Below are 72,089 nucleotides of genomic sequence, written 5' to 3' on the forward strand. Positions count from 1 at the left end.
GCTCGAGCCCTACATCGGGCTCCCCACTCAGCAGAAAGCTTGCTTCTCCCTCTCCCACTCCCCTGCTTGTGTTCCCTCTCTCGCTGTCTCTCTCTATCTCTGTCAAATAAATAAAATCTTTTTTTTTAAGATTTTATTTATTTATTTGACAGAGATCACAAGTAGGCAGAGAGGCAGGCAGAGAGAGAGGGAGAAGCAGGCTCCCCGCTGAGCAGAGAGCCCGATGTGGGGCTTGATCCCAGGACTCTGGGATCATGACCTGAGCTGAAGGCAGAGGCTTTAACCCACTGAGCCACCCAGGTGCCCCAAATAAATAAAATCTTAAAAAAAAGAGAGACAGTTTTACATCCTATCTGATTTGGATGCTTTTGATTTCTTTTTCTTGCCTAGTTGTTCTGGCTGGGACTTTCAATACTATGTTGAATAAAAATGGCAAGTATGGGTACCCTTGTCTCGTTCCAGATCCTAGAAGAAAAACTTACAACCTTTCACTGTTAAGTATAACGTTAGCTATGGGGTTGCCAAATATGACCTTTATTATGTTGAAGTAGATTTATTCTATACCCAATTTGTTGAGATTTTTATTATGAAAGAATGTTGAATTTTGTCAATGTTTTTTTTCTGCATTTATTAAGATGATAGCATGATTTTTATCTTTCTACTAATGTGATGTATCACACTGGTTGATTTACATATTTTGAACCACCTTTTCATTTTCGGGCTGAATCCCACCTGATCATGGTGTTTACTCTTATTTTGTTGAAATTTTTTGCATTTATAATCGTCAGAGATATTGGTCTGTAGTTTTCTTATCTGGCTTTGGTGTCAAGGTGAGGCTGGACTCCTAAAATGAATTTCAGATTATTCCCTCCTCTTCACCTTTTTGGGACAGACTGGTGTTGATTCTTTAAATATCTGGTAGGACTTGCTAGTGAAACCATCTGGGCCTGGGCTTTTCTTTGTTGGGAGGATTTTGGTGACCGATGCCATCTTCTTACTTGTTATTGGTCTGTTTAGATTTTCTATTCTTCATGATTCAGTCTTGGTAGCTTGTGTGTTTCTAGGAATTTATCCATTTCTAGGTTCATGATGGTTTCTTATAATCCTTTGTATTTCTATGATATCTCTTGCAATGTCTCCTCTTTCATTAATAATTTTATTTATTTGAGTCCTTTCTCATTTTTTTCTGGCTTAGTCCAGCTTAAGGTTTGCCAGTTTGTTTATTTTTCAAAGAACCAGCTCTTAGTTCTGTTACGTTTCTTATTTTCTTTTTTATTTAATTTCTGCTCTAATGTTCATTATTTATTTCCTTATGCTAACTTTGGGCCTAGTTTGTTCTTCTTTTTCTGGTTCCTTGAGGTTTAATGTTAGGTTGTTTATGTGAGATCTTTCTTTTTTCTTGACCTAAACATTTATAGATATAAACTTTCCTCTTACAACTTCTTTTGCTGCACACCATAAGGTTTGGTATGTATTGCCATTTTCATTTGTCTCATTCAGCTTAGTTTGGGACACTGGTTAGGTCAGTTGATAGCACATGGTGACAGGTGGGCTTATTATTAGGATCCCTGGTTGGGCAAAGCCATTGCATGAGCTCTGAGGTTGGGGGAAGAGGGTGTTGCTGGCTGGGCTCCATGTTGAAGGGTGGGGGAGGCCCTGATTAGGCTTTCCAGTCTGGTGGGTCTGCTAGCTGTCTGTGATCAGGTAGGGTCACTAGCTGGGCTCTGCAATCACAGGCAGGGTTAACCACAGGTTGTGTTCACTGTCAGGGCAGTCCCACGGACTGGACTGCACAGCTGGACAGGACTGTGGGCTAGTGCTCCACAGTTGTTCCTGGTAAGATGGCCTTAGGTTGGGCTTTGTGAACAGGTGGGACCTCAGGTGATACCCTGAAGTTGGGCTGGGCTGCTGGCTGAGCTTTATAGTCCAGTAGGCTGTTGGCTGTGCTCTGCTATTGGGAAGGGTTGCTGGTTGGGCTACTCCAGTTGGGAAGTCCCTCTAGCTTTATCCTGCAGTTGGCTGGGACTGGAGACTGTGCTTCTCAGTCGGGCAGGGGTGCTGTCTAGAGCTCCCACGTTGGGTGAGGCTACAGATTATGCTCCATGATTGGGCACAGTCATCAGCTGGGCTGCCTGTCTATGCAAGGCCACAGGTTGAAGCAATTGGGCAGAGCTATACTGTCAGCTCTGCTGTTGTAGGCCAGCTCTGAGGCTTCTCAGGGTGACTGTTCAGGTTTCTTCCTTATGTAGGGCTGGAGGCTATGCTCCACAGTTTGCAGGTCTTCTGGCTTAGCTCTCTGCTTGAATGGGCTGTAAGTTGTGCTCTGTGGCTTTCAGACATCTGTGGCCATGCTTCCTGGAGGGATGGGGTTGGAAGTTATGCTCAGCAATTGGGCGAAGCAGAGAATTTGTTCCCCTGCTCAGGCAGGGCCTCAGAATTGGGTCCACACTGGAATAGCCTGTTGGCTTGTGATCCAAATCTGGCAGAACTGACAGCCCAGCTCTGTGGCTAGATGGGGCCACTGGCTCAGGTCTGCAGATAGGCAGAACCACTGGCCAGTCTTTGCTTGGGCGCTGCTTCAAGCAAGAACTTGGTCTACCACGATTTGAATGCTGGTTGCTGTAAACCCCACGCCCTGCTCCATCTCTATGTGAGATTTATCTTGTTTAATCCAGAGTTTTAAAGATTTTATTTATTTTTTATTTTTTTAATTAACATGTAATGTATTATTAGCCCCAACGGTACTGGTCTATGAATCATCAGGCTTACACATTTCACAGCACTCACCATAGCACATACCCTCCCCAGTGTCCATAACCCAGTCACCCTATCCCTACCCTCCCCAATCCGCAGTAACCCTCAGTTTGTTCTGTGAGATTAAGGGTCTCATGGTTTGTCTCTCTTCCGATCTCACCTTGTTTCATATTTTTCTTCCCTACCCGCACAACCCCTGCCCTTCCTCTCAAATTCCTCATATCAGGGAGATCATATGATAATTGTCTTTCTCTGATTGACTTATTTCGCTCAGCATAATACTGATAATATGATATTACTGATAATAATAATAATAATACTGATATTACTGATAATAATAGTTCTATCCATGTCATTGCAAATGGCAAGATTTCATTTCTTTTGATGGCTGCATAGTATTCAATTGTGTGTGTGTGTGTGTGTGTGTGTGTGTATATACACACATATATTACATCTTCTTTATCCATTCATCTGTTGATGGACATCTAGGTTCTTTCCATAGTTTGGCTATTGTGGGTATTGCTGCTGTAAACATTAGGGTGCACGTGCCCCTTCGGATCACTACATTTGTATCTTTAGGGTAAATATCTAGTAGTGTGATTGCTGGGTCATAAGGTAGCTCTATTTTCAACTTTTTGAGGAACCTCCATGCTGTTTTCCAGAATGGCTGCACCAGCTTGCATTCCTACCAACAGTGTAGGAGGGTTCCCCTTTCTCCTCATCCTTGCATGTCATTTCCTGACTTGTTAATTTTAGCCATTCTGACTGGTGTGAGGTGGTATAAGATTTTATTTTTAAGATGTAATCACATCTTACCAGGAAACTCTTTTCTCACAGAGGCTTTTTATAACTATGTAATCCACTTTGAGATTATAATCCATGAGACAATCCATGTTGTCTAAAATGATCCCCTAATGTGAAACAGAGCTAGAACCTCATAAAGTCTATTCACTTGTGTTTTCTACAAAAATTTGACAATCATAAATGATTAATATAAAATTTGTATTTAAAGGAATATAGCCTTTATAGAAATACTGTGATATATTTCTCATTACATTTAAACTATTTATTGTCACTACCTTAATTTTGTATTACATATTTTAATAATGTATTTAAAATTGTATTTTGCTTTCAGGAGAAATGTTTAACTGTCACTCATTTGTTCAAGGTATAAAAAGGCCCTAAGCCTCATTCACAGCTCCTGACTTATTCTTGCCACTGTGTTCTGTTGCTTGAGTTAAATCTCTGCTGTGGATTCTAATGGCAATAGCAAAAGATTCTGACCTTATGTTCTGATACTCTTAAGCTGCCAAACTTTCTGAATATATTTTGGGTGTATGGGAACCGATTTTCCATTCAAAGAGCTGCTGTCTATTTCCTTCAATTTGGCATTAATTTAGAAGGTAGAGAGTTCTGAGCACACAGTGTTTCGATTGGCTGTGGGGTGGGTCCCTCATGATGATCTCTTTCAGATAGAAGATTCTTAGTCACCGGAACCCTTGTCATACCTGCAGTGATATTACTCATTAATTTCATTTCATGCTTACATCAAACGCAATGAGATGCTTCTGTTTCAGCTGTTCTCTAGTGCTGATGTCAACTTTAGCGTTTGATTTTTAATCTCACCAGTGCTTTGTGCACAGACTGCCTTTTCATTTTCTTCTCTCAGGTTTTAAAAGGATTATAGACAGATCAGGAAAGACAAGTATATTTGTGTTTTGGTTTAGTTATTTCTTTATATTATTTTTTTAAATTATGATTTGTTAGTCACCATACAGTACATCATTAATTTTTGGTGTAGTGCTTCAGGATTCTTTGTTTACGTATAACACCCCGTGCTCCGTGCAATACGTGCCCTTCTTCATACCCCTCACTGGGCTAACCCATCCTCCTTCCCCCTCTCTCCTGCAAAACCCTTGGTTTAATTTTCAGAATCCATAGTCTCTCATAGTCCCCTGCCCCCCCGTTCCCCCCTTTCATTTTCCCCTTCCTTCTCCTAATGTCCTCCATACTATTCCTTATGTTCCACAAATAAGTAAAGCATATGATAATTGACTTTGATATGATAATTGACTTTCTCTTTCTCTTACTTCACTCAGCCTAATCTCCACCAGTCCCATCCATGTTGATGCAAAAGCTGGGTATTCATCCTTTCTGATGGCTGAGTAATGTTCCATTGTATATATGGACCACATCATTTTTTATCCATTCATCTGTTGAAGGGCATCTCAGTTCTTTCCATAGTTTGGCTATTGTGGGCATTGCTGCTATGGACATTGGGGTGCATATGGCCCTTCTTTTCACTATATCTGTATCTTTGGGGTAAATACCCAGTAGTGCAATTGGAGGATCATGGGGTAGCTCTATTTTTAATTTTTTGAGGAACCTCCACATGTTTCCTAAAGTGGCTGTACCAACTTGAATTCCCACCAACAGTGTAAGAGGGTTCCCCTTTCTCCACATCTTCTCCAACATTTGTTTTTTCTTGCCTTGTCAATTTTTGCCATTCTAACTGGTGGAAGTGGTATCTCAGGGGGTTTTGATTTGAATCTCCCTGATGGCTAATGATGATGAACATTTTTTCATGTGTCTGTTAGCTATTTATGTGTCTTCTTTGGAGAAGTGTTTGTTCATGTCTTCTGCCCATTTTTTGACTTGATTATTTGTTTTTTTGGGTGTTGAGTTTGAGAAGTTCTTTAGAGATCTTAGATATCAGCCCTTTGTTTGTAGTGTCATTTGCAAATATCTTCTCCCATTCCTTGGGTTGCCTCTTTATTTGGTTGACTGTTTTCTTTGCCGTGCAGAACCTTTTTATCTTGATGATATCCCATAAGTTCATTTTTGCTTTTGTTTCCCTTGCCTTTTGAGACATTTCTTGAAAGAAGTTGCTGTGGCTAATGTCAAAGAGATTACTGCCCAGGTTCTCCTCTAGGATTTTGAAGGATTTCTGTCTCACATTGAGGTCTTTCATCATTTGGAGTTTATCTTTGTGTATAGTATAAGCAAATGGTCGAGTTTTATTCTTCTGTATATAGCTGTCCAGTTTTCCCAGCACCATTTATTGAAGAGACTGTCTTTTTTCCATTAGATATATTTTCCTGCTTTATCAAAGATTATTTGACCATAGAGTTGAAGATCCATATCTGGGTTCTCTATTCTGTTCCATTGATCCATGTGTTTGTTTTTGTGCCAGTACCATGCTATCTTGGTGATCACAGCTTTGTAATATAGCTTGAAATCAGTCAATGGAATGCCCTCAGGTTTGTTTTCCTTTTTCAACATTTCCTTGGTGATTTGGGGTCTTTTCTGGTTCCATACAAATTTTAGGATTATTTGTTCCAGCACTTTGAAAATGCTGATGGTATTTTGATCCAGGTGGCGATGAAAGTATAAATTGCTCTGGGCAGCATTGACATTTTAACAATGTTTATTCTTCCAATCCATGAGCATGGAAGGTTTTTCCATCTTTTTGTGTCTGCTTCAATTTCTTTGATGAGTGTTCTGTAGTTCCTAGAGTATAGATCCTTTACCTCTTTGGTTAGGTTTATTCCAAGTTATCTGATGGTTTTTGGAATAGATTCTCTAATTTCTCTTTTTACAGTTACACTGTTAGTGTACAGGAAAGCAACAGATTTCTGTACATTGATTTTGTATTCTGCCACATTACTGAATTGCTGTATGAGTTCTAGTAATTTGGGGGTGGGTTTTCCACATAAAGTATCATGTCATGTGGGAAGAGAGAGAGTTTGACTTCTTTGACAATTTGAATAGATTTTATATCTTTTTGTTGTCTGATTGTTTTTGCTAGGACTTTTAGTACTATGTTGACCAATAGTAGCAAGAGTGGGCATTCCTGATCTTAAGGGAAAGGCTCTCAGCTTTTCCCCATTAAGAATGGTATTTGCTGTGGTCTTTCTTAGATGGATTTTATGAAATTGAGGAATGTTCCCTCTAATACTCTGAGGAGTTTTAATCAGGAAAGGGTGTTGTATTTTATCAAATGTTTTTTCTGCATCAATTGAGAGGACCATGTCATTCTTCTCTCATCTTTTATTAATTTGTTCTATCACATTGATTGATTTGTGAATGTTGATCCACCCTTGCATCCCAGGGATAAATCCCAGCTGGTTGTGGTGGATAATCCTTTTAATGTACTGTTGGATCCTATTAGCTGGTATCTTGTTGAGAATCTTGGCATCCATATTCATCAGGGATATTGGTCTGAAATTCTCCTTTTTGATGGGGTCTTTGCCTGAAGCCAAGAATGCTTTATTTGGCAAGGCTGTCATTTAGGATAGATAGAGAGATAAAGAGCTTCCAAGACTGGCCAAAATTGAAAGAATATGTGCCCACTAAGCCCACCCTGCAAGAAATATTAAGGAGGGTTCTATAAAAGAGGAAAGACCCCAAAAGTGATAAAGAACAGAAATTTACAGAGACAATCTTTAGAAACAAAGACCTCACAGGCAACATGATAACAATAAAATCATATCTTTAAATAATCATTCTCACTGTGAATGGCCTAAATTCTCCCATGAAGTGGCACAGGGTTGCAGATTGGATAAAAAGACAGTACCCACCCATGTGCTGTCTACAAGAGACTCATTTTGAACCTAAAGATACATCCAAACTGAAAGTGAAGGGATGAAGAACCATCTTTCATGCCAACAGACCACAAAAGAAAGCTGGGGTAGCAGTTCTCATATCAGACAAATTAGATTTTAAGCTAAAGACTATAGTTAGAGATATAGAAGGACACTATTCATTCTTAAAGGGTCTATCCAACAAGAAGATCTAACAATTGTAAATATCTGTGCCCCCAACATGGGAGCAGCCAACTACATAAGCCAATTGTTAACCAAAATAAAGAGACATATTGATAATAATATGTTAATTGTAGGGAACTTTAACACTCCATTCTCAGCAATAGACAGATCATCTAAGCAGAAAATCAACAATGAAACAAGAGCTTTGAATTACACACTGGACCAGATGGACCTCATAGATATATACAGAACATTCCACCCTAAAAAAACAGAATACTCATTCTTCTCAACCATACATGGGACTTTCTCTGGAATAGACCACATACAGGGTCACAAATCAGATCTCAACTGATACCAAAAGATTGAGATTATTCCCTGAATATTCTCAGACCACAGTGCTTTGATATTGGAACCCAATCACAAGAAAAAGTTTGGAAGAAATTCAAACACTTGGAAACTAAAGACCATCTTGCTCAAGAATGTTTGGGTCAACGAGGAAATCAAAGAAGAACTTAAACAATTTATGGAAACCGATGAGAATGAAAACACATTGGTCCAAAACTTATGGGATACAGCAAAGGTGGGCCTAAGGAGGAAATACATAGCCATCTAAGCCTCACTCAAAAAAATAGAAAAATTCCAAATACACAAGCTATCTTTACACCTTAAAGAACTGGAGAATCAACAACAAATTAAGCCTAGCCCATGCATGAGAAGGGAAATAAGATTAGAGCAGAGATCAATGAATTAGAAACCAGAAATACAGTAGAACATATCAATGAAACTAGAAGCTTATTCTTTGAAAGAATTTATAAGATCAATAAACCACTGGCCAGACTTATCCAAAAGAAAAGAGAAAGGACCCAAATTAATAAAATTATGAATGAAAGGGGAGAGATCATGACTAATACCAAGGAAATAGAAACAATCATCAGAAATTATTATCAACAACTATATGCCAATAAGTTAAGCAACCTAGAAGAAATGGATGCATTCCTGGGAACCTATAAACTTCCACGACTGAAAAAGGAAGAAACTGACAACCTGAATAGACCAATAACCAGTAATGAGATTGAAGCAGGAATGAAAAACCTCCCAAAAAACAAGAGTCTGGGACCTGATGGATTCCCTGGGGAATTCTACCAAACATTCAAAGAAAAAATAATACCTATTCTCCTGAAGCTGTTTCAAAAAATAGAAGGAACAGAAGGAAAACTTCTAGACTCTTTCTATGAGGCCAACATTACCTTGATCCCCAAACCAGGCAAAGACCCCATCAAAAAGGAGAATTGGTTTATTTTTCATAAGTTTCCAAGAATATGACACTGTGGATAATAATCCGTTCTGCAAGGGATCTGACCTGCTTCCTGCTGATGCCTCTGGTCCATTCTCTAGTGCCCCACCCTGGGGATTCTCTGTGGTGGTGCTGCATGGGTTGCCTTGGAAACCCAGTTGGAAATGTTGGGGCATGAATACTGGTAGGATGAACTTTGATCAATTGACTTTGGGTAGACACACATTTCTTCTCTCTACTGACAGTTCTAAAACATATTTCATATGGTTTGTCAGATGGTCCTTTAGGACCAAGAAGTCGATTGTCAACAGTGGAGGCCAACTTGATGACGGGTATTTGTAATGGCTCTTCCTCCTGGCCTGCGTTGCTGACACTTTCACTCATACCTTTTCCTGGTTTCATATATCTTCCTAAAGGACTGACACACGAGTCTTTGTCTCCAGCTCTACTTTCAGGGGAATCCATGTTAAGATAGTGACCAAGTTAGAGTTTTCGTTACCATATTTCACAAAAAAATTTGGGTCAATAAAAGCAGTGGTCATTTTATGATTCTGAGTTTATTTCTAAATTAAGTTTAGAGAGCTATATACATTGAATTAAATTAATATTTACATTTAACAAATTTCCTTTCAAAGAAGTAGGACTGCTTCAAAGCTATATCCATTAGCTCTTTCTTCCATGCCTAGTCTTTAAGACCATTCTAAGGATATACCTTTAAGACATTTGATAAAACTCAGCTTCATGGGTGCCTGGGTGGCTCAGTTGGTTGGGTGACTGCCTTCGGCTCGGGTCATGATCCTGGAGGTCTGGGATCAGGTCTCACATTGGGCTCCCTGCTTGGCGGGGAGTCTGATTCTCCCTCTGACCCTCCCCATTCTCGTGTTCTATCTCTCAAATGAATAAATAAGATCTTTAAAAACAAAAAACAAAAAACAAAAGCCCTCAGATTTGGTGAGTGACCCCAGCATGTGGATCCTGGTACTAGACTCACTGGGTGCTGTCATAGAATTTCTTTCTCAGGTCACTTGTTTTCCAGTTTATGGTGATGCCATCTACTGACTTGAGATATATCTGTCTAAATTATAGACAGATATATCTCAACATTCATTCTCTTTGGCTGGGTTTTTGTTTTTTATATCTTATGGAAATAGAAAAAGAGGCTAAGGAATAGATGAGCAATGAAATAAGGGTGAAGAAAAAAAATAATGGTAAAAAAATAACACCGAATACATGCCATAGGTCCTGGGCAATGACTACAAGGACATTTCAAATATATGTGTGCTTCCTGGTAGCCAAAGCAAAAGTATGAACAGGAGAAGTCATGATAGTCACAGTGTCCATAAAATTTTTTTTACATTCTTTCCAGGAGATTCATCTGTCTTCTATCAAGATCTAAGAAAAATTTCTCTGGATGTTCCATGGAAAAGGTGAGTATTGTATGATCAGTCAATTAACACTGTCCGTGATATACGTCTCTTAATGTGATAAGGGCTTAACCTCTCTCTGCTGTTTCAGGTTTTGGGGTGAAAAAGAAGTGATTTGTTCAACGACGAAACAGGACCATATTGTCTGAACAACAGAGAGTCCTCCATCCATTTGAGTATCTCTCATGTTCAGACAGACTGCCCCTCTGTGACAGTGTTGATGAACTTGCTCTTGCATTTGGTTGAATATTATATGTTCTCTGTCTTTGGGACATATCTGTGGGGATCTGGCTGTCAAACAGGCTCTCTACTTAAAATATTTCCTCACCACTTTTAGGGGCTCAGGTAGTGTGGTCAGTGGATCCTCCCTGATGACAGGGCAGTCATCAGAGGAGGGCTGGTTGTCTGGTAGAAATCTGTGTTCTGACGCTCTGCTGCCAAGTGCAGCTTGTGGGAGTGGGTGGGAGGCAGGCAGCGTGGAGACATATGTTGCACTCCTGGGTCGGTAATGATTTCCATTTAATCAGGAATGTCACAATCACTTCTCACAATATCTATGTGAGGGGAGGTGATGTCAGGCCTGTTTTACAGATAAGTCGCTGACGTATTTATATTGAAGGAGACTTCTGAAATCAAACTTCTCACTGAAGAAAAATTTTTTTTATTTAACATTTTCCAAGATAGCCCTTTTCTTCACTTCTATCCATGGTTTTAGAACTTTCAAAACTAACTCAAATCTCAAATTTTCTGCAAAGTTTTTCCTGACCTCTTCTGATTGACCATAATTTTCTTTCTTCAGGGGAAGGAAGCTTCATGCAGACCTTTATTTTAGAATGCATTATGGTTATTTGCTATTGTGAGATCCTTAAGGTCAGGGGCCAATCCTTTTTCATCTCTGTAAGCCTGTTGCCTTGCATGGTGTTTGGACATAGAGTTCCTTAATGTGACCTTCCCCTAGTGATTAATTTATTCTGAAACTTTCTTTTTTGTATAAGGGATTACTATATATATGAGGTCCCACTTTAACAGTTACTTTTCCATAGACAATAAAAACCAGATTTGACCTTCTTTAACCTTTTAGAAAACAAAGAATTTATTTCACTGCTTGTATGAGAACCCTAGAGGAATACTAATGAAATCATGTGTTTGCAATGGGAAAGATAGGCAGTTGCATAGAGCTCTTCCCTGTCGTGACTGATACTTAAAAGCAGATATTACTAAGATGCAAATATTGTGTTTCTAAAGAGTGGTTCTTTGTTGTGCTGGATCGCTGCACATGGTTAAATGTTGGAGGTCATGAAGAGTCACAGTAACTGCAGAGCAGTCCCTGCACAGACATGAAATGGACCTTAGTATAAGTGGTATTCCAGTTATCAGTTGGCCTGCACCAACCAGTAAGGATTACTTTTATTGGGGATTGAAGCTATTCATCCCAAGTTTTGGGTTTGGAATAGCTGTGTCCATCTCCTCTTTCCTCTACCAACTGACTAGAGTGATAAAGCATTACTATGACCTGAGAATTGATGGTAGGATTAGTAGGGGAGAATGGTTAGGATCTTTCAGATTGAGAAATTTGGGTGGATTAATGGCTAGTCATTGTTACAAAATAAAAAACTGAGGTGAGAGAAGCAATTTCGATAAAGGAAGATGGATAAAGGCATTATAGCTCAACTTGGTTGTACCTATTCTTAGCTTGTTACCTTGAGTTCTGAGACCGCTGGAAATAATCCAAGAGATTCTCAAAATCACAGCCATGTTTTGCTCACCTTTGTATCCCTGAGATTAAGCAGAGATTATTAAGCAGATAGTAGACATTGTGAAAGATGGATGCAGTGGTACAGTAGAAAGTCTTGGGCTTTGGATCAAATAGATCCATGCTGGGGCATGTGGGTGGCTCAGTCAGTTAAGTGGCTGCCTTTGGCTCAGATCATGATCCCAGGGTCCTGGGATCCAGCACTACGTCCGGCTCCCTGCTCAGCGGAGAGCCTGTTTCTCCCTTTTCCTCTGCCTGCCTCTCTGCCTACTTGTGTTCTATCTGTCTGTCAGATAAATAAATAAAATCTTAAAAAAAATAGATCCATGTTTAAATCTTGGTTCTACCACTTATCATCTGTGTGTTCTTGGGAAAATTACTCAATTTACCTGATCTTCAGTTACCTTGTATATGGAAATGAGGATAGTATGTATTGCATGGGTTTATATGAAAATTGAATGAAATCTTGTCTGTAATGTGCCAACATAGAAAAAATGGTCAATAAATGATAATTTATTTGATGGGTAAATTTTTTTTTTTTTTTTTTTTTAAAGATTTTATTTATTTATTTGACAGGCAGAGATCACAAGTAGGCAGAGAGGCAGAGAGAGAGAGAGAGGAGGAAGCAGGCTCCCTGCTGAGCAGAGAGCCCCATGCGGGGCTCGATCCCAGGACCCTGGGATCATGACCTGAGCCGAAGGCAGAGGCTTAACCCACTGAGCCACCCAGGCGCCCCGATGGGTAAATTTTTGGTGAGTAAAAATAGAGGTCAATGCATCAGTTTTTCCATACATGAAATGTTCTTTTGTATTTCTTTTTTTGTGAAAGATGAGTAAAAATCACAAATGTCTGTATAGAACCTAGAATAGCTGAAACAAATTCAGAAAAGAAGAATAAGGTGAGAGAATTCACTATACCTATTTTTAACACATACGGAGTATCTATTATAATCAAGGCATGTAATATTGGTAAAAAAATAAACATATGGATCAATGAAATAGAGAATCCAGAGTTAGACCCATACAGATATGCCCAACTAATTAAAAAATTTTTAAAAAGTATTTCTTAATTGTGTAAAAAACACGTAAGATTTACCACATTAACTGTTCTGAAGTGTACAGTTCAGTAGTGTTAAGTAGATTCATATTGTACAACAGATCTCCAGAACTTTCTGCCCAGCTAATTTTTGACAAAGATGCAAAAACAGTTCATTGGAGGAAGGTTAACCTTTTCAACCAATGGTACTAGAGCAATTGGACATTTCATAGGCAAAAAAATGAATTCAACCTAAACCTCACATCTTATAATTAGTTCAAAATGGATCATGGACTTAAATGCAATATTAAAGTATTAAATTTTCAGTTAGAAAAAATAGGAGAAACTCTTTAGGATGTAAAGATTAGGTGAGGATTTCATATATTTAGCACCCAAAATCATGATCTATAAAAGGAAAAATTGATAAATTGACCTCATAAGAATTAAGAACTATGAAAGAGACTCTGAAGAGAATTAAAAGCTACAGCCTGGCAACTTCTTACTAGACATGTCTCCAGAAGAGAGGGAAACAAAAGCAAAATTGGGACTCCATCAAGACATAAAGCTTCTGCATGGCAAAGGAAACAATCAATAAAACTAAAGGCAACCTACATAATGGGAGAAGATATTTGCATATGACATCAAATAAAGAGTTACTCAAAATCTATAAAGAACTTACCAAGCTCATCACCCAAAAAACCAAATAATCCAGGTAAGAAATGGGCAGAAGACATGAATTGACTTTTTTCCAAAGAAGACATCCAGATGACTCAGAGACACATGAAAAGATGCTCAACATCACTCATCATCAGGGAAGTACCGATCAAAACCACAATGAGGTATCATCTCATACCTGTCAGAATGGGTAAAATTAACAACACAGCAAAGAACAGGTATTGGCAAGGGCAGAGATAGGGGAAACCTCTTACATTGTTGGTGGGAATGCAGATGGGTGCAGCCACTCTGGAAGACAATATGGAGATTCCTCAAAAGGTTAAACATAGAACTACCCTACAACCCAGCAATTGCCGTACTAAGTATTTACCCAAAGGATGCAAAATACTGATTTGAAGGGGGGGACATGAACCCTGATGTTTATATCAGCATTATCAACAATAACCAAACTATGGAGAGAGCCCAAACATCCATCAACTGATAAATGGATAAAGAAGTGGTATACACATACAATGGGATATTACTCAGCCTTAAGAAGGAAGGAAATCTTGCCATTTGCAATGACATGGATAGAGCTAGAGTGTATTATGCTAAGTGAAATAAGTTAATCAGAGAAAGAAAATATCAGATGATTTTACTCATATGTGGAATTTAAGAAACAAAACAGATGAAATAGGGGAAGGGGGGAAAAAAGAGAGGGAGGCAAACCATTAGAGACTCTTAAGGATAGAGAACAAACTGAGGGTTGGTGGAGAATGAGGTGTGTGTGGGGGATGGGCTAAAAGGGTGATGAGTATTAAGGAGGGCACTTGTGATGAACATTAGGTGTTGTATGTAAGTGATGAACCACTAACTTCTACTCCTAGAACCAATATTATATTGTATGTTAACTAACTAGAATTAAAAAAAAAATAAAAGCCTCGGGTTGGGGAAATACATGCTAATAGCATATCTCACAAAAATTACTATGTAGCATATACATAAAGACCCTCAAATGTCAACTGTAAAAAAAACAATCCAATAGAAAATGGGCAAAAGACATAGACACACATTTCACTGAAGAGCACCTAGCAAACATGCACATGAAAAATGTGATGAACACCATTAGCCATTAGGAAATGCAAATTGAAACCACAGGGAGATACTAGCACACACCTGTGAGAATGGCAAAATAAAGAGGAGTGCCAAAGGTGGATGAGGCTGCAGAGAAACTGCCTTACTCATACATTGCAGATAAGGATGTAAAATGGACCGCCACTCTCGAAAAGCATATGGCAGTTTCACACAAGACTATACATGCATTTACCATATGGCCCAGCAATTGCACTCTTGGGTATTTATCCCAGAGAAAGGAAAACTTATGTTCACACGCAAACAAGTGTTTATAGCAGCTTTATTTGTAATAGCCCCAAACTGGAACCAACTCTTGTATCCTTAAATGGGTGAATGGTTAGGCAAACTGGTACATCCATACCATGGGTTGGTACTCAGCACTAAAAAGGAACTAACCACTGATACAGTCGACAACTTGGACAAATCTTAAGGGAATTATACTGAGTAAAAAGAAGCCAATCTCAAAATGTTACATACTGTATGATTCCATTTAGATGATATTCCTTAAAATGAGACAGTTGTAGAGATGGAAAACAGAGTACATGTTGCCAGGAGTTAGGGAGAGGGGAGGAGGTATGGTGGTTGTAACTGTAAGATGGTAGCATAAGAAATGCTTGTGATGGAACTTTTCTGAATCTTGACCATGATGGTTGTCCACCAGTCCACACGTGTGGTAAAATTGCACATGTGCAGACATAAACACGAATGGGTGCATGCAAAACCATGAGATCTGAATAAAGTCAGTGGATTATAGCAATAGCAATTTCCTGACTTCACAGGAAGTACTAAAGCTATTTAAGATGCAACCTTTGGGGAATCTAGGTAGAGGGGATGTGGGATCTCTCTGTATCATTTCTTAGACTTGCACTGGCATCTACAATGATCTCAAAACAAAGAGTAAAAAAACAAAAAAAAACAAAAAAAGATCTGAGTTAGGTTGTCAACTCCACTACAAATGAAATGCAAATGGCGTCCCGTTTTGGCTGAGCTTAATGATAATAAGCAGTTGGGTTTGGGAGTTGCAGGGTTTGAGATTAAGGAATTCACTGTCTAGTTGGGATGAAAGCTGCATCTCTTAGAGCACTGCTGAGCAATGGAACTTTCTGTGATGCCCAAAATGTTCTATATCTGTACTGTCCACTATTGCAGTCATCATAGACATGTGGCGAACATAACTGAGGAACTGAATTTTCGATTTTATTTAATTTTAAGTAATCAAAATTTACATTTACACAACTCATGTGCCTAGCACTACTATACTGAAGAGTGTTATTTTGGAGAAATGGTAGGTTCCAAAAATAGGAGGAAGTTTTTAGAGCATAGGCAGCTCAAGGGAGTTAATGCAAACCATGATCACTCGTTGCAACATGACAAGTTTTGATCAGAAGAAAAATTTGGGGTTAGATTTTTGAAAGTCATTGAGTCAGATGGCTTTAAAGGAAAACAGACCTGGAGTGGAGAGGTGGACATAAGAGACATTACTTTTCCTGTGATCTAGGGCAGTGGCTGTTCATGGCCTAGGGCATCATGATAAACTCTGGAGGAGCACTGAATGACCATGTGAACATAAATTACATGTAGGGAGTTCTGGACAAAAGTGAATAGCACGTAACTTTGAATTCCCCAATTGGTACATCACATGAATCCTGAGGTTCTTTAGTTCTACAGGGTTAAGGAGTATGGTGCCTAGAAAGGATTCTGGTCTGCTGGTCACTCACATCTGAATTCCAGGTTCTTGGTGGCTCAGGCCCTCACCATGAGATTCTGGGCCAAAATAAGAGGGTTTCACTATTGACTTTTAAGTTGCTTTCCAATTCTCAGGTTTTCTTTTTATTTATTTAGCATGCACACTTTAATCCATCAGATTTGAGAATCATTTATTTGGGGAGCACTTCAATGGGGGAGGTGCTGAACAATGACTATGAATTTTGGATGTTCAGATGCTTCTCCCATCCCACTCCATTTCAAAGTGATGAAAGTCGAATTTATACTACTAATAAAAAATCAGAAGAGAAATCTTCTGTTTAGGGTCTTATCTGGATTGTGATACGATGAATGCAGTATTGGATTGTTTTTTAAAATTTTAAGGTTGGAAAAACTCAATGATCCAGGGATGATTTTATGTAAAAGATGAATTTTTCCTCAAGTACCTTTCAGGGTTTTGGTTTCACAGAGTTAAGCTTAATGGGAAGTTTGCATATGTGGGACATATTTAGGTTTCTTGAGATAAGAAACTCTGTTCCTGTGTCTCTAAAGCCCTCTGGGGTAGCCCTAAACAAGTTCCCTCAGCGTCTCTAAGACTTGACAGCACCAGGAGACATCTTATAATTTTTGCTGGCTTTGAAGATGACATTTCTGGGATTTGGTTTTCAAGGAGAATGTTTTTCAAAAGAGAATGAGTGCATAGGCTTCTTTCCCCAAGGATCCAGAGCACATACATAACTCTCAGTTTCCTGTGAAGGGCACAGTGGGGCTGAGGCTTTTTCCACTCAAGGTGAACTCAAGGCCCCCAGCCTCCAGGCTGACTTGGTCAAGGTCCCGCTGCTCTCTTGACTAATTAGACTTCCTCTCTTGAGTTAGAAGTTTGGGCATTTCACAAATAAGATGGTGAGCAGATGGAGAAGACTGAACTCTTTGATGGAATTAAGTCCCAGAGATCCCCAAGGAAGCGTTTTGGTGAGAGAGCCTTTGGTTGTTACTCAGGAGTTAGGCAGATTTCTGCTGGAAAATTTCAGGGCTAAAAATCCTTACTCAATGGGAGGCTCTAAGCATGCAGTGCTTGATTTGTGTTTTTACCTTTTCCTTGACATGTAGTTTGGTTGCCCGAGGAGCAACAAGGAGGAGCTGGGTGCATGGATAGCTGAGGGTCTTCATGTTAGTGTAGCTTCATGTAGAATTTAGGATTTTATTTTAGGTTTTGGTCAAAGGCAACTTGTAGGTTCAGTATAACTTTACCCCATTCAATGGCTCTACCCAAAAAAATGGATGCCTTTAAGTAAAGAGAATTAACAACTGAGATAAGCAAAGGACACATGGGATTTAGCCTTAGATCTCCTGCTGTGGGTTTTTTGTTTGTTTGTTTGTTTTTATGTTTATTTTTGTTTTTGTTTTCTGTTTTTTTCTTTTTTTTTTTTTTTGTTTTTGAGAGGAGCAAGCAACCTAAACCAAGTTTAGGTGAGACATTGCTGCTTTGTCATTTCCTGTCTTGGACTCTGAAGTTCTTTCTTTTGGCTTGAGTCATGTGTGTGCATGCTGTATGTATGTGTACGTGTGTATGTGTGTGTGTGTGGGTGCATGCATGCGTGCATGTGTGGTATTGGTGGGAGACGGAGACTAAGAAATGGAGACTAAGACCTTTCTGTGTTTTTCTCCTGAGCTTGCTGGCTTCAACCTCCATTTTTTTCTTGGCCATGTATTATTCCTGTTCAGTAATTACTCTTTACATGATGCAGGGAATAAAGCCATGTTAGGAAGGAATCCAGTTATTTTAATGGTGTGGAAGCCTTTTTTAAGACCTGACTTGCTTTCGTTAAGCCATTTTACAGGTTGTGAAGAAAACGTACATTATTTTTTCGGGATACCCTCAAGTTGTGTCCTTTTTTTGTCCTGCTTTTTAAAGATTTTATTTATTTGAGAGAGAGTGAGCAAGAGAGCAGGGGCAGAGGGAGAGGGACAAGCAGAGTCTTCATTGAGCAGGGAGCCCAACATGGGCCTCTAACCCAGGACCCTGGGATCATGACCTGAGCTGAAGGCAGATGCTTAACCGACTCAGCCACCCAGGTACCCCTCAAGTTGTGTCCTAAGAATGAATTTTCGTGCTGAAATCGTCAGTAGTGATGTGCCATTATGAATTGTGGACTTATGCACATTTTCCACTGGTTATTCTTTTATGTCACAGTCACACATTCTTTATCATGTCCTTGGAAGAAAGCTATGTGAATATAGGAACATATCCAGCTCAAGCTATTAATTTCATTGCTATTGACCTTCTTAATTAATTATGATTTTAAGGAGAGAATTCTCTCCTGTCCATTTTTAATCTTCCAGAGAATTGTGGATGGAGTTTTAGGAAAATTTGCTCAGTTCTTTGGGAGATATCCAAATGCAAAAGCAGAAAAAGTGTTTGTCAGCCATTCAAAAAATTATTCAGATCCTCTGTTGTACTCAGAAACCTTGAAAATAGATCAATTTACATATGACATTTATTATAGCTATTTATAGTTTGATTTACAAAATATGCTCAGCGTGCAAACTTGCTGGATGCATACTAAATGAATGAATACTTAAAGGAATTTTTAACTAAAGATAAAGTTTAAGCTGAACTCTTGCTTAGCCAGGCTTGGTGGAAATGTGTGTGTGTTGTGGGATATGTCTTGTCTACAAAAAAGATAAATGAATATGCCTTTGTTAAAATAAAGTATTCTATATTAAAGGATTAAAATATAGGTTTTCTTTTTTTTACCTTTAATTCTGTTACTTCCCTCATTAAATTCTAATTTAGAGTCAGTGATACCAGGCATTGCAGGGAATAGAAGTGAAAGACATGGCCTCTTTGTCTGGAATCCCCCAGTTTAGTTAGGGAGATATGACTAGCATGTGTGAAGCCATTGTCGCTGTCAGCAAGACAGTATGTAATTAGATGGTACATTGTGATGTATGGATTGTAATTACCAAAGAACTTCAGAGAAAAGAGAGAAGAATGTAGATCGGGATAATCAGAGAAGAGTTAGCATACAGTTGCTCCAACTTGAACAATTTAAAATTCAAGCAATTTAAGATTCATTTGGATCTTAAAAAATTAAATTCCATTCCATATTTCCTTTGGTTGAATCCCCCTCTAGAATTCCATTTAGGTCTATGTTCATCCTTCTTATTTTATCCTCTGTCTCTTAACCTCTGCCTGATATTTTCATCTTTTTTTTTTTGTCTCTTTGAGATTCATGTTGAGCAATTTCCTCAGCTCTATCTTTGTGTACATCCATTCTGGCTTTTTCTATGTTGACTCTGCTATTTGATGCATTTGCTGAATTTTATAATTCCAATGGCTATATATATATTTTGTTATTCCTAGAAATTTTACTTATTTGTATTCAATGTGTCTTCTTTCTGAGTTTTCTTCCTGATTTTAATTTTTAAACAGTATACTGCTCTTAAGCTTTTTGCATATCTTTTTTTATGTCTTTAACCGTATAAAAAATTTACTTGTTTTGTCCTTAACCATTTTAAACATACTTGTTTTCTAGTCTTACTCAGATTGTTTAATTATCTGAATTTATTGCAGAGCTAATCCTAGTTTATTATTATTGTTCCCATTGTGGAATGATTTATATTTATAAAATATTGCTTATGTATTTTCCAATTAGTGGGCTCAAGTGTATCTTCATTGGTACTTTATCTGTAGGACTCCTGTGTGGCTGGGATTGGGAACATAGCCTTTCAGAGTTGTCTGACCTTAGTATTCCAGGATATTAATAACCTGGGACATACTTTTATGTTGACTTGTTGAATCAAGGAGTTAGCACATGATGTGGATAGTACAAACTTAAACCAAATATCTGTGTATGGCCTAGACCCAGATATACCCATTTATAGGAGAGGCTTTTTTTTTTCATTCAGGGTTAGGCCTGAAAAAGATAACTTTTTTTGAGGTGTTTTCTGAGGTTGGTTTGTTTTTCCCCTAATCCACCGCTTTTGAGAGTACATCTTTAAAGGGGCCTAGGTTGAAACAGAGGCCTGAATTCTACTTCCAACAGAGACAAAAATATCAAAACCCCTAAGGTACCCCAAACAAAGGTGTCCCCCCTTCCTCTGGCCTTGCAGAGTGATGGCAACTGGGAGGCTTACCTCTCTGGTTTTCAGGAACTTCTTGTTTCTGGAAACAGAGAATTTTATTTTCTTGCAAACTCACCTACACTTTTATTTTTATTTATTTTTTTATATTCTTTTTTTTTCATTTTATTTTATTTCTTTTCAGTGTTCCAGAATTCATTGTTTATGCACCACACCCAGTGCTCCATGCAATATGTGCCCTCCACAATACCCATTACCAGGCTCACCCAACCCCCTGCCACCCTCACCCACACTTTTAAAGAATGCTCGTAATATTTTATGCAGCACTGTAGAAGAAAGATTGTCAGGATTTTTTTTTTCCCCCTCAGAAGCAGAAATCCTTAATTCCTTTCATAAGGGACATTCTGAATCTTGTTAACCTTTTGAGCATCACGACTGCACTTAACCCCTTGTTTTCTAACATTGTCTCTTTTGGGGGCATGCTTCTGTCTCCCTGAGATAAGCATGGATCTCCTCCATTTGGAAAAAGCTTTCGCTTGGCTGCCTTTTCTTTTTCTATTAATTCTTTTCTGCTTCTTACAGTTGAAGCCATTAATAGAGTTCCATGAATATATTGTAATTCGAGGCACCTGGGTGGTGCTGTTGGTTAAGCATCTGACTCTTGGTTTCTGCTCAGGTGATGATCTCAGGGTCATGATAAGATCGTGAGCCCTGTGTTTGGGCTCCATGCTCAGCTGGGTGTCTGCTTAAGACTCTCCCTCCCTCCCTCTGTCCTCACCTTCATCCCTCCCCTTGCCCTGCTCATTCTCTCTCTCTCAAATAATTAAATAAATCTTAAAAAATGTATTGTGATTTGTATTGTCTGATTATCAACTCACTTCTGAAGGTCTTATGATACGGTTTTCATCTCTAGCATGGTCCTGACACTGTTCTGTCTACAGTCACCTGGGACAACATACTTGTTACACCCAGCAGACTTTTCTCCTTTGTCAGATCTCACAACCTTTAGCTTCTCTGAGGTTTTTGTGTTGACCATCTCCTGCTTTAAACTTTACTTCTTTGAGCCTCATGCCATAATATTGTTCTAATTCTCCTTTGTACCCATAAATCATAGGATGGGGTAAATAAATTGGGGCAATTTAAAGGGATAGACTCTATTTTTTTTTTTGAAAGACTTTTTAAAAAATTATTTGACAGAGAAAGTACAAGCAGGGGGAGGGACAGAGGGAGAGAGAGAAGCAGACACCTCCCTCAGTGGGGAGTCTGACGTGGGGCTCAGTCTCAGGACTCTGAGATCATGACCTATGCTGAAAGGCGCTTAACCAGCTGAGCCACCCAGGTGTCCCTGGATAGACTCTGTTTTAAAGGAAAAACCTGGGATGCCTGGGTGGCTCAGTCAGTTAAGCTTCTGCCTTCAGCCTCCGGTTGTGATCCCGGAGTCTTGGGATCGAGTCCCACATCGGGCTCCTTGCTCAGCAGGGAGCCGCTTTTCCCTCTGCAAACTGCTCCTCCTGCTCTCTCTCTCTCTCCCCACTGACAAATAAATAAAATCTAAAAAAACAAAACAAAAAACCAAAAAAACCCCCCAACAACCTAAAAAACCTGATTTCAAAGCATAGTCTTCTGGGAGAAAAAAAGCTTCTGGGGGCAGAAAAAAACCAAAAGTGAAGGAAGAATTATCCTTGGGAAATCAAGTGGTAAAGGGGAAAAGATGAAAAAGGGAGGGGCACTTGGGTGGCTCAGTGGGTTAAGCCTCTGCCTTCGGCTCAGGTCATGATCTCAGCGTCCTGGGATCTGGCCCCTCTGCTCAGCAGGGAGCCTGTTTCTCCCACCCCCCACCCCCCCCCCTGCCTCTCTGCCCACTTGTGATCTCTCTGTCACATAAATAAATGAAATCTTAAAAAAAAAAGAAAAAGGGAGAAATTTCATACCCTATAAAAGAAAAGAGAATAAAGAACCTGGAAGCCTCGCAACCTCCCCCCACCACTAAAAGTCTGACAAAACCCCACTAAAGTATGTGGACATTTTACGTTGAAAGGAATTAAACCAGGAATCTTCTAAAATGCTGCAATATCATAAAAATGAACAAAGGAACGTTTACAGAGAAATATTTCAGAAAATCAGGAAACGAATTTGCATGCAAATCAACAGAGGAAAATTCCCCTCCTGAAAAATAACCATGAAGCAAAAGAAAATTGTAAGTCTACACTCCCATAATGAATGAAATATACTGAAAGAAGCATTGGCAGATATGAAAAACCGTTTAAAATCAGAAATGTAAAAACAAAAGCAGAAAAGGGCCAAAAAAAAAAAAAAAGAATGAGAGAGAGAGAAGGAAAAAAAAAGGGAAGAAAGATAAAAAGAAAAGAGTTAATTAAACTCAGGAAAGAAATGGAAGAAAAAAATTATCTCAGAAACGAAGAATAAATTACAAGATGCACAAGGGAAAATGGACCAAATGAACATTTAATTACAGGCAGGAAAACAACCAAGGGAATAGTAATGAGTAAAGAAAAAAGTAAAAAGACTCAGAAAGTCATAGAAATGGAAGACAGGCAAAGAAAGAATAATATTCATGTTATCTGAGACCCCAAGGAAGAAAAATAAAACAATGGAACAGATCTAATATTTAAAATTGTAATCCAAGAAAGCTTCCAGAAGTAGAAAAAGACCCAAATCAACACATGGAAGGACTCATCTGGCAAAATTAACCCAGAACTATCAATTCTCAGACACAGCCTGGTCCAATAATAGTTCTCAGCGATAAAGATAAAATCCTCAAGGTCTGTCTCTGGACAAAAAGATAAAATTGCTTAAAAAGACAAAAGAATTAGAGTAGCATCAGACTTTGTTTTTTTCTAAAGATTTTATTTATTTACCAGAGAGAGAGAGAGAGAACACAATGGGGGTGTGGGGGGGGGAGCTGATGGAGGGGAGGGAGAGGCAGAGGAAGAGGGAGACAGACTCTCCACTGAGCAGGGAGCTCTGGCATGGGGCTTGAGCTTGATCCCAGGACCCTGGAGATCATGAGCTGGGTAGTAGGCAGACACTCAACCAACTGAGCCACCCCGGCAGGCACCCCAAGACTACCACAGACTTTCAAAACCAACATACAAAGCAAGGGAACAATGGATATTTTTGTATTCCTATATACATCTCTTTCAGCTTTGTGCTGGGAGGCAGTTAAAGTTGCTTAGGAACACTTTGATCCTTTCCAGTCTTGCTTTTATAATTTGGTAGGTGGGTCTGGAGCAGTGTTTAGTGCAGGGCTGGTTAATTTCCCACTACTGAGGCTAGACTTTCCCTAGAGTTTGTCCCTAAAGGAGTTTGTCTGGCTTGGCTGGTGGGAATGGGTTCTCCCCTCTGCTCTGTATGAGTGCTTCCTCTCCTGATCTTTTGGACAATCCTTCATCTTGTCTTGGATGGTTCGTTCTTCATTATGCATGCAGTGATCATTACTCTGCCGAACAGCTTGGGGAGACCCTCTGCAGACTTCTGGGATTCTCTGTCTGTACAACTCTCTCTGCTCTAGCATTCTATCCAATGAACTCCAGCTGCTTTGATCCCCCAAACTCTCAGTCCTGTCTCAACTCAGAGCATCCCCTGGCTCTGCCTCAGTCACCCTTCCTGTGCCATGACCTGGAAATCTTCTCAAGGCAGTAAGCCCAGGCAATTGTAGGGCTCACCTCATTTGTTTCCTGTTTCTTGGAGATCACTGTCATTCATCGTCTGATGTCCAGTGTCTTTTTTTTTTTTTAAGATTTTTATTTATTTATTTATTTGACAGATAGAGATCACAAGTAGGCAGAGAGGCAGGCAGAGAGAGAGAGAGTGGGGGGAAGCAGGCTCTTTGCTGAGCAGAGAGCGGGATGCGGGGCTCGATCCCAGGACCCTGGGATAATGACCTGAGCTGAAGGCATAGGCTTAACCTGCTGAGCCACCCAGGTGCCCCTGATGTCCAGTGTCTTGAAAACCATTGTTTCTTGTATTGTTCTGATGTTAATTTTCTGGTTTGGGGAATTACACTATGGCTATTTAAGATGTTAACATCAGGGGACACTAGGTGAAGGGTACACAGAAATTTTCTGTACCACTTTTGCAACTTTTCTGTAAGTCTGAATTCGAAATAAAAAATTAAAAATGAAGGGTTTCACCCAATACTTTTAGTTATTTAAAGCACTTAGATTCTTTTCATCTTTTTATTTTTAAGTCTATTGCCTACTAGTCTTCCATTAAATCTTGTAATTGAACATTATGTTTTTAAATTTCTTTTTATTTATTATGTTCAGTTAGCTACTGTATAGGATATAATTAATTTTTGATGTAGTATTTAATGATTCATTAGTTAAGTATAACTCCCAGTGCTCATCACAACACGTGCCCTCCTCAATACCCATCATCCTGATATCCCCTCCCCCCCACTCTCCTCCCCTCTGAAACCCCCAGGTTGTTTCTGAGGGTCCATTGTCTCTCATGATTTATCTCCCTCTCTGATTTCTCCCCCTTTTGATTTCCATCCCTTCCCCTATGGTCCTCCGTGCTATTGCTTATGTTCCTCATATAAGTGAAACCATATGATAATTGTCTTTCTCTCCTTGACTTATTTCACTTAACATAATCACCTCCAGTTCCATCCATGTTGATGCGAATGGTGGGTATTCATCCTTTCTGATGGCTGAGTAATATTCCATTGTATACGTGTACCACATCTTCTTTATCCATTCATCTATTGAAGAGCATCTCAGCTCCTTCCACAGTTTGCCTTTTGTGGACATTGCTGCTATGAACATTGGGGTGTACATGCCCCTTCTTTTCACTATGCCTGTATCTTTGGGGTAGATATCTAGTAGTTCAATTGCTGGGTTGTAGGGTAGCTCTATTCTATTTTTTTATTTTATTATTATTATTATTATTTAATTTTATTTTTATAAACATAGATAGATAGATGATAGATTACATTAAGAATAGAGCTACCCTGTACCCCTGGGTAGCTCTATTCTTAATGTAATCTATCTATCTATCTATCTATCTATCAGAGAGAGAGAGTGAGGGCACAAGCAGGAGGAGTGGCAGACAGAGGGAGAAACAGATGCTCCAGTGAGCATGGAGCCTGATGTGGGACTTGATCCCAGGACCCTGTGATCACGACCTGAGCGGAAGGCAGGTGCTTAATAAACTGAGCCACCCAAGTGTCCCTATTCTTAACATCTTGAGGAACCTCTATATTGTTTTCCAGAGTGGCTGTATTCCCACCAGAGCTTGCAATTCCCACCAATAGTGAAAGAGGGTTCCCCTTTCTCCACATCCTTGCCAACAAGTTTTTAAATTTCACCTCTGCTCATGTATTCAGAAGAACACCATTCTTTTTTTTTTTTGAAAAATGCCATTCTTAATATAATTTTCTCTTCTACATATTCTGTATGCATCTTCTCACCTTAGCCCTAACTCAAACATCACCTGAGCTATGGGGTCCTCAACCCCAGCTAGAAGAGATTTAACTTCATATAAATACTAGAAACATTTTGATTATACATTATTATACATAATGTGGAATGTAAGACTGTAATTTTAATCAGTAAAAGGGGTTCATAAATGAACAATCCCTCTAGTCACTCTTCTAAGCATGTTGGGTGTCTAGTTGGGTGACTGAGCCCCAGCTAAGTCTTGAGGATCGATTAGATCTGGAAGGCTAGAGAGGAGGAAAGACGATATCTCATGTAAAGATATTATCATGGGCAAAGGCATGGTATGGAAATAAGCATGGCAGAAGCAGCAATAAGGAATGCTGAGGAGAGGACTCTATTGGTTCTATTCCCATCTCTTGAGAAAGGATGTTAGAAAGGAAATTCTGATTTGGAACAGGAGCAAAAATTTTGGATTCATCAGTTATGTAACCTTGGAAAGCCACTTGGCTATCTCTGGGCCTCCGTGTTCTCTTCTGTAAAACACAATTCATAGAACATACTTCACAGGATATGGGTGGAAAACAATGTTTAAAATATGAGCTAAAGTGCTTTGGCAACTAACTATGCTATAATGCATGATTTATTTTTCTCAACTTCAGGTTTTATATCTAGAGTAAAATGTATGCAAAATGATTTACTTTTTAAAAAATGAGTAAGTTATGGAGTCTTGTTTGAAGACAGGTATTTTCTTGGAGTATCTGATGACAGCTAAGTGCTTGCAAAGATTAAAATTCTCTGTTCTCTGCTCCTTTTCTTCCTTAGTAAATGAAGAGCTAAGAAATCGTCTTACTCTAGAATACTTGATATTAACCCCACCCCTGATTGAGGATAGTGAGTGTAAGCATCTTAAAAATACTTAGTGTTTCTCTTGGGACAGTAATTCAATTTTGGGTCATCAAGTGTAGTCTTTTTTAGAAGGGTGGGTGAGGCCTCCCCCAGAGTTATTAAAGGTAGGGGGATGACAAGTAACCTTCCTATCGAGGGAAATGCAGTGCAATAGAGCTCTTTGCATTTTGCAGATTAAAAAGAAAACCCGCCCAATACTTATGTTAAACCCTTTGGAATCAAGTTGGAAAATGGAGGTTCTGGAATTAGCCGGCACACTAAGATGGCGTGGATGTGGATCCCAAGGGCTGAGCATGTAGAACCACACCTCTGTGGTCCAAAGATGGGGTCTTTGGTCAATCCAGGCCTCAGACTATAGGATTATTTTCTGTTGAAGAGCTGTGCCATGTGCCTTATGCTGGGATTTGGATCAGAGTCAGGAATCATCACCAAGTAGATTAGCATCCCCAGTGACCACAAAGACTCAGTCTTCAACTGTGACTCTGTGACAGCAAGAAGTAATGGCGTCAGTTCATTGGACTGTGCCCGTTCTTTTCTTGCCTGCCTCTGTGGCTAGACCATTTCCTCTGACCCTAAAAGTTTTGGGACAGCATAATTCCAGTGATGTGCTGATAAGTGTTTAACAACTGGGTCTGTGGGAGGAGAAAGCCCTTATTTATAGTATTGCCAGTCTTCATGGTATAAGTACTCCCAGCATGGCAGATTTCAAGGTACCAAGGTGATGTCACAGAACATGCTGTTAGGAAGGGATGTGACACAGCCCACCATTATGTAGTATTTCTGCCATAGACAGAAATGACCTCAAAAGCATTTATGTAACAGTGAAATGCAGTACGATAATTAGGAAGTGACAAGTTTTGAATATTTGTTACCTTTGTTTTTAACATACAGTTGACCCTTGGACAGCACAAGGGTAGGGGGACTATCGCCCTTCACGCACCCCATGCAGTTGAAAATCCACATGTAGGGTGACTCAGTGGGTTAAGCGTCTGCCTTTGGCCCAGGTCATGATTCTGGGGTCCTGGGATTGAGCCCCGTATCAGGCTCCCTGCTCAAGGGAGAGCCTGCTTCTCCCTCTCCCTCTACCTGCTGCTCTGCTTACTTAAGCTCTCTTTCTCTCTGTCAGATAAATAAATAAAATCTTTAAAAAAAAGAAAATCCACATGTAACTTTTGAATCCCCCAAAACTTAATTACCAGTAGCCCACTGTTGACCAGAAGCCTTACTGATAAAATTAACAGCTGATAAACGCACATTTTATATGTTATACATATTATGTGCTGTATTCTTCTAATCAGGTAAGTTAGAGGAAAGAAAATGTTATTAAGAATATCATAAGGAAGGGGCGCCTGGGTGGCTCAGTGGGTTAAAGACTCTGCCTTGGCTCAGGTCATGATCCTGGGGTCCTGGGATCGAGCCCGGAATCGGGCTCTCTGCTCAGCAGGGAGCCTGCTTCCCTTCCTTCTCTCTCTGCCTGCCTCTCTGCCTGCTTGTGATCTCTGTCTGTCAAATAAATAAATTAAAAAATCTTAAAAAAAGAACATCGTAAGGAAGAAAAAATACATTTATAGGACTGTACTGCATTTATTAGAAAAAAATCCACATGGAAGTAGATCTGTGCAGTTCAAACCCATGTTGTTCCAGGCTCAACTGTCATTTACTTCTTAATGTATATAAATTAATTTTGAATAATGGCTATATTTGACAACAGCCTTGAAAAATTCTTGAAAACCTAACAGCCCTTGTGAACTGATGAGAGCTAGCGCCAGCACATCACTGGATAAATCCACGATTTGGGATGGAAGGGACCTCAACATTCAGATAATGGGTTTGAGGTAAAATTGGGAAAATGACAGGTAAAATTGCTTTGTATCCTGGGTTTGTATTCATATAGGTCATACAGTACTGGGTCCCAAAGCCTCCAAACCTGAGACAAAACCATGAAAAAAGGACATGGTTTTGAAGATTTGATGAGCCCAGAAGTCTAGATGTATTTTTTTCTTAAGTTCTGCATGTTCAGAATCCCTGAGCATTTAGACAGAGTTGGATTGTTTCCCTCATTAGAATGAGGTCTCCTCAAACCATAAGTGACTCTTAATCTCACAAAACAAACTGAGGGTTGCTGGGCAGAGGGGGGTTGGGGGGGGTTATGGACATTGGGGAGGGTATGTGCTATGGTGAGTGCTGTGAAGTTTGTAAACGTGGAGATTCACAGACCTGTACCCCTGGGGGAAAAATATATATATATATATATATGTTTATAAAAAATTTAAAAAAAAAAAAAAAGAATGAGGTCTCCTTATTATCGGGAGTTTCTATCCTGTTTATTCAGACTGTTTTTCTATGAAGGAGACATGGCGGTGCATATTTTTGTTATGGCTAATGTCATTGCTTCCTTAGGACAGTGGCCAGAGAGATAAATGAGCTCACTTGACTGAGCGGGGGTCAGTGACGTATCTGCTCAAACCCACATGGTTCTGTTCAGTCCTCCTTTCATTCACTCAACAAAGATCTAGAGCCCCTGCTATGTGCCAGGAATTGTATTAGCATCTGGAACATGAAAATGAGCAAGATGTGACTTGTGCCTTAAAGATGCCGGCAGTGTCTCGTGTGATCTCCATATTCACCTTGCATGGGAATGAGCACCCCAGGGAAGCAGATGTGAAGGGATGGAAATGTTTTCACAGAAAAGGATCTTGGTTTGGGTCACCTTTGTGGTCCTGTTAGAGCGCTGTGTTTTAAACATTGGGACTGAAATGTCTACTGTCTTTGATATCAAACTTCCCTTCATTCTATCACAGTAAAAAAAAAAAAAAAACCTCTTCTTAAAATGTGACCCTTACACCTCTGTTGGAGTATTGAGTTAAGTTTTTAGAGGTTAGCCAACCAGGTCACGGAGAAGTGAGGCAAAGGGGAAGGAGGCCAAGGATAAGGGCTTGGTCCAGAGCAGGGAGCCAAGTCTGGGAAAGGCAGACCCATACCAGGTAGTGTTTGGGGGACTTGGATAGTTATGGACCATAGGAGGGTGCTGGCGGGGTGTGAGGTGGATGGGGAGAAAGAATGGAGACACTAGTAATAAATTTGCCCATTTCTCATTGTTGCCTAACCCGGGTTCTGCATTTGGTCCATCGGGGCATTATGATGCACTGATTAAGATCTGCTTTGAAACTTAGGAGACGTGTTCAAAGCCCTGAGTTTTTATTTAATAGACTTCACGGCCTCTGCCAAATCATGAACCTCTTTGACACTTTATTCCTTCATCCATAAAATGAGAGGAATAACAACAAGGTAAGGATTACTGTAAGAATTAAATGTGAGTGCCTCTATAAGGTGGCTTGTATGGTGCCTAATTCACACTATAAGCTAAATAAATATTTGTTTCATTTCTCTCTAGACATCCTAAAGGGCTGGCATTGAGGCATAGGAAGTAGTTTGAATTCTGCATCCTACATAGATAGTACCGTCTAGCAGCTATCCGTATAAGTAATTATATGGTTGAAATCAACTGTTCACTTGGCGAGGATTGCTGCTCAGTCAAGTGGCTGTTAGCAGAAATGAGTTACCTGCCTTTGCTTCTGCTGAAAAGGACATCTTGACTGTGGTGCCCGTGAGTTTCCTGATGAAATAAACCTATGTGATTATTGTCATTAAACTGCTCCTCTATTTACCGTGGGTGTAAGATGTAGGGAAGCAGATTTGGACTGAGTATAACATAGCAGAGATTTTCTAATTATTACTGTTTTCTGAAAGTACAGTGCACTGAAATAAGTTCAGAGTCCTGGTTGTCTTCAAGAACTCGGGCTTCCTCTTACCCAAAATAGAACAGAAAGTTCATCCAAATTACTTTCCAGCTATGTCGTTTCTTAGGTGGATAATTTGGGATTTATTAAAATCTACAGGCGGAGAGTCTAACTATCTGTTGGAAAGGTCTTCCTGTCAAGTAAAAATTATTATAAATAGCCAATTGCAGCCAGCAAGTAATATTTTTGGAATGCTTACGAAGAATCTGGGTTGTCGTCTTTGAAATGTGTGAACTTGGTAAGAAAAGGCATTTCTTCAAGTGTTAAGAAAAATTTCTGATGTTTCAATAATTTAGCCATGTCTAAACTTTTTTGACTTTGCTTCTGATTTACCTCACTTCTGGGTTCACCCAGAAAGCAGGAATAAGAAGCTTTGGTTCTCTATAAAAGTTCTACAGTGTTTAGTATAAGGAATCAGGAGAAGACAGTGGGAAGACAGTGCACTTGGGATCAAGAGTTTTGAAATTATGTCTTGGCTCAGTCTTTGGCAAGTTAATTTAATGTGGCTCTCTCATTTGTAAATATTACCTACTTGTAAATAATAATGAAGATTTCCCTCAGTCTTGCCCAGTAGGGTCACTATGTGATCAAATATGCAAACCTATATGGAAACCCTCTGTAAATTGGCTTGAGCTGCACAAACGATGGCTCTGCCATGACTTCAGCTTCATACTCAATAAGTTAGCAACTGAACAAATATTATCTTTCAGTTATGCCCCAGGCAGATGGTTTGGTTTTATCTTTTCTATTTTATTGATTTATATTCTTATTTTAATTAAAAAATTTTTAAAAAGATTGTATCTATTTATTTGGGAGAGAGAGAGAGCGCACGAGCGGGGGTGTGTAGGGGAGGAAGAGAGAAGTAGGCTGCCTGCTGAGTGCGGAGCCTGTCTCAACATGGGGCTCAATCCCAGGACCCTGAGATCACAACTTGAGCTGAAGTCAGAGGCTTAATGGACAGAGCCACCCAGGTATTCCTGGATTGAGTACTTTTTAATTTTTTTTTAAATGATTCCACTGTTGAATTGTTAGTTACACCTATTTTTTGTTTTTTAGTGGCTGATGAGGAATTTTGAAAGCACCTATTATGTTATTATGATCTACCTCTAAATAACATTATGCCATTTCTCATTTTAGTATAAGAACCTCACAACAGCATATGTTTGTTTTTTCTCTCCCAACCTTTGTGTTATTTTTGTCATACATTTTACTTCTATATACGCTACGAACTCCACAGTACATTGGCACAGTCAATTTGAATAAGAATAAAAATAAGAAAATAAACCCTTTTACGTACATTTTTGTTTTTCCAGTTTCAGTGCTCTCAATTTCATTTAGTGGATCTACATTTCCACCTTTGCTCAACCTCCATTTTTCTGTAGAAACTCCTTTAACTCTTTTTTTTTTTGAGAGAGAGAGAGAACGCAAGCAGGGAGTGGAGGGAGGTGCAGAGGGAGAGGCAGAATCTTAAGCAGGTTCCATGTCCAGCACAGAGCCTGATGTGGAGCTCAGTCCCATGACCCCGAGATCATGACCTGAGCCAAAATCAAGAGTCCAAGGCTTAACTGAGCCATGTAGGCACACCATTTTAACTCTTCTTTTAATGCAGGTCTTCTAATGGATTCTTCCAGATTTTGGCTTTTCAAAGTGTTTTTATTTTGCCTTTATTTATAAAAAGATATTTTTTGTTGGGTGTTGAATTTAGGTTGACGTTTTTCTTTTGACATTTTAAGAATGTTACTCCATTGTCTTCTGTCTTATTTGATATCTGATCAAAAGACCACTGTTATTTTTATCTTTGTATTTTTGTATGTAACATTTCTTTTCCCTCTAGCTGCCTTCAAGATTTTCTCTTTTTGATTTCAGCAGTTTGAATATGATGGGCCTAAGGATGTGTGTGTGTATGTGTGTGTGTGTGTGTGTGTGTGTGTATTTATCCTGCCTGTGTTTCTCTGAGCTTCTTAGATCTGCTGTTGTCTTTCATTAATTATGAAATATTATCTGCTCATAATCTCTTTAAATAACTCTTATGTAGTGTTCTTTCTCTCTTTTCCTTCTAGAATTTCAAATATATGTATATTAGACTATTTGATATTCTACCACAGTTTTTTTTATTAATTATTTTTATTAACATATAATGTATTATTTGCCCCAGGGGTACAGGTCTGTGAATCATCAGGCTTACACACTTCACAGCACTCACCATATCACATACCCTCCCCAATGTCCATACCCAACCACCCTCTCCATACCCCCCTCCTCCCAGCAACCTTCAGTTTGTTTTATGAGATTAAGAGTCTCTTATGGTTTGTCTCTCTCCCGATCCCATCTTGTTTCATTTTTTTCTTCCCTATCCCCCAAACCCCCCTACTCTGCCTCTCAAATTCCTCATATCAGGGAGGTCATATGATAATTATCTTTCTCTGACTTATTTCGCTCAGCATAATACCCTTTAGTTCCATCCACATTGTTGCAAATGGCATGATTGCATTTCTTTTGATGGCTGCATAGTATTCCATTGTATATATATACCACATCTTCTTTATCCATTCATCTGTTGATAGACATCTAGGTTCTTTCCATAGTTTGGCTATTGTGGACATTGCTTCTATAAACATTCGGGTGCATGTGCCCCTTTGGATCACTACATTTGTATCTTTAGAGTAAATACTCAGTGATCTGATTGCTGGGTCATTCTACCACAGTTTTTTTAATGCTCTGCTCTGTTTTTTCCTTTATTGTGTGTATGTGTGTGTGTGTCTGTGTGTGTTTTGTTTGTAGAGTGGGGGTGGGGAGAGACAGAAGGAGAGCGAGAGGGAAAATTGTAAACAGGCTCTACACTCAGCATGGAGCCCACATGGGGCTTGATCTCATGACCCTGGGATCATGACCTTAACCTAAATCAAGAGTTGATGCTTAACTGACTGAGCCACCCAGGTGCCCCTCCTTTATTGTGTTTTAATTTGGATAATTTCTTTTGACTTATCTTCAAATTTGCTTATTCTTTTCTAAGCTATGTCTAATTTTAAGACTTTTTTATTTTCAAATTTATTTTGAAAATTTTATTTCAGGTATTTCAAATTTCAGATTTATTGAAGGTTACAACAACAAAGTCTAAACTCAACTCAAATCATGCTTTTTATTTCTAGCTTTTCCACTTGACCCTTTTTTATAGTTTTCATTGCTTTGCTGAGATTTTCCATCTTTTCATGCATTTTTCTTATCTTACTAGAGTAACTAACATATTAATCCTTGCTATTTTTAAGACACTAATAGGTCTAGCATCCAGATCACCTACGGGTCTTGTTCTGTTGATTATTTTATCCCTTGTTGGTGGTTTGCTTTGTCTTATTATTTTGTGTGTCTCATATTCAGATTGACTGCCAGACATTATGTGGAGAAGAATAGTGAGTCTGAGATAAATAGTATTTATGTTCTGAAATGAGCCAGGCTTTTCTTATTTCATGGTGCTAGTTTGGAGGCTTGAATTAGTATCGTCAGTAGATAAGCTGAGCTTTGTTGTCACTGTAGTTAACTTCAGTAAACCATAGACTTCAAATTCAGTGATGGATTATTTTTACCTTGTGCTTAATATGGGGCTTGGTGTACTGAGGGTTTTCTTTAGTTTATGGTTCACTTTCAACTTTTAGTAGGCCCTGCACATCTGCATCACCAATAGGGTCTCTTTTCACACTCTGGCCCTTTTCCCCCTCAGATATAGACCGCTGCTACTTGTTATTTGGTGTGAGGCTTGTGGAGGTGGTGGCAGGAAGGGTCTTCATTCTCTTTGTTCAATTTTAGTCTTAGCCCTGTGTCCTTGGGCCCTAGCTGTGGCCCTTTTCCAATATTCCCGTCCCTTTCCCCATAGCAACCAAACTCTGCCTTGTATCTGTGAGAGCTCTTGTGTGAGACATATTCCACTCCCACCCCCCCACTTTCAGTGGTAAGAGAACACTGCTTTGTATCAATGCAGGATCCTGGGCTAGAGAGGGTTTCTTAACCCTCCCACAGTAGCAGAGAGCTTTTAGTTCCTTTTCTCTTGAGAAGCGGGGATCTTTGCCAGGGTTCTGAGAGTGGGAGGGTTTCCTGCCTTTCTCCCAGCAGCTTTAGGGTTTGTTTCTCATGGAATAAGAATCAAGTAAATCGGTGAAGCTTTGTTCATAATAAGAACATGGGTACCAGTGAAGGGCCCTCACTCAAATTTCCTGTTCTGCCCCAAATCTTCCTCAACAGTACCTGGGAAGAGTTTGTGAAAAAGAACTGGTGAGTGGGTACAGATTCTGCATTATAGTATGGAATTCTATTTCATTAACCCACACTTGACCTTTAAGAATTTTTTAAAATTTTAGCCCCCTCTCCAACTTTATAGCAGCTGTCTCTTCCTTTCTTGCTCTGCCAGAAGGGAAATAGTTTGTGACTTCTATCTCTCCTTGGAGGGGTTTGTTACTCATTGGCATTTCATTCTCTTGGTTGCTTTGTATTCTTAGCTCTCTGATAGGCTCAAGGAAAGTCATAATCATATTGATTATTTGGCTTTTCCTCCTTGTTAGGGTGGGATCAATGTTTTCTTGTGGCTTTTTACATTCTAAGTGGAAGTGGAACTCCAAGAGAGTACAGGCAATATTTATAGGAAGGCATGCAGAATATACGAAAGTACAAGAGATAATATAGCACCTTGGGGATAGTAATTTCAGCTCTGTTAACACCCTGTTATAGGTTGAATTGTATCTCTCAAAAAATATGTTGCCATCCTAATCCTTGGTTCTCATGAATGTGATCTTATTTGAAAGGATGATCATGGCAGGTGTAAGTGACAAGATGATGTCACTAAGGTGGGCCTAATCCAATATGACTGGTGTTCTTATTAAAAAAAGAGAAGAGACAGAAAGAGACACAGTAGAACACCATGTGACAACAAAGGGGGAGAATGAAGTGGTAGATGTATATCTATAAGCCAAGGAATGCCAAGGATTGCCAGCCAACACCAGGAGCTAGAAAGAGACAAGGAAATATCCTCATAGACCCATCAGGGAGATCATGATCCAGTTAATCCCTTCATTTCAAACTTCCAGTCTCTAGGACTGTGAGACAAATTTTTATTTTTTTAATCCACTCAATTTATGGTAGTTTGTTATGGCAGCTCTAGGAAACTAATACACACCCTTAGGCCTGAAGGAGCAAGGGAGGGAGATGAAAAGAGCTGTGTAGAGTTGTAAACTCAGTGTTGCACCCACACAGAGTAGACCCCAGAGATAAATACCTTCACCTCTGTCTCTTCTATCCCTTCTTCCTACTGGGGCTCCCTTTGACTACACTCAACTGGAAGCCAGAGGGCAGAAGGAGCTAGTTTAGGTAGTCTATATAAGTCAGGCTTCTGGGGTAGAGAGCAGAGTGGGTAAGTCTGGATGGGAAATATGAGAGGCTAAAAAAGATAGCCAGTCTACTAGGGTTTAGTACAACAAAAAGTGTAACTTTATACATTTATTTTGGGTAGGTGGCATGGGGTCATTGGAAAGATCACAGAGTTATAGCGGGCGTGTGGTTTTATCTCAGCTCTGCTCTGACTCAGTGGCCTTGAATATTTCGCTTAACCTTTCTGATTCTCTATTTTCTCATCTGTAGGAGGGGATTAGAACTGATGACCTTTGTGGTCCCTTTCTGGCCTTGTGTTGTGTGTATGGGAATGAATATTCTTATATCAAACAAAAAGAGGTCTAAAATAAATTTTTGAGATTTTTGAACTTGAGGCTTTCATGATTTTGATCCAGGTTCAGTGACAAAAACTACCAATGCTATTGATGATAATTATACCTTTACCCGACTGGTCTATAAAATAAAGAAAATGCTTCTAGGGTGCCTGGGTGGCTTAGTTGGTTGAGTGTCCAACTCTTGATTTTGGATCAGGTCCTGATCTCAGGGTCATGAGATTGAGCCCTGTGTTGGGCTCTGTGCTTAGTGGGGAGCTTGCTTGAGACTTTCCCTCTTCTCTTCCCCACACTCCACTCATGCACAGGCTCTCTCTCTCTCTCTCAAATAAATAAAATCTTTTAAAAAATGTTTTCATGTTTACATTCTCTTTTTATTTTTATTTTTTTAAAGATTTTATTTATTTATTTGACAGGCAGAGATCACAAGTTGGCAGAGAGGCAGGCAGAGAAGGAGGAGGAAGCAGGCTCCCTGCTGAGTAGAGAGCTCCATCCCAGGACTCTGGGATCAGGACCCGAGCTGAAGGCAGAGGCTTTAACCCACTGAGCCACCCAGGCACCCCTGTATTCTCTTTTTAATGTAGCAAGCAGTTCTGTGAAGATTTTGTTGCCTAGGGGTTAAAATTCTTTGTATCTGTGTGTTTATAGTCTAAGTAGTTGATCTAAGAGAAAAGTTGGACTTCTTTATCAATCCATTTGCTTTTGTCAAGGAACTCACCACTTTATCACTTATTATTATTATTGTTATTTACAGTCTTTTCAGTTATTCTTTCAGCAGAGAGAGAGAGCACTTGACCTTCTGTATTCTCTCATCACTAAGGAGCCAAAGAGTTGCTTATTGATTTTCTTTTGGCTTTTGAAGTCAAAGGTGAGATGTGCTTTACACTTTGTTCTTCCACACGGGCCACAGAATTCTTGGTATGGTGATGTCCCTGGGGTCCCTGATATCATTGATCCAGCTGCTAGACTTGGCTTTGAGCAAGCACAAAGGCTAATGATTTAGTACTATTAGACATCACAGACAAACCAGATGGAATTAGTCTTCGGATTTCCCCGTGTCTGCAAGGTGAGATATTTTTTCCCCTTGTGTGAGGCCTGACTCAATTCACAGCTCATTCACAAAGGCTTCTTATCACACAAATCCACTCTTATCATTTTTCTTCTGCTATCAAAATATTCTTAGTTAATGGTTCATCACAGAAGATCTTCTGATTCAACTTATTGCTCAGGGAAAGAATCAGGAGAACTTCTAATATGCTGACATGGGGGAAGATTCCACTTGTTTAGGGACCAATAAAACAACCAAATTTATGATAGACCCATACTGGGGAGAATATATGACGATGTTCTTTTTTTTTTTGGATAGGTATAACAGGTCTGTAACACATGGATGTAAAGTGGATGACTGAGGAACCAGAAATAACTTTGTAGGAAGCAATAAGGCAGGAGATATTGACACAGAGCAGGGGCAGAGAGTTAGAGTAAGGATAGAAACAAAGAGGAAGAGGGAAGGCGGTATTGTTTTATATAAGTTCACTTTTCTTAACTTAGCCTGCTTCTTGGGAACTTGGTGATGGTCATCTGATGTGGAGTAGTGAATTGTCAACTGTGTGTATGTCAGTGGGAAGGAGGCACGGAGGCAGAGGGAAACACTAGATTCCGAGAAACCATCTTGTGGCAGTAGAGAGAGAGCCTGTCCATTGGGGAAGATTTTGTATTTGCCTCCACAAAGAGTATTTGGAATGTTAGGAGAAAGTCTGTGGCCATACCACCCCGAATGTGCCTGATCTCATCTGGAATATCACAAGAAGGGAGGAAGTCCTAAGTAAACTGGGGTCCATGCACCAACTCTATTTCCATGTATTGGTTTCTTTTGTAATCCTATGTAATTTTAAGAACACTATACTGCCAAAGAGGTAGAAAGAAAGGTTAAGAATCCCGGAATCAGGAAAATAAATTAATAAAGAAGTATGCAGTTGACTGATGTCAGTGCAGTTACTATATCCCACGCCAGCAGATGAACTGAGCCCAGACTCAGCAAACTGCACATAATTCAAGGTCATCATGTGGGCAAAGAGCTGGTAAAGGTAGAAGTGGCCCAGGCACACTCAAATGTAAGATACGCACAATATAAATTTTGTGTTACTTGATCTTGGTGGTAAGGTTTCTTCGTAAGGGTAATTGTTCTACTTAGTAAAGCTTCCATTCTCATACCAAAATAAACTCAAGAAGGATCAAATGTTGAAAAGAAAAAATAGGGATTGACACAAACACTAGAATACAGCTTTTATGAATATCAAGGCGAGTGGGTATGGCTGTTCTAAACATGATACGCAACATAGAAATGCAAGAAAAAGAAAAAGCAGATTTACCTACATAAAAATAGAGAATTCTACTTGAAAAAAAAAATACTGTAAGCAGAGTCAAAGACAGCCTGGAAAAGAAAAAACAGCAACACTTGTAACAAAAGGACTCATTTTCCATAATCCCCAGAGAGCTCCTAAAAACAGAGAAGACAAAGAACAAAAATTCAGAGAAAAATGAGCATCCACCATAAAGACAGAGATCGCATAGAAAGGGTGAAAAGAGACTCATGCTCGCTAGAAATGAACTACGACACAAATTGACAGATGTTCATTTTACCCCTCACTGGATTGGCAAGATTAAAACGTTTGATAATCTCCTCAGCTGGTGAAGATCTCCAGGCAAACAGATATCCTTGTACGCTGTTGTTTGTGGGAGAACATATTGGTACAAGTGTTTGAAGATGAATTTGGCAATATCTATAAAAACCTAGGATGCTCACTTCCTTTGACTCACCATCTCTACTTTTATTAATTTATTTCATAGATAAAGTGACAGAAACATGCAAAGTTACATGTACAGGATGTTCCTTGCTGCTTTCTAATAATCACAGCAACAAACACATAGACAGTAAGAAATAGCCTAATGTCCATCAAAAGGTGGCAGTGTGCATTCATTGTAGTATGTTAATACAATGGTTTGCAGCCATTAAAATGAAGTAGAGCTATGCGTATTAATTAATGTTAATGCAATGGTTTGCAGCTATCAAAATGAAGTAGAGATGAATGTATTAATATGAGAAACTGTCTAACATATATTAAATGAAAAAACAAGTTGCAGAATAGTATGTATAGAATGATCTTATTTGTGTTAAAACAAACAAACAAACAAACAAACAAACATTCAGAATATTCCCAGCACATGAAGCCTTTCGCAGCAGTTACCTTGGCGGTATACGCCAGTGAGCGGAGAGGCCTTGTGGCAGGAGGGTGGGAGTAGATTGGAAAAGTGCAGAATCTTCCCACCTACTCCCACTTTATAGCTCTCTCTGCTGTTTGATTTTTTCAAAATTTAAGTTTATAAAATATTTTGATCAACCCTCGTGTTTCCTAAGAAGGGATTACTTACCAAGAGAAGGACGAATGCTTGTCTCATAGATTAGATATTCCCCTTTGTGTGATGTTGAGAGGCTGGAGAGGGACCTATTAAGGGAAGGTTGGTGGCTTTGGGTAATAGGTCCCCCTCGCCACTTGCATTTTTGGAGAAGGATAGACTGGTGTTTAAGAGGGCAGTCTCGTGACATCACTGTGGCTTTGATAGACTCTCAAGTCTACGTTTATTTGCTTTGCCGCCTGGGAAAAAGTTACTTCGCCTTTCAGGGAGGAAAATAATAAAGCCTGAATGGGGCATGTAAAACACAAAGCAAAGCGAGTTGCACTCAATTGGGTTAACTCAGTGGAAAACTGAAGAATTTTTGTATGTTATAATCTTCAAGGTGTTCTTTACTAGCATTATCTGAGTCCCAGAACAGTCCAGTGAGGTAGGTAGAGAAGGTCTTCCTCCTTCTTGTTTTACAGGCCAGAACAGAATAGGGGAAGGGGACGTGTGTGAGTTACGGAGGTAACAAATGCAGCAAATCACAGAGTCCTGACTCCTATTTTGGACCCTTTCCTGTACATCTCAAGGCCTAGAGAGCATTACTGGGCAACATTAAATAAAGAGAATGAGAAATTTATTGTGGTTAGAAGCCAGCACACAGCCTTCCTCCGGTGTGGGTGGGATGGTCTCCTTGTAGAAGCCATTACCGATTTCCCCTCCGCGTTGTGCACTGTGGAAAGTCAGACCGATGAACGCCTTGAATGGGGAAACAGGTAAGTATCTTGCATCCTGTTTTAGTTTCCCATTCTGTAACTTCCTAAAAAGAAGGGCAATTTGATTCAGCTGTATCTGTGTTGAGTGAAAACTACCATGTCCCCTGCACCGATGTCCACTGGGACTCAGACATATTTCTTGGGCTTAGCGTTATCGACTAGTTTGGATGTAAGGGCAGTGCTCTATGCTGGTGTTTATGTCCCCTCTAAATTTCTCCATGGAAACCTAACCCCTAGTTTGATGGGATTAGAAGGCAGGGCTCTTAGAAGGTGGTTTGGTCTCAAGGATGGAACCATCAGAAATAGGATTACTGTCCTTATAAAAAAGAACCCAGGGAGTTACTTTGCCCGTCCACTGTGTAGGTTGTATTGAGAAGGTGGCCATCCGCGAACCAGGAAGCACCGTCTCACCTGATACCGAATCTTCTGGCAACTTGATCCTGTTCTTCCCAACTGTCAGAGCTGTGAGAAATGAATTTGTTTTGTTTTATAAGTCATTCATCCTATGGTATTTTTTGTTACAGCAGCCTCAACTCAAGCAGTGTAAGAGAACTTCAGAATTAGTTTTTTTGGAGATAGGACGGTAGCCAAAGGAGAGTGTACAGAATTGGGGAAAATGTCAGTGACTTTTAGGCAGTGGTGGAATTTGTGTTATCTAGGGGAAAAAGGAGTATGAACTTAGGGATGTATCATGCTTTAATAAGAGTCTTTGAGACAGATCTACCTGAATCTTCCCGAGCAGGGGTCGGGGAGGAAGAAAGAAAGAAAGAAAGCAAGCCTCTATTTTCAGAGTGAAGGGAAAGGAGAAAAGGCTGAATTAGCTTCTCATTCCATCTAAACATCCTTTAAGCAGCTTTGTCAAGCATCTGCAAGTTGACATAACGTTGATCCATTCAATCTGGTTCTAAATTGTTCTGTTAAATGCCAGACAACTTTTGTCACAGAAGCTGTCCCCCCTCCTTCAGAATGATTGTCTATAATTAAGGAGGAAACCAGAAAATAATGATAGGGTTCTCTTTTGCTTTTCTAATGGCTTTCTTATTAAGTATGTCTGAAAAAGCTACTGAGATGTTGATCTCCCACGTAACCAAAAGAAGTCAGCCATTATATAATTATTTCTTTTTAAAGACGACAAAGAGAAATGTATGAGAAGTGCTTTTAACGGGCTAAAGACACCATGAAGCACAAAGGAAAAAAAAAATCCTTTCCGGAAAAAAAAAAAAAAGAAGCAGGGAATAAATTAGTTACCAAAAAATGTCTTTGCCGGCAACCTTGAGGTACCAATGCCTGTCACCCGCAATGTGGTTGTCGGAGGTGTGCTTGTGGCCGGAGGGAGAGGTCGGAAAGGAGGGCACGTGGGGCTGTGGGTAGGATAATGGTATTCATGCCTTTTAGTGAAGCCTTCACTTATAGAAAGAGTCCTCGCTTTTATTTTCTCTGTTGGAGGAGACCAAAGTGTTCACAGGCTGAGACTTGGTTCAGATCCCTGGTGATGTCATTGCTATTCGTCACATTCATTGGGAAGGAGTGAGGTCCACATTCTAAATACCCACATTGTCAATTACCATGTTATTACTATACTGGGTGCCCGAGGGATTGGGATAAATGGGGGGGGCAGAGTGGGCTCCTTCCCTGTTCACTGCCACCTTCTTTCCCCCCACTCCTCCTCCCCGATAGAAGAAAGAGAGAGGCTTTGTTAGGATGGTTGCCCATTGAAATGAAAGGCAGCCGATATTAGCAAGAACAAGGTTGGTTGGTCTTGTAGATGTTTTATTCTGAAAAGTCTGAGGGGTAGAGATGCCTGTCTGACCCACAGGTTCCTTTTGGCCAAGGCCACATGCTAGGAATGGCTGGGGTTCATTCCTAGATTCTGCCGTAATTTCCTCTCTGGTGATGTGGGGTTTTCCTCTCTAAGTCCCTTTTCCTTGGACCCTATTATGGGTCTTTCACGTTGGTCCTGATGCCAGGACACGAAAAAGAGCATTGATCCTGGGGAGCTTCTGTGCTAGTCCAGCAGAAACTGGATCTTATAGGAGCCCCAGTTTGATCTTGGGGTCCAACTTGTGTTTTACTCATAAAGAGCTTGTTCCTCCTTGAAGGTGGATTGATGAGAGGGCAGGGCAAGGGAATGGCTTCTAGAAGTGAATAGCGTGCCGCCTGTGATTATCTTGAAACATCTCCTTACTGTCTCAGATCACATTATAGTAGAAAGAGCCTGGACTGGAAGACCTAGATTATAGTCCTAAGACTGTAACCCGGTATTACCTCCTTAAATCTCAATTTCTTTGTTCACAAAATGGGGTGGGGGAAAGGTAAATTATTTAGTATTTAAGATTCCTTGCATTTAAAAGTAGTTCACATGAATCGGCTATATGACTAGTTTTATTCTAATGGGATATTAGAATCGGGAGAATATTTAGAGATCATTGGAAATCCCATGATCAAACTTCCTGTGAAGAAAGTTCTCTTCTGTGTAATATCCCTCTAATAGGTGCTCATCCAGGGTCAGTTTGAATGTTTCTGGGACCAGGAGCACATTGTCTCACAAGCAAGGCATTTCTATACATATATATATATATATATATATATATATATATATATATATGTATATATGTATATATACACATATATATATATATATATATATTTCTTTTTTTGAGAGTGAGAAAGAGTGAGCACATGTGTATGGGGGAGGGGCAGAAAAAGAGGGAGAGAGGGAATCTTAAGCTGGGCCACCCAAGTGCTCCTCAAATTTTTTTTTAACAACTCCATGACATGCAAAATGTGCAGCCCTGTTATAGTCACTTATTGGTCGAATTCTTACTGTTCTAGGAGTTCCATTATGATAGTTAATTTTATGTGTCAACTTGGCTAAGCCCAGACACACAGATATTTGGTACACCAGACTGGATGTTGCTGGGAAGTTTTGTTTGTTTGTTTGTTTTTAGGTGAGATTAACATTTAGATGAGTAGACTGTGAGTAAAGCAGATGACCCCCCGCCTGCAACATAGTGTGGGTGGGCCTCATCCAATCAGTTGAAGGCCTAAAGAAAATGTGGGCTGAGGTCAATCTGCCTCTACACTGTCTTCAGACTCAAGCTACAACATCACATCTCTCTCAGGCTGCGACCCGCTAACCTAACATACTCTGCAGAATTTGGACTTGTCAGTCTCCACAATCATATAAGCCTTAAGAAGGGATAGTATTTGGCCAATGGTTCTCTTGAAATATCTGTCTGTCTCCATATATATGGACACAGACTATATATACATATATATAAACATCTCTCTCCATGTATATGTCTGTTTCTCCAGAGAATTCTGTCTAATACAATAGGTCAGACCTTCAAATATTTGAAGAAGGCCTTCATGTCGTGCCACATAACATTGGGTCATGAGGTGGTCTGAGGGACTTCATTCTGGGCAGGTAAGAGCATATGTACCTCTGGGTTCAAGAGGGGTAGAGACAAAATGCCAAGAGATTAAAGAGAAAAGAAAGAACTGGAAGTACCGAAGGTGTGTTAGCACAGAGCTTTGCACCTATTAGATCCTCCTTTAAAATGAGAATTGTTCCAGTTACTAAAGGAGCAGCCGGCCAGGGAAGACAATCCTCCCCACCAGTGTCCTCTAACATTTGTAGAGCTTGTTGGACTATCACAATATTTGCTTTCACGCTCGGGAGATAATTGGCACTTAGCTGTTGCAGCAGCAGCGGCAGCAGGAGAAAAAAAAAACCCACGAGGAAGAGGGTAGGTCTGGTTCTCATCTGCTAGATCCGGCACATGCCCACGTGAATGAAAAATAACAAAATAACAGCTACGTGATGGCTCAGCGCCTGGACATCTGTTGTCACCCCGTCTGGTAGCTGCGCTTTCTTCCTTCAGCATGAATGAGGTGACTGAGGGGGGATTGGAAGATCTTGGCAGTGCGGGAGCCAAGGCCAGTGCTCCCGTCCCCGAGGCAGCCCTGAAGTCCGCCCGCGCTCTGCTGCCTTGTGCGGGAGCTTTTACCGTGGAGCGCGTGTCCCCGGAGTGGGGAGTGGGGCTATTTTTGCTGGTGCTTCTGCGGTGGGCTCCCCCTGCCCCTGCCATGCCCCAGGTACCAGCACATGGAGACCATGGCTGAAAAAGAATCAAATAACCATCTTGGACAGCCCGCAGCCCACGCACAACTGTTTAGTTTTCTTCATTTTTATCCACCTGCAGATATGCTCTACTGTAATTATAATCAGTGGATGAATAGAGTTTTGCATTGTATGTTTTTTTCCCTTAACTTTCTACGGTAAACATGCTCTCTTACTGCCGGTCTCTTCGTCAGTACTGTTTTATGGCTGTGGTATTGGGGGTTTTCGGGGCTGACGTACCCCTGGTTACTGACCGTTCCTCGTTGGTACACATTTCCAGCACTTGTTGTAACAAAGAGCTACAATGAATGTCTTTTTGTGTGTAGCTTTTTTTTCCCTCTTTTGAAAAACTTCCTTCAGCAGTTCCAGAGAATGAGTCAAGGGATGGGAATATTCTAATGTCTCGATGTGCAGTTGACCCTTGAACAACACAGATATGAACTGAGCAGGTCGGTTACGTGGACATGTCTTCCAAATATATGGGACAGTCCTGGAAATGGATTTTCTCTTCTTTATGATTTTCTTATTACCATGTTCTTTGCTCTGACTTACTCTATTGTAAGAATACAGTAACATAATACATATGTAAAATATGTCTTAATTTCTCAGTAAGGCTTCTGGTCAACAGTAGGCTGTTAGTAGTTATTTATTTATTTATTTATTTATTTATTTGAGAGAGAGAGCATGAGAAGGGGGAGGGTCAGCAGGAGAAGCAGACTTCCTGCCAAGCAGGGAGCCTGATGTGGGACTTGACCCCGGGACTCCAGGATCATGACCTGAACCAAAGGCAGAACCACCCAGGCACCCTATTAGTAGTTAATTTTGTAGGGGGAGTCAGGAGTATGTGGATTTTCAACTTTCGCACCCCTAATCCCTATATTCTTTAGTGCTAATTGTGTCCTTAAAGGATTTGCATTGGTATAAATTACAAAAACAATATGCAAATATGTCATTTCTGCCAGAATATTGCCAGATTGAGTATTAGTTATAGTGAATATAGAGTAAAATTCCAGTGTGGTTTTCTTTTCTTTTTTTTTACTAATAAAAGTAACAATTATCCATATATAACTTACTGATTATATTTCTTCTTTTGTGTATATCTGCGCCTGCTGGGGTCTACTGTGGTGTTGATTTTTACAGATTAATTTAAATAAGCTCTTTACATATCAGTCACAATTGGTAGAAATAGTTCTCTAATGTATTATTTTTAATTTTATCTTCATTATTTCTTTTCGTGTAAAACTTAATTTTTTTTTCTTACTCTTAGTGGGCTTTCAAATCCTTTATTGTCTTATTAAGAATAGCCCTTTAGGGGCGCCTGAGTGGCTCAGTGGGTTAAGCTGCTGCCTTCGGCTCAGGTCATGATCTCAGGGTCCTGGGATTGAGTCCCGCATCGGGCTCTCTGCTCAGCAGGGAGCCTGCTTCCCTCCCCCTCTCTCTGCCTGCCTCTCTGTCTACTTGTGATCTCTCTCTGTCAAATAAATAAATAAAATCTTTAAAAAAAAAAAGAATAGCCCTTTAATCAATCCTGTGTTGTCTTGAACTTGTTTTTTTTTTTTAATCTGTGACTTGAACTTGGCAGAATGTTGCCTAACTTTTGAGAACATTTTGATATTCAAGTTCAGTTCCAGTTCACAGTGGTTCTGACGATCCCACACTCAGCCAACTGACAAACAAAAAACTTCAAAAACAAACTTTGGCTCATTTTATTATTTAGTATATTCAATTAAAAATTTAGTTTCTGAACTATTGAAGTACAGTTCATTCCCATTTTTTGGTTACACAGGGTGCTTGAAGTCCTTGGATGGTTTTAGTATCTTTCATATGTGCTCCATATGTATTCTCTATGAGGGGAAAATATCAATGAAGCAGGGTTTCTGTGCTCCATGTACTTGGTGGTGAGTGCCAACTTGAGCAATTTCTAGCTATATTGCCTGGGATGCCCTTCAACCTGGTTACTGTCTGGGTCAACACCTGTCACTGGCTCTGAAGCAACCATTGCTTTAGGGCTTCCATTCTGGCCAGTTGGTTTGTGTCTTGCCTCCCACCCACATGGCAACTGTGAGGTTGAACAGGAACTCTGCCCCAACTTGGTGGGTCCACATTTGGCCCTCCTCTGTTCTTCTGGGCTAAGTCCAAGAATCTGCTCTTTCCAGCAAAGTCTATGGTTAATTTACAAGTGGACTCCGGAATGGAAGGTTGGAAGACACTGGCCTATGGTATATTCTGCTCACATTGTTTTTGTTTGTAATTGTGTCACTCATCTGTTGACAGCCTGGAGATCCTATCATATCTTAGTCTATAGAGTTTCTTAGAACTCTATGGTAGCAGGACAGACATATAGTCCAGACTGAGAGCAGGCTGCCCAAAGGGTTCTTATAGTTCAAGTTAAAATGTTCAGAGGCTGTAGTAAGCAGGTCCCAGCCCAGGTTGGAGTTAGTTAACTTCAGGTTGGAGTTAGTACCTACCTTCTGATGGATGAAGACAAAAATTCTGGGTTCTGTGGGGTAAAATTACTCATCAATGAGCAGATGCTGAGTCATGTCTCCCCTTTTCTCTCTCTCTCATCCATCCATCCTCCCTCTCTCCCTTTTCCTTCCTTCCTTTCTCCTTCCTTCCTTCTTTTCTCTCTCTTTTTTTTCTTCTCTACGTCGACTGTGGGGCTTGAACTTGTGACTCTGAGATCAAGAGTTACATGCTCTACTGACTGAGCCAGCCAGGCACCCCCAAGTCATGGTTCTTGATTGAGTGGGAAATGGGGAAGGGGAACATTTAGATGAAGCAAAATTCAAGGTCCTGGAGGGAGTAGGTTTCTACAGTCAGGGATGAGGCTATAAATCAAAGCTCAGATAAATGGTCTGGATTTAGAAAGACACTGACTTCCAGCAGGGAATTGTTAATCAGTAAGAACCCAAGAACTTGACAAAAGTAGAGTCAGTTAATCTGGAAGGGGGTAGAAGGACAAATTGGTGTTCATAGAGGCTCACCCAGGAACAATTGCCTGGTTGGGGTCTTGCCCTATTTCTCTGCCCAGGCTGTCTCTCTTGCTGATCTACCCCATAGGAGTTTTTTGGCAAGGACTCAGACTCAGATTCCTGGGGCAACAATTTAGTTCTGGACTTCCTAGAGGAGGTGTCAACTCCTGCCTTTCTTTTCAGATGGATCATATGCCCTTTCTTTGCTCCCCTGCACTACTCTGTGCAGATTCCTAACATTGCTTTTACCACATTTTTATCGTCATCATCATCATCATCCCCATGTCTCAGTTTTCAAGATAATATTTAACTATGCAGTATTCCTTACAGAATAAAGCAGAAAAATAATATAGCAAATACCCATGTACCTTTCATCCAGATTTAGCAAATGTTAATATTCTTCTTATTAGGTTTTATAAAGAAGTAAAACGTTACAGATACAGCTAGAGTTTTACCTCTCCATCACATCCCTTCCCCTTCTCTCTGGACAGAGGTCAGCACAAAATGATTCACCATTTTAAGATGTGAGTCTCTGGAAGGCACGTTCTTAGGGTTAGCATCATATCTTATTCATATCTTGAATAAGATAGCTAATAGTACTGCCTAATGTGAGCTAGAGATAAAAAATAGTCAAACAATGAAATAATGAATGGATGGCAGAGAGTGTTTTTATTATTATTATTGTTACTATTTTTATTATTTTTTCCTTCACTGGACCTAATAAGGGCTCTACATGTTTGAAGAATTGCAGAATTAAAAAAAAATCTTAGTCTCTTACTGAGGATAATATTCCCTGCTTTCTCATGTTCCTTTCTCCTTTGTGTTGACTAATAGCCTACATATACCTCTAGCCCTTACAAAGAGATGTTTGAATCCTGATATGTGACACAGAAGCATGATCTACTCTAAGGAACTTACAACGTCTATAAAGACCAACTTGACTTCCTCAGAATTAATTTCAGATGTAAAAGGGAAAGGAGAGAAAAGAAGAAGTTGTGTGAAGGCATGTGACGTATCAAGGAAGAAATCAACTAAATTAATGTCATGAGAAACTCTTTACATTTAAACTGAGTAGAAAATGCTCTAGACCACCATTTCACATAATCTCTTATCAGAAAATGGCAGCCCCAGTAACGTGACACACACAGATATGGAAGCATACACACACACAAACACACACTCTGTTCAGTTGTGTCTTTCCTTTTTGTGTGGGGCTCCAGGAAATCTCTGGCGAGACTGCTGTGGACTGGGGTGGAGTGTATAGAACATCTGGACTTGGAGCTCTTATTATAGAAAGCTGCTCATGATATGTTAATACAACCAATCATACAGATGCACGTTTTTCTACAGGATACTGGCAGTCTTTTCCATGCTTCCATGTCTTCATAACCACCTGTTTTTTTGATTGAAGGATATTGATGTTTCCATACAGATTGAGAGCAAAAGCTTGGTTTTATTCATTTTCCCCTCTGAATGGAGTGATGTTTTTCAAAACGAACAAACTGAACAGCAAATTATTATCCCATTAAGTGCTTAAAATTATAGACTGCTGAGCCAAACCTGCTACCCACTCCTTTCTCTGGATACAGCCTAACAAACCAGCTACAAATTCCAGATGATCAATTTGTCTACCTGTAACGGTAATTTACAAAACCAGGGTTTTTCTTCAAAGCCATTGAGAGGCAGTCTCGAATGATAAGCTATGCCTCAAGCACTCTTTGACAAAAAGCCTTTTCCTGGGGCTCTTGCACTTTTCAAGATTTTGATGTTCAGCCCTAGCAGTTCTTGATATTAGAAAGGAGCCTCCCCCACTGTTGGTTCCATCACCATGTCGACCATTGGTACAGCGTCTCTCCATATGAAATGTCACTGGTGTCTAGAACCTTTTGCACAATCCAAATGGCCACGCGGGATGCACAATTGTTTCCTTAATCACTTATTAATTAATTCACTCAACATTTACTGAGCACCCACTATGTTCTAGGCACTGTGCCAAGTACTAAGAAATTAGAAGTTGAATGGGAAACAGTCACTCTCTCGTGGAGCTCTCAGTCTAGCAGGAAAGAGAGACACATGAAAAAAAAGAAGGCAATGCAAAGATTTCTTTTTTTTTTTTAATTTAAATTTTTATTTTTTAAAAATTTTTTAAATTTATTTTCAGCGTAACAGTATTCATTGTTTTTGCACCACACCCAGTGCTCCATGCAATCCGTGCCCTCTCCAATACCCACCACCTGGCTCGCCCAACCTCCCACCCTCGCCCCTTCAAAACCCTCAGATTGTTTTTTAGAAACCATAGTCTCTCATGGTTCACCTCCCCTTCCAATTTCCCTCAACTCCCTTCTCCTCTCTAACTCCCCTTGTCCTCCATGTTATTTGTTATGCTCCACAAATAAGTGAAACCATATGATAATTGACTTTCTCTGCTTGACTTATTTCACTCAGCATAATCTCTTCCAGTCCCATCCATGTTGCTACAAAAGTTGGGTATTCATCCTTTCTGATGGAGGCATAATACTCCATAGTGTATATGGACCACATCTTCCTTATCCATTCGTCCGTTGAAGGGAATGCAAAGATTTCTAATAGAAACAGGGACAAGGTGCTACTATTAGGTCTATATTGATTGAGTAGCTTCTGAAGAACATAAGGAGCCCTTCTAACAACCATGTTTCCTCCATTCTTACAGTCCATGGTGTTGCATAATTACTGTCCTCAAAAGTAAGTGAACAACCATTCATGATGGAAAGAGTCTTCAGGAATTCCAGTTCCCCAATATTCGCTCCATGCTCCTCTGTAAAGTATACTCCAGATGAATTGGATTTACTCATTATCCCCAAATACACATTGCCCTGCCTTCCTTCTGCTCATGTTCTCTCCTCTCCTCCCTTGGAATGCCTCCTCCCGCTTACTCTGTTTAGAAATCTGAGGTACTTCAAGGCCAGGCCCACTTTACTCTGAGCCCCTGGAGCACGCGGAGCTAGGAAGCATATAGCAGGGAACTGTGCTCCAGTGTTTACGTCCATCGGAGTCTCCGCAGTGGAATGTGAGCTCCCCAGGGCCCCTTCATCCCTAGGGGATCATAAAGCACCCGATGCAATTTTCAGTAACCGCTTGTTTACAGAAGAGGGACACTTTGATACCAAGGAGAGAAAATTCAATTCAGAGTTTCCTGGCTGAGCTGTTAGCAGGAAATCCCCTAGATTCACAGTTTGCATTTCATCATCCTCAAAGTGAGGAGTATTTACAAGCCTAATTATAAAATTTCAGTGTCTGGAGACATGACCTGAAGGGATATCAAAAAGCTTGCTTTCCGTGTTCTGATTTTTTTAGGACATAAATATTCCAATTAATTTTATGCCACGCTGGAAAAAATAAAAGCCTCTCATGAGACAAGGGAGAGCACCTCCGAACAGGGGTTTTGACTCACAGATCTAAAGTTGCATGCCTAGACTAGGAATTCACTTGTCACTAGACTGACCTGTGCAGTGGTGGGCAAGGGTCATTCTCTCAGCCAAGAGGGGTGCTACTCCTGAGACTTAGTCGATAGAGGCAGGAGCCTTCATCCTGTAGGCCCCATTGTGATCTTGATTGTGCTCTGTCAGGGCCACCCAGGTCCCTGATATCTAGTAACCTCACAGGGATTTGGTTACCTTCCTCTGAGCTGGCATTTTCATAGTTAGCATAGTAATGATGTTTGAGGCTCCACATGGTTTTCAGCTTCAGAGTGTTACAGTTTCATAGGGGGAAAAGACAACAAACAAACAAAAAAACCAAAGTACATGTTTCAAAGGCATGAAAACAAACAAACAAAAAACAGTTATTGAAAATTCCATCCAGCTTTGATGCTCTGCACTTTGGTCTTGGCTGAGCCAAGTCCACTCAAGTCCACTCAAGGTCACTCAAGTCAGTGGGGTCTGGGTGCCTGGAGCATCAGCCAGAGACCATCTCCATTTGGTCCTGTGATGCTGTTAGACTGCACAGATAGTCTTGGTTTTCAGAAAACGAAAGGGATCACAGCACAGTGATGGGTTCAAATTAGTATTGTGTTGCAGAAATCCTTTGGCTGATTTTATTGGCATGGATTGGTCATATCCAAGAGTAGGTATAGATTAGCTAGATACCTGGATGTCAGCAGGCATGATGGGTGGCGATGCTGACTGTTTTAGGTTTGGGTTATCCTAGCCTGTGGTGGTGGTCCTGATCCAAGGGGGATCGTGGTCCTGATCTAAGGGGGAGACATCTGCAAGGTTAGATCAAAAGTCCGAGGGTGTAAATGCTCAAAGCGTAGGGTCCAGGATCTTAGGTTAGGAGGTTAAGAGGTAGAATTTGGGTGGTTATAACGCTAGAAAGAGCCTTCCCTGGCTTCACAGAGTGGTGAGCATTAGCAGGGTTTTGGAACAAAGAAGGAATATCTTTATCAAGAAGGTGGACCCACGTGAGGCAAAGGAAAGTGGCCAGTGGTTCCCATCCTGCTGAATGAGAAGACTGGTCCCAGGGCTGCTCTGTCCTGGGGAAATCTGAAGCATCAGCCGCGGGGCCTCAGGGACGACCTAGTCGTTAATGGATCAGGGTGACATTGCCATGCTAGTAATTGGACATTTACTTCTCATTTCAAAACCACTGTCAGGGATTATTTATTTGTCTTCCTTGGCAGTCAGCAAGAGTTGGCAACCCCCTTGGCATGGCACAGTCATGAGGGAGTCTTGAAAAATCTGTTGCATTTTAAAAATTGCATTTGAAATTCTGAGATATTTTAATCAGTTTAGGATCAATCTACCTCAGAAAAAGAGGATGCAAATTTGAAAACCATGCCATGAAAGCTCTTTAATGGGTAATTACTCTATAAGCAAGGAAATGTTGGGGCAGTGACCGTTAGAATGAATCATGACATGAGATGAAATACAAAACAAATCCATACTTGTTTTATTGGATTGGAAGTAAGAGACAGAGACAGGATGAAAATTTACCCAAATCTGATTAGGGAGATAAACCCTCAGACAGAGAAACCATGGATGGTGTGAGCTGATTAGCTTGGGCCCCATTGGGAGGGAAATCTCAGACAATGCACCACTGAGTTTCAGAGCTGGAGAGAGTTCAGACACTTAATCCAGCTCTGCTCATTTGTACAATGGAGAAAAATGAGGCTCAGAGGAAAAAACAACCCGATGAAGCTCCTCCCAGCTAATAAGGGACAGAGTTTGAACTTGAACCCACATCTTTTGACTATTAAAAGGTTTCGAGGCAATTTGATGAATCACAGTGCTTAGCCCATCGATAGACCTGAGTGTAGGAAGTCCTCAATAAATACGTCAGGCTGTGCGTCAGTTTTCCTTGTCATCTAAATCCCTTTGTCACCCTGTCAAACACTTGGGTTGCCAGTAGGAGAGCGGCCAATACCATGTACCATCCTGTGCCCTTTACCCTTTTCGGGTGCGGCAGGACCCTGTGCTAGGTCTGGGTTCCCTTGGTTCTCAGAGAAAGTTCTCCATCTCCCAGCTGACTCATTTGACTTGATTCGTTTGCCCCTGCCTTGCTGGGCACCCATTGGGCTTGAAGCTGCTGTCAGCTCAGAGAGCACATGTAGAGAACTGAGCAGCTGATGTCCCTCCTTACTCTCACCTGGGCTCACTTTGCTTCTCCAGGAGTGATCAGAGCTACCACTTTCCCAAAACCTTCAGCCAGGGAGCCTTCAGGCATGTTTGTCTTTTATTTTGTATGTGGAATCACTGCTAAATTCAGATTCTTCTTAAACTAGGCATCGGCATCCCAAATACCCTTCCTTCTATTTCTTTGGCCGCTGCCTTAGATCAGAAACAAAGTATTTCCTAAGCAACCTCTATCACCACAGATAAAATAATCTTCTCTGCCATGCATGGGGCCATAGCATCTTTTTCATTAGGCTTGAATGTGTGTTTGCACTCCCTTTGGGTCAAGTGTAAGATTTTATCACACCCTTCTTCTTTTCTTGTCACCTTTTAATTGAATCTCAGTCTTAGAAATATGAATCTCTGGAAACACTTGGGATTCACAGGGAGTAAAATGTGGGCATGTTAATATCAAAGCAGGCTCAACCCACAGTGGCTGGTGAAGTTCTTTTCTAGTCCAGAAGACTAAAATATAATTCTGTATTTTTTTTTGACATTTCTTAAAAGGGACCTATAGAGAGTGAAAAGTAGTTAGCTTTCTATTTATGGCACCTTATCATCTTTGTTTTGATAAAAAATGCCTTATTTTAAAAAGATTTGAAGTAGCACTTTACTCTCCATGCAGTCTGGTTTTTTTTGTGGCTGAAGATGCTTTTAGATTTCTGGAAGCTTTTTAAGTCTCCAGACATGTATGTTGGAATGTGAAATGGCTAAGCCTTTCCCAAGATGATACTTCTTTAATTATAATGGTCAAAATGGAAATTCTGAGGTTTTGCTTCTGGTTGAAGATGAAGGAGTGGGTGCAGAGCTGTTGGTAGCTAGCCATGTGGTGGGCGGGTAGCAGCTGGAGGTGAGGACATGCAGCACACGATATATTCAGGGGAGGTTTGGGATGCCACACAGCCCTGGCCCCAATTTTTAAAAAAGATTTAATGTATTTATTTGAGACAGACTGAGACAGATAGATAGAGAGAGAGGAACAGCGGGGAGGGATGAGGGAGAGGGACAAGCAGACTCCCCGCTGAGTAGGAAGCCCGACTCTGGGCTCAATTCCAGGACCCTGAGATCATGACCTGAGCCAAAGACAGACGCTTAACTGACTGAGCCACCCAGGCACCCCAGCCTGGGACCATATTTTGCTTTCCCGTTTCGTGTCTCCCAAATGCTGTCTCATTAATTAATTCTGACAATGTTTATTAAGGATCACTGGATTCTGTATTATTAGGTGCTAGGGATTGAAAATTGAATAATCATCCTACCTTATCCTGTGAACACTAATCGGTTTCAGATGGATTGTAGATGTAGTTGTGAAAGATAATGCAACTTTCCTGGTATAGGTAACTATTTTGTGACGTTAGAGTAGGGAAAGAGTCTGTTTTCTGCCAAGATTTTATCTAAATTCACGTTAGTTAACATGTAGTATAGTATTAGTTTCAGGAGTAGGGGTTAGTGATTCATCACATACATACAACATCCATCCCAACAAGAGCCCTCCTTAATGCCCATCACCCATTTAGCCCATCCCCCATCCACCTCCCCTCCAGTAGCCTTCAGTTTGTTCTCTATTAGTAATGAGTCTTTTATGGTTTGCCTCCCTCTCTGTTTTTATCTTGTTTTATTTTTCCTTCCCTTCCCCTATGTTCATCTGTTTTGTTTCTTAAATTCCACATATGAGTGAAATCATACAGTATTCATCTTTCCCTGACTGACTTATTTTGCTTAGTGTAATACGCTCTAGCTCCACTCCGTCATTGCAAATGGCAAGATTTCATTCTTTTTGATGGGTGACTAATATTCCACTCTGTGTGTGTGTGTGTGTGTGTGTGTGTGTGTGTGTACACCACATTTTTGTTTTAAAGATTTTATTTATTTTTTTTAAAGATTTTTATTTATTTATTTGACAGAGAGAGATCACAAGTAGGCAGAGAGGCAGGCAGAGAGAGAGAGGAAGGGAAGCAGGCTCCCTGCTGAGCAGAGAGCCCCATGAGGGGCTCGATCCCAGGACTCTGGATCATGACCCAAGCTGAAGGCAGAGGCTTTAACCCACTGAGCCACCCAGGCGCCCCAAAGATTTTATTTTTTTATTAGAGAGAGAGAGAGAGAGAGCAAGAGAGCACATGAGCCAGGGCAGGAGCACAGGGAGAGGAAGAAGCAGACTCCTCATTGAGCAGGGAGCCCAATTGGGGCTGGATCCCAGGACCCCGAGATCATGACCTGAGCAGACGCTGAAGTGACTGATCTACCCAGGTCCTCCAAATCTTTATCCATCCATCAATCAGTGGACATATGGGCTCTTCCTATAATTTGGCTATTGTTGATAATGCTATAAACATCTGGGTGCATGTGTCCCTTTGAATCAGTATTTTGTATTCTTTGGATAAATACCTACAGTATAATTGCTAGGTCATAGGGTAGTTCTATGTTTGACTTTATGAGGAACTTCTGTACTGTTTTCTAGAGTGACTGCACCAGTTTACATTCCCACCAGCAGTGTAAGAAGGTTCCCCTTTCTCCACACCCTTGCCAACATCTGTTGTTTCCTGAGTCGTTCATTTTAGTCATTCTGACAGGTGTGAGGTGGTATCTCTTTGTCATTTTGATTCGTATTTTCCTGATGATGAGTGATGGTGAGCACTTTTTCATGTGTCTGTTGGCCATTTGTATGTTTTCTTTGGAGAAATATCTGTTCATGCCTTCTGCCCATTTCTTAACTGGATTATTTATTTTTTTGGGTGTTGAGTTTGATAAGATCTTTATAGATTTTGGATACTGACCCTCTATTTGATAGGTCATTTGCAAATATCTTCTCCCATGCTGTAGGTTGCCTTTTAGTTTTGTTGATTGTTTCATTTGTTTGCAGAAGCTTTTTATCTTGATGAAGTCCCAATAGTTCATTTTTGCTTTTTTTCTGCTGCCTGTGGTGACATGTCTAGGAAGAAGTTGTTATGGCCAAGGTGTAAGAGGTTGCTGCCTGTGTTCTCCTCTAGGATTTTGACAGTTTCCTCTCACAGTGAGGTCTTTCACCATTTTGAATTTATTTTTGTGTGTGGTGTGCGAAAGTGGTCTTCTTTCATTCTTCTGCACATTGCTGTCCAATTTCCCAACATGATTTGTTGAAGAGACTGTCTAGAGTAGGCAAAGATATTTAAAAAACTACTTATTTCAGAAAGAGAGAGAGAGAGAGTTTGACAGCATGAGCAGAAGAGGCAGATGGGGAGGGAAAGGGAATCTCAAGCTGACTCCACACTGAGTGGGGAGCCTGATGTGGGGCTCAATCCCAGGACCTTGAGATCATGACCTGAGCTGAAACTAAGAGTTGGAGGCTTAACCAACTGCGCCATGCAGGTATCCCTAGGCAAAGTTTTTTTAAAACAGGACACAAGGAGGAAAAAGAATAGATAAAGTGATAAAAAAGGATTCTATTAAGAAATTCTATTCACCAAAAGATACCATGAATAGAGTGAAAAGGTAGGTGAAGAAGATATTTGCCATACATATATCCCCCTAAGGACTTATATTCAGAATTTATAAAGAGCTCTTATAAACCAATAAGAAAAAAAAGACAGAAATGCAATAGAAAAATCTGCAAAGTGTACTTGTATAGGGAATTCACAAATGAGGATATCTAAAAAACCAATAAATGTGGGAAAATTTTCTCAACGTCATTAGTCATCAGGGAAAAGTCAATTAAAACCACAATGAAATATTAGTACATATACACCAAAATGGCTAAAATGAAGCAGACAAAGATATTTAAAATTGGTAAGGAGGTAGAACAGCTAGCACGCTCATACGCTGTTCCTGGGAGTGTAATTTGGAAATTGTTTTGGAAAACTGCTCAGTACTATTAACTGAAAAAAAAAAAAAAAAACCAAAACACTGAACTCTAATCCATAAATTTCAATCCTAGGTAGATTGAACTCACACCCCCAACAGATGATCCATTGTAAGGGTTGAATGAGGAGTAACTAGGGAGAAAAGGAAATGCAGATGGAAAGTGCAGACTATTCTTTTGGCTTTTGAGGTGGGAGAGAGGGTAGAGCAAGAGCGCAACTCAAGGTTAAGGGAGAGTTTTTGTGAGAGAGAGATGATCAAGAATAGGGGTTAAAAATATAGGAGAGATGAGGATTAATTTATGAATTGAATCCCCAAATGAGAAGAGATTTTTTAAAAAAGGTTTTATTTATTTATTTGAGGGAGGGAGAGAGAGAGAGAGAGAGAGAGAGAACCAGTGGGGTGGAAGGGCGGAGGCAGAGGGAGAAACAGAATCCCCGCTGAGCAGGGAGCCCAATGCAGGACTCAGTCCCAGGACCCTGGGATCATGACCTGAGCTGAAGGCAGCTGCTTGACCAACTGAGCCACCCAGACATCCCCACAAGAGGAGATTTTTTTTCTTTCCAGTGTTCCAAAATTCATTGTTTATGCACCACACCCAGTGCTCCATACAATACATGCCCTCCATAGAGAAGATTTTAAGTTACCCCCTCCCACCCTAATTTAGGAAAAAATATAAGAATTAGTGTAGATGTGCTATCTGTGTGTTGCTGTGTGGAGGGAGTTTTCTATGGACAGCTTCTACTTTCTTGTTGAAGGAGATAAGATGCTAGTTGATTTGCAAAGTAGGACGGACAAGGGGTTAAGTGGGGGACTGAACTTTTGGAACCGCACCATGGGAATGGGGGAGAGAGGTGGTGAGGGAGGGTAAGACTGGTACGTGGCTTCCACCACAGCCTGTGGTGTGAGAATATACACTTTCCAGGGTATCAGCTGGCAATCCTGCCTACCTTCCTCAAGGACAGCTCCGTGGCTGAAGGTCCCACACAGAGGTGTTCAAGTAAGCTGTGCATGTTGGCAGAAGGAGTTGAAGATGTGATTTCTGGAAACGAGGATAGGTAGTGAACTGCTAGAAGAGAGAGCAGTGGAGAAACCAAAGATTGCGATGGGATGTAATAATGAGGTGAGAGCCAGACCTGAGGGGAGGAGCGGCTAGAAGAATTTTGCTCACACAGCGTTATTTTGGCCTTTGTTTTCCCACAATGATGAGGTCCTGTATGGCTGTGATAACGGGTGACTGATCGTAAGGGCTGTTCTCTTGGGCACCAAGACCAGCAGGTCGATGGAGGCAGCAGGACAGGAGAGGAAGGCCAGGAGGATGCTGATGTTCCCAGTGGAATTAGGGCTAGTGACCAGGTGGCCGGGGAGGAGGGTGCAAGAGAGGCTCAGGGCTGCTGGAAGTGGGAAGCACGGGTTCCGGAGGAGGGAGTATTTTTACATGTGGACAGAAGAGGAAAGTCTCGAAGCGGTGTAGGGAGAAGGAATAAAGCAGAATCTATTGCTAACCACGTGTGTGAAGAGATTCGAGAAGAAAGAAGAGGCTGCACTTGAGATGATTCCTGTCCCCGAGAATTCTCCAGAATTCCCATAATCATGCCGGCACCCGGAGTCAGAAGAAGGTGTTGGACTTCTAAGAATAGAAGTCCTAGAACTGCTTGGTGCAGTTCACAGAAGATTGGGCAAGAAAAACAGCACCCCGAGGAAGGTCACAGTAGGCTGTAAGCTCCGTGAAGGCAGGGACTGTGCTTTATCTCCCCTTGTCCGTGGCAGGTCTTGGGGTGCACATATGAATGCCAGTGTGTGTGTGTGTTTATATGTGTATATACACATATGTGACTGCGTGTATATGTCTGTACACAATTATACACATATCATACACATCTCCTTCAAATTTCTAAACTTCACATAAATTGTCTGAGTATTGTACCCTCTCTTTAGCAGTACAGAAACTGAGGCTTAGCTAGGTTAAGTATCATGGATGAGTTTGGAGGGAGTGGTAGGACTAGGATTTGAAACTGGGTCTTCTCATTCAACCAGGATGAAAGCACTATAAAAGGTTGACTTACATACATTCAGAAGAAATAGATTGCTTTAGTGGGTTCTATTTTATGTGGGATAGGACCTTGTTAATTTTTAGACTATACTACAAGATATTTTGAAGTGGCTTGAAAGTTGGAGAAAAAAAAAAACCCACAACAAAACCTAAAACCTATCAGCCTATGTTTTTTTTTCTCTTCTTGGTAGCTCTGTGGATATTTGCACTGTGAGGAAGTGAGAGAAATCAGTTTCCCCCTGACCTACCATAAATTTACTGAGGCTGCTATAAATTGATAGGAACACTTAAACCATAGTCCAGTCATTACAAAGTAATAGGGCCACTTTGCCACTTTCCGACGTACAAAAGTGGCTCGATTTGAATTAATCACTGTGATGTTAATAAAAAGAAAAATTCTGTAAGGTGCCCCCTTTTGAGCACATCCTATATACATGGCTTTGATTTTCAGGGCAATGACATCTTTTCCTCCAAGGACCCCAGGGTGCATTGTCTTTGGGTTCTGAATATTTTGTATAGTGGTTAACAAGCTGATAGAGCAGGATACTTGCTACCGTGTTCACTCAAATTCCAGTTCAACCCTCTCCCTGAATCTGCTGGAGATTTTATTGCCACTCGGAAACCCTGACATTCTGCAAATTGTACGGTGAACCCTTAACGATTTCTGAAACAAGAGTGAGGTAATCTTCACAGCCATTTAAAATACTGTAGAGGTCAAGGGGGCATTTATGGTTTCCTTAATCACAGACTGAATTGACTTTTTCAGTTAATCATTTAAGCAACAAATTGCATATATTATATATATTATCACGTAGGAATCTGGTTTTGGTGTTCCTTCTAGATGCTTTGGGTATCAGTCAGGAAGGCAGGAAAGTCAGACCAGATGGCATGGATTATTATTGGAAGCTGATCATTGATTCATGCATGCCTTTCTCCTTTTCCCCTTCCTCCACTCTGTCTTCAATTCTATCAGTAAAAACAGTAATTGGCTATCTGGAAAAAAAGGGAAATTGACTTTCTTGGAATGGCTGCCTGAGTGCATGAAAACGTGCCCCTCCTTCTTTAGATGACCATGTGTTTGCTTTGTTCTAAGCTAAGCTGAGAAGAGGATTTGAATGTACTTTCGTGGGTTAGAATTTCTGTGTTAAGCCTCTCAGGCTCGGATAGGTTAGGTGTCTTTTTTTTTTTTTTTTTTTTTTTCCTCTTGAAAATGTCTTTATGAGTAGGAAGGATTTGTTAATCAGGTCATTTTCGTCTTTGTGCAATTTTGGAAGGCAAAAGTAAGGGACATAGGCTCGGTCCAGTGCTCTGTGTGATGAGACGCTTTTGCGTAATAATAACGACAGGGTGAATAAAAACAGTAATAGGCCACCTTTGGCAGCACTAGCAGGAGTGGGAGAGGACATGGGGCTTTCAGATGATTGTCAAGGCGAGGCAATGACGTTGCTGTATGAGGTGGGATTCCGAGTCCAGCAGTGAAGTGCAGCTGAATTTGTAGCTTTAGGAGTTGCTTTCAGAGTCCTATTTTCAAATACTCCAAACACTTCTACTCACAAAACTTGCAAAACCTGGTCATTCGGGAAAGGTTGTAGAAAGCTTGGCAGAGTCGGGAGTTGGGGAGCCAAGCTTGCCAGCAGGTGGAACGGTCGTGGGCTGAGGGTGCCCTTTGCTAAGGTTGCTTGCTTTGAGCTGGGAGGAGAGGGTGTGCTGGAGGGCTTCCTACCCCCGCTCAGTACTCCGCGTTCCTCCCTGTGTGCACTGGTTTAACCTCAACAGTCAGGCGAAATGGAAATTTTAAGAAAATGTCCATTCCTTGGAATCTGAATGTAATTTGAATTATCAAGGTGGGACGGGAGTAGGAGGACAAGACTAAGAGAAAATCCCCAAGCATTTGCCTCCCCTCCCCTCTCCATGTCGCTTTCTTAATAGAAAACTGGCTTGTGAGGGTTTCTTTCAGGACCCTCCTCCTTTGGTCCTCCTCTCCCACCCCCGGACTAATGTTCTTTTCGAACCGTGAACCGTCTGTGTGCGTAGGCGCTCCAGGGCCATCTCGAGACCGTGGTGGCAAACCAGACTTCCTCTCCCCTCAACCAGAAGATGCTTCATCGTTGAACAGCGTTGCAGGCTCACAAGGCATTTTTCCATTTTGCACGAAGGCCACCATTATTGCACATTACAGCTGCTCATCGTGGCCACTCTTCGTAGAATCAAGCAACTCCCCGTATCAGAATGTGTTTCTCTCCCTGGAGAATTGGCCCATGTTGGGGGAGCCATATGTGTTCTTTTTGGTTTTGGTTTTGTTTTTTGGTTTTTTGAATTGTCAAGGCCTGAGCCCCTCATTCACAGGCGCCTGATCGGAAAGCAGGCCTCTCCAAGTAGGTGGTGGCTGCGGGGGAGATATTTGCATTTCTGACCTGCTGCATGCCTTTGCTGAATGAAATTCATATAATTACTACACACCATGACTTCCTCTGGAGTTGTATCCGTTCTGGTTGGCTTTTTTTCTTCCTCCACTTCATCAGCATCCAATTAATTAACAGTTGCCATAGCGACTGTTGCCATGACAGCATAAAATTCTCCCAAAGGGCTTCTCATTCATATTCTAATGAAATACAGGCACAGAGCTGGGTGGCTGGAAAAAGCGGTCGGGAGAATTCAAGAAGAATGGAAGAGAAAAGAGGAAACGTCTGCTTTGTTTTGAAACCCTCCGCTCCCTGGCTTCAGCCTCAGACTGCCTTACCCTAGGAAGCATATCTTTAATTTTCTTTATGCTTTTCTCTAATTTCTTTTTTTTTTTTTTTTCCTGATTCTCTCCCCCTCACCCACCCGTTTTTAATGCATGGCTGTTACAGGGCCCAGGAATAAGTTTTACTGGTTAACATGGGCTTTTCCTGCCTTAGGGTCTGGTTCTTCTCTCATTTTTTTTTCTGGTTCAGAAAGTGAGGGGCACATTGATTTTCTTCTGTTGTTTAGCCCGACGGGTCTGCTGGTGGGATTTCTAGTGGATTCTCTGTAGGTCAAATGAAGGAAGTGGGGCTTTGTCACTTACAGCCACTGGCAACTTCCACCTCTCAAGAGAAGATCATATCTGTCACCTGCCCACATAGAATTCCCCAGAAAGCAATAGTTCTAACAAGAGTTCTTCACTGCCCTTGCAAATCTGCCCACTGATTACACACCTCTGTTTGATATCGAACTGTATTCATTCACTCTTTTAGTTTCTCAGAAAGGTCTAAAAATCTCCGGAACCACCACTTCCTCCCCACAACGGGTGCCTCTTGCATAGGCCCAAGATCCTCAGCACCCGTGCTGTCCTTCAGATCTCCTCACCTTGCTTGCTTTCCTGCCTCCAGTCTCTGCCCCCTCCAAGACATTCTCCACACAGCTGTCTCTTTCTAAATCAGAGTCTTTACTGTCTCCGTCTCCCTTCAAAGGGCCACCTTGGCCCTAGCAATGTCCTCAGACATCAGTGTGCATTTGCATTGCCTGTGAAATATGCCATCCCTGGGCACCCCTCCCAGAAGTGATGATCCGGGATGAGTCCAGGGTGTATAAAAGCCCAGGGTAGAGCCAAGGACCTGGTTTTCTAACAAACGCTCTAGGTTATTCTGGTGTAGACAATCCAGGGACCCCATCTTGAGAAACACCAGCCCAGAGAGGAAGTATAAATTCTTAGCAAGGCATCCAAACCCCACGACAATTTGATATCAGTCGATTTCTGCTTTTTTAACTTCTCTTCTTGTAATGACCCTACCTCAGATCTGCCATCCCCGTATGCCTGGGGGTCTAACCGTGTCAGATTCTTCATTTTTCCCCCATGCATGCTGTACACAACTCAAGCTCAGAGCCTTTGTTCAAACTGCCTTGGCCTGAAATGACCTTGCTCTTGAAGGAGATCAGAATACGCCACCTGAAAATAGACCACTTTGGCATAAAGATTATTTTGGCTGAAGGCTATGAAGAAACAGCAGATATGGAAGGAATTCTCTGCCTTTCCCCTCTCTGCCTAAAAGCAGAGCAGAAATTTCCCCCTTGTGAAGAGGTCCCCCCTCCTCTTTCCCATATCAGGAAGAAGGGAATGACTCAATCACCAGAGACGACCAGACTCATATCACTGGAGATAAGATTTAGTAATTTTTCATTTAAATTTAATTTTTAAGATTTAATTTAAGATTGTAGGAAGATTTAGTAAGGTTTGTTATGGCAGACTTGAGTCTTATTTACAAACCTTGCTAAATGACCCTTATGTTCCATTAGATTTTCTCATGTAGTTACCTTCCCATAATTTACGGCCCTTAGAAGCGTGACCCCCTTTTTCTCGTCTTATCATTTCTCCAGAATTTATTGTCCTTTGTTAAAATGGTATATAAACTTATAAGCCTAACCACCTCTCGGGGCCTCACTGCTTTTCATGAGGCTCCCCCCATGTGCATAGGAAACAAACCTTTTTCTTATTAAGCTGTCTTTTATTAGTTTAATTCACAGCCTACTGAAAATAGACGGTGGAGGAGAATTTTTCCTCTCAGACTCTCTGTGGTCCTGGTCAGGCCCCTCAGGCCGATGTTACCTCCTTCTCAAAGCTTCATTGTTTCTTCCAGATGGAGTCACCCCTTCTCTGTGTCCCACAGCACTTCCTGAGCCTATCCTTATACTTAAACAGATTTTAATGTCTCCTTAAGAGTTGTATCCTTTGCTCCTCGAAGTTGCCTACTGTTGAAAGCAAACAGGTAATTACTTAGCATCTGCTAAATATTGGTCCTGATGCCAGCTAATGATTCTCCCCATAAGCTGCTTTTTTTTTTTTTGAAAAGATTTTATTTATTTATTTGACAGACAGAGATCACAAGTAGGCAGAGAGGCAGGCAGAGAGAGAAGTGGAAGCAGGCTCCCCGCTGAGCAGAGAGCCCGATGTGGGACTCAATTCCAGGATCCCAGGATCATGTCTTGAGCCGAAGGCGGGGGCTTTAATCCACTGAGCTACCCATGTGTTCCCATAAGCTGCTTTTAAACCACCACCACCAACAAAACTACCTGAATTGAGTCCCCATTCTGGGCAGCATGCCAAGGGATATACTCCGTGTTATCATTGCATATTCACAGCAAACTTATGAAACTCCCATTAGGATTCCCTTGTGTTTTGTTGTTGTTTGTTTTTGTTTTGTTTTTTTTTTTTAATGTTTTATTTATTTGAGAGAAAGAGAGAGCGAGAGCTCAAGGTGGGGGGCGGGGGCAGCGGGAGAGAGAGAAGCAGACTTGCGGCTGAGCAGGGAGCCAGTGTAGGGCTTGATTCCAGTCCCCTGCAATCATGACCTGAGCCAAAGGCAGACTCTTTTTTTTTTTTTTTTTTAAAGATTTTATTTATTTATTTGACACAGAGAGAGATCACAAGTAGGCAGAGAAGCGCGCAGAGAGAGAGGGGGAAGCAACCTCCCCGTTGAGCAGAGAGCCTGATGCGGGGCTCAATCCCAGGACCCTGAGATCAGACCCGAGCCGAAGGCAGACTTTTAACTGACTGAGCCACCCAGGCGCCCCAGGATTCCCTTGTTTTACCAGTAAGGAAAGGCCAATAACTTATGCAAGGCGAACAGCTAGTAAGTGGCACAGTTGGGATTTATCCAAATTAGTCTGAGTCCAGCTTGCTGGGTTACTGACTTTAAGGTAGAGAAACGTGGCTGAGGGTGGCCAGCTACAGAGTGGGAGAGTCAGGCCAGTGGGGTTCCAAAGCTTGGTGATCAGCATACCTCATACTCTGAACCCTGAGCTTCTCCTGTAGTTCTTGACACATGGCTCTTTGGACTGATGTGGGCCTGTCGGGTACTAACATGATTCTTATTTTAAGGCTCAGCAATGTGACTTATCCAGGGTAGTGTAGTTAGAAACTGGTTGAGTAGAAAGGAACACAGGTGTCCACACACTAAAGTGAAATTTCTGCTGAGTCGCAATTGCCACCTCAACACAATGGGCACTTGGAATAATGTGGGATACTTACCACCACTGACGGTATTCTTTCAGGGGAAAAATAAATCCTGGGGTAATTATTATTATTATTATTATTATTTTAAATATTTTATTTATTTATTTGACAGAGAGAGATCACAAGTAGATGGAGAGGCAGGCAGAGAGAGAGAAGGAAGCAGGCTCCCCACTGAGCCGAGAGTCCGATGCGGGGCTCGCTCCCAGGACCCTGAGATCATGACCTGAGCTGAAGACAGAGGCTTAACCCACTGAGCCACCCAGGTGCCCCTAATTGTTATTTTTTTAGACCATTTAGTGAACGTCGGGCCATGTGGGGACTATGAAACAGACATGCATCTCAGGGAGCTACGGTATTGCGGCGCCTGTCATTGGCAGAATTTGAATCCATATCCAAGCAGGTATCTGCAAAGTAGTTACGGTCTTTGGAATTAGGAGACTTTGGTCAAATGTTCGCTACTTAGTCCGTTAAAAGACCACTTGGAAGAGGATTCAGCGGCACCCAGCAGCTGATGAAGGAAGGAGATCCTTTATCACTTATTTCCACAAATGGTTTCCACAACCTCACCTTCAGACCCTTTGCCAAACACAGTCTGCCTGCAGGAAACTAAAAAAAAAAAGCTCTTAACCGCATATGTTCTCTGCAGAAGAGCATCCGGGTGACAGCATCTGTCTCCCAAGCATCTGAAGTCAGCAGGGCCTCACGTCATTGGTACCCAGTCTTGCCTTTGTCCCCGGCCCCATGGCAATGCTACGAACCCAGACTGGGATAGCTGTTGGCCTGTGGCTAGAGCTTCGTTCTGCCTGGGCTTCTGAGGGATGCGCAGCTCTTAGATCTTTTCCAAGGTAAAGCCTGCATTGGGAGGTCACTGGGTACTGAGGAGAGAGAAGGCCCCGTGCAGGTTATGGAGCTTTATTGATTTCCACCTTGCCCAGCTGTATCACTCCAGTGCACCTGCTGCCGGCTGCCAGTGTGATAACATAGCCTGCCCGGGCGCGGAAGGATGCTGTGAACAATTCATCTCCTGGCTGATTCATCAGGCTCCTGTTGGCCGATCCACTCCCGCCTTCCCCCACCCCCCATCCCCCAATGTTATTAGCAGGAAAAGCAAGGCATCCGAGTTTGAAGAGGTGGAGGTCAGAGGGTGAGATTATTAACCTCCATGTCAATTCTAATTAATGCAGCAAGCCACCTGGACATTTAGTAACTGGAAATGAAATCAATTTGAGTTTTAAAATTTAATTTACATACAGCTGGTATGATAAATCAGTGACCCAGTGCTAGGTAACTCACTTCTCTGTAGGGGGTGGGGGGGAGAATTTCTGTCCTCATTGTTACCCGGGGTATTTTATGAATTCAGAAATTAATCCAGAGCTATCAGCCTCCCAAGAAAGGGCAGGCTGGTTTGTAATGGCTTTGAAAAATTTAACTCACTGCCGCTTGGCTATGACGAGGAAATGTAATTTCTATATTTTGTTTATAGCTGTTTTAGTTTAATTCATGATTCCCCCTTTCCCCACCCCAGAGTGGAAAAAAATAACTAAATGTCTAATTTGGTTTGAGCGAATGTCTGATTTGAGTATTTAAACAGAGCCTTCAAGGAAGGCTCAGTCTTTCTAGGAAAAAATGCTTTGAATCTCAGATTGCCTCCATTCTCCTACTGCTTCTCTTCCTAAAATGGCATCTGGTGTACGGGAGGCATCCGGTGGGTGGGGGAGGGGCTGCGGTTTTAACCTCAGCAGAGAGGGGAGGAGCTGGGGTTCTCAGTTATGGGGCTGTGGCCTCTGGTACCTTTCCCTTTGCACGCCTCCTGCCTGCTTAGGGCGTTCTGCAGCTAATGTGCTTGGTGTTCCCTGGGCCGGTAAGGGCCCCTCCTCTGGCTGACTTCTGACCCCCGCTGCTGTAGTCATCAGGCATAGGTCCCTGACAGGCCCCTGGCCATCACCTCTATATCTGCACCAGGCTGGAGGGAAGATGCCCTGGAAAAGTGAAATCCGAGGGCTGTCTTTGTTTTCTTCTTGTCTCATGGCCACGCTGCTGCTGCCAGACCTTAGGTTGGCGCAGGCAGCCTGGGAGTTGTTCTTTTTTTTTTTTTTTTTTTTTCTTAAGACTTTATTTATTTATTGGAGAGAGAGAGTGAGAGAGAGCATGAGAGGGGAGAAGGTCAGAGGGAGAAGCAGACTTCCCATGGAGCTGGGAGCCTGATGCGGGACGAAATCCCGGAACTCCGGGATCATGACCTGAGCCGAAGGCATTTGCCCAACCAACTGAGCCACCCAGGCACCCCCTGGGAGTTGTTCTTTAACCAGAAATCTCTATGGGGCCAGGGGCCAGGGGCCAGGCCTATTTTAGGTTTGCTTATTCAATGCCAAAGCTCAAAATGGGGAATGGGGGACACTGGTCCCGTGGCTTTGCTCTCCTCATGTTCTCGTCCAACAACCTCCAGCCTGGAAAAGAGATGGATCGCTCCTTTCCTCTCCTGTATGATGGTCTCCTTCTTCCCTGAGGTGGCAGGCATTCTGGCCTTCCTGTCATGGGGAGGAGGCATACAGCCTAAGCGACCACTGGATTTTTATGCATTAGTGTCACCAGGGCTGAGTCCTTGATAATTTTAATTGGGGGGTGGGGGAGGTGGGAGGGGGTAAAAAGGGGTTAAGAGGATAGGAAGAGAATTGGGAAAAATCTTTTAAAGACAACAGCCTGGGCCTAAAGCTAATATTTTGCTCTTTAACCTGGTTTCTGGATGCCATAAATTGATAATTACTCTCGCCATTCTGTTTGTGTTCTTTCTGTAAAAATTCTGCCTTTACAGGTAGATGGGAGTCTCTGGGTGCCTTTGATAATTCTAAGGTGATGGCAACATATTCAGAAATCCAGAAGAAAAAAACTGCATGATTTTAAACAAAATTTTACCTTCATTACAGTAATACTGCGTGAGGTTTCGTGATGTGCTCATCTGACTCTAGTTCGTAGAATGGGGAGCCCTAGTCAATAGCATTGTAGAAGCATCAGCAGCGACCTGTGCGTGGCAGCACATGTGTGTGTGTGTGTGAGGTAGAGAGGGAGGGAGGGGGAGATAGAGGGAGAGAAGGAAAGGGAGGAAGAGAGAGGGAGAGGAGGGGAGGGGGTGAGAGGAATAGGGAGGGACAGAGAGGGAAGGAGGGAGAGGGAGAAGACATTGGACAGTTGTGGATTGAGTAGTATGGGAAAGGACATCAATGATTAAAAATAAATCCAGGATTAAACTTACAAATAGAACATAAAAATTAAAATATTTAAGAGGCCACAAATAGGTGAGAGAGATTAATACAGTCCCAAATTAATATAGGAGTTCCAAGGGAATAGGGGACAAAGAGGTAATTACACATTTTTCACCATAGAAAGACTCCTAAAAGATGTGAATTTGAGCTCAGACTAGAAGGCAAAGTTATTTACATATAGAGAAAAAAAGCTGGGCTCTAAACAAGGATTTGATGAATGGTGCTAAAGTTCCCCGTTAGATGCGGCTGGGGAGATCAGTGAAGGGAGTGGTGTTTGTGAGAACAGGACCGGTGGAGGAATGAGGAGAACCCCCCCCCCCAAACTAGTACTGATGAGCTGCGTGGCCTTGGGTGAGCTCCGGAACCCCTTCAGCCTGGGTTCTGTGGCAGGTGCACGATGGACCAGAGCGTTTCTCAGGTCCCTTCCAGGTGGAGCCTGCTCTCGCTCTGTGACAGAGGGAGCCTGATCTAGGTTTTGAGCTGTGGCGAAATGCGATGACAAAGTTGTTGACATGGGTCCTTCCTGCCACTGTAGGTGGACTACATTGGAGCCCAGGGGAGCAGTGAGCCAGGCATGCAATGAGGTAGACCTAGTGTAATGGACTGAATGGTGACATCCCAAAACGAATATGTAGGTCTTCATCCCTGGAATCTGTGACTGTTTCCTTAGCTGGCAAAACAGGACTTTATAAATGGGATTAAGTGGGATCATGAGATGGGGAGGTTATTCTAGAGCAGCTTGGTGGGCCCTATATGTAGTCACAGATACTCCCCTAAAAGAGAGGCATAGAAAGTTTTGACGCAGAAGAGGAGACAGTTTGGCCCGGAGAGATCAGAGTGATGTTGGCCACAAGCTCAGGCCTTCACGGAGTCATCAGTCGCTGGAAGGAGCAAGGAAGGAGTCTCTGAGGGAGACTCTGGAGGGACCATGGTCCTGCTGACATCTTGACTTTGGACTTCGAGGTTCCAGAACTGCAAGGCAATACATTTCGATTGTTTTAAGCCTCCTACTTTGTGGTAATTTATTACAGTAGCCACAAGAAGCTAATATATATATGGATTAGAGGGGAAATAGAAAAGAAAGTGAAGGCTTACAAGAGATTGGCTCTTTTCTCTGATACCTCCTCATGGAGGGTAAAATAGGGAAAGGGAAAGATAGTAATCGAAAATGACTGCAACATTGTGAGCCATGAGGGTGAGAGGTTCACAAGGGTGTCTATTTTTGACTGGGAATGTTCTATGCTTCTTGCACATGTGATCTCATTTCATCATCCTGGGGTTATATAATTTTGTCCCCAATTTTAGAAGTAAGCAAAGTTTTATTTACTTCATAGTCACAGACACACACATAGAGGCAAACAGTTGTAGAGCTAGAAGGCTTAGGATGAACAAAACCTCAGACCCGACCACACCCTCCCAACCTCCAATCCCACTGCAGTTACTTTCAGATCTACGGTCAGGTTTTTGTTTTTTTTTTGGTACTTATCGTCACCTATTACTCTTCCTTCTTTTATCAATTTTAGACTTTATTTATCCATCTTCTCTTTTGACTCTTAGGGATTTCCTTTTCTTCTAACCTCTCCTCTGTCTATGTGCCTGTCCCTTCCAGTATGGTCGAGGTGACAGGATGCCATCTTGGAAGTTTGGATCAAGTCACCATAGTAGACTCTCAAAGGAAGTGACTGATTGCTGGGCAGCTGACTCTGAAACCCATAAAAGGGACAGAAAGTTGAATGTAGGAACGGTGTGAGCACGTTGTGAAGGGGTTTTCTTCAGGGAAGGTTGTGCTGACTCCTCCCCAGGGGTGTTGACTCTCATCTCAAGCCTGTGAGGGCATGTCACTCGGGCTTAGAGAGAGGGCTCCCTAGGGGTCCCCTTCAGTGAAGGCTGAGTGGGCCTGGGTGGGTGACTCTCCTGGGGACATCTAAAGGCTGAGAAACAGGCAGAGAAACAACATGGTTGAGATGGGCCTGCTCTCTCAGAGTCTGACAGGACAGAAAACTACCGTCTGTGAAGGGCACCATGGCAAACCAGGGCTGACGAAGGAATGAATACAAGCCCGTGTTGTGGGAGTTGCCATCTGACCAGCAGGGAAGTCTACAAAGAACCAGAGAAAGTACCCTTGAGAGAGAAGAGGAACCATCTCAAAACCATGCCTTCAGATATGAACCTTCTGCTATCCCTTCCCAGCCGTGAGGAAGAGGTGAGTGTCAGAGGGGAAGTAGATCATGCCTCCCCCGCCCCCGCCATGTGGCAGGGGCCTTTTTCAACCGGCACTACCTGAGGAAGAGGGACTATTTACCCCTAAAAGTAGTGAGGGAGATTTGATTATTACATCAGTGTGGGCATTCTGATTATGAAATGGAGACTGTGTTTCTTGACATAATGTCTTTAGGACTGAAGGTCAGCAGGAAAATCTTGGGGCCTAATGGGGCTTTCATCCAGGGTCAAGGGACACTTTCCTCCCTGAAAGGAGTTTTACAACTTAAAAAATTTACTTTTTGAGGCAACTGTAGATTCACATGTAGTTGTAAGAAATAAAAAAAATTATACAGATAGATTCTTTATACCTTTTTTGCCCAGTTCCTCCCCAAGGTAGCATCTTGCAAAACGATAGTACAGTATTGGATAGGGTTGTGACATTGAAGCAGAACATTTGCAACAGCACAAGGATTCCTCCTGTCCTTTTCTTTTTCTTTTAAAGACTTTATTTCCTTATTTGACAGAGAGAGACGCAGCGAGAGAGGGAACATAAGCAGGGGGAGTGGGAGAGGGAGAAGCAGGCTTCCCATGGAGCCGGAAGTCAGATTCGGGGCTTGATCCCAGAACCCTGGGATCATGACCTGAGCAGAAGGCAGATGCTTAATGGTGGAGCCACCCAGGTGCCCCCTGTTCTCCTTTTCTTAGCACAGATAAGAGTTCTTTCTTTTTACTGCTGAGCAGATGTTCCATGGTATGGCTATACCACAGTCTGTTTCAGCTCTTCACCTGTTGTAGGACATCTGAGCTGTTGTCTCTTTGGGGCTATTACAGATAAGGTATGAACCTTTGTGTGAACCTTTCTACATTTCTCTGGGATAAATGCCCAGGAGTGTAATTCCTAGGTCATATGGTAGTGGCATGTTTAGTTTTTTAAGAAACTGCTAAACTTTTTCCAGGGTGGCTAACCATTTCCCATTTCCATCTGCAGTGTATGAAAGATCCAGTTTCTCTGTAAATATGTTTTTTTTAAAGATTTTATTGATTTATTTGACACACAGAGAGGGAGAGCGAGCCCATAAGCAAGGGGAGCAGCAGACAGAGGGAGAGGGAGAAGCAGGCTCCCTGCTGTGCAAGGAGCCTGATGTGGGGCTTGATCCAAGGATCCAAGGATCATGACCTGAGCCGAAGCCAGATCTTCATTGACTGAGCTACCCTGTAAATTGTGTTTTAAAGAGATGGTGGGAGATAAAAATAAAGTCGCATTTTTTTTAAGATTTTATTTATTTATTTGACAGAGATCACAAGTAGACAGAGAGGCAGGCAGAGAGAGAGGGGGAAGCAGGCTCCCTGCTGAGCAGAGAGCCCGATGCGGGACTCGATCCCAGGACCCTGAGATCATGACCTGAGCCGAAGGCAGTGGCTTAA

General features: G+C 41.3%; 1 long non-coding RNA gene across 1 annotated transcript; it reads right to left on the reverse strand.

Moving 5' to 3' along the window:
- Positions 1–36,955: 36,955 nt before the first annotated feature.
- Positions 36,956–50,370, reverse strand: LOC116874959. The gene is made up of 3 exons (XR_004384096.1): positions 50,303–50,370; positions 49,664–49,666; positions 36,956–36,982 (listed from the first exon to the last, which is right to left on the reverse strand). It is a non-coding gene; the product is annotated as an uncharacterized LOC116874959 (long non-coding RNA).
- Positions 50,371–72,089: the final 21,719 nt, after the last annotated feature.

Source organism: Lontra canadensis, unplaced genomic scaffold (assembly GCF_010015895.1).
Source record: "Lontra canadensis isolate GAN:19392208 unplaced genomic scaffold, GSC_riverotter_1.0 scaffold39, whole genome shotgun sequence".
Classification (NCBI taxonomy): Eukaryota; Metazoa; Chordata; class Mammalia; order Carnivora; family Mustelidae; genus Lontra; species Lontra canadensis.